The sequence below is a fragment of the Merops nubicus genome, unplaced genomic scaffold, assembly GCF_000691845.1.
Source record: "Merops nubicus isolate BGI_N331 unplaced genomic scaffold, ASM69184v1 scaffold6799, whole genome shotgun sequence".
Taxonomy (NCBI): domain Eukaryota; kingdom Metazoa; phylum Chordata; class Aves; order Coraciiformes; family Meropidae; genus Merops; species Merops nubicus.
Window position 1 is genome coordinate 1 of NW_008630083.1, and position 58,161 is coordinate 58,161.

At 41.8% G+C, this 58,161-nt stretch overlaps 1 protein-coding gene across 2 annotated transcripts; it reads right to left on the reverse strand.

The window, feature by feature from the left end:
- Nucleotides 1-13,148: 13,148 nt before the first annotated feature.
- P2RY8 (purinergic receptor P2Y, G-protein coupled, 8) lies at nucleotides 13,149-46,882 on the reverse strand. Of its 2 annotated transcripts, XM_008947150.1 has the most exons (3): nucleotides 46,841-46,882; nucleotides 43,234-43,320; nucleotides 13,149-14,412 (listed from the first exon to the last, which is right to left on the reverse strand). In XM_008947150.1, the coding sequence occupies exon 3, from the start codon at nucleotides 14,341-14,343 to the stop codon at nucleotides 13,270-13,272; it is 1,074 nt and encodes a 357-aa protein (XP_008945398.1). In that variant the 5' UTR covers nucleotides 14,344-14,412; nucleotides 43,234-43,320; nucleotides 46,841-46,882; the 3' UTR covers nucleotides 13,149-13,269. The 2 variants fall into 2 exon arrangements, with proteins under 2 accessions (XP_008945398.1, XP_008945399.1); XM_008947151.1 differs by lacking the exons at nucleotides 43,234-43,320; nucleotides 46,841-46,882 and adding an exon at nucleotides 26,039-26,049 and having other exon boundaries at nucleotides 13,270-14,412.
- Between the last annotated feature and the right edge of the window lie 11,279 nt (nucleotides 46,883-58,161).

A 58,161-nucleotide genomic window follows, 5' to 3' on the forward strand; every position in this document is an offset into this window, starting at 1 on the left:
ATTTCAGGCGGGTTTCGCATGGTCGGAGCCGCGTTTAGCGCCCCACTGCCCCTGCTACGCTTAGTCTTGAATCAACTCTTTGGCAAAGATGCGCTCTTTTTTTAGTCAGAAGGAACTATTATAATCTGATTTGAAGCAAATTTTAGATATCCCCTATATGGCCTTTTAAGTGAGTAGAAAAAGTTAGACATAAAAACTCAGATTTATTCCGGACAGCCTGCAAATAGTGTGATGGTGCGTGTTTCTGCACTGGGCTGGACGGTAAGTGAAACAGGGACTCTAGCATTAAAAATGCATATCTGCTCATGAAAACAGCAGTTTGCATTGAACAGTCAGGTCTCTGACATCTGTCTCGTGGACTGCATGCCTCACAGTTCTGTTAGGGGTCCTGTCGCTGTGCACGGGGATCAGCCTTTTGTCACCATAACCTACCAGCTTGGACATCATCCTCAGTAACAGAATTTAAATTTTTTGGGACTCTAGCATTAAAAATGCATATCTGCTCATGAAAACAGCAGTTTGCATTGAACAGTCAGGTCTCTGACATCTGTCTCGTGGACTGCATGCCTCACAGTTCTGTTAGGGGTCCTGTCGCTGTGCACGGGGATCAGCCTTTTGTCACCATAACCTACCAGCTTGGACATCATCCTCAGTAACAGAATTTAAATTTTTTAATTAGATTTTTTAATTAGATTTTTTTTTATGGGTAGCAGTGTCTTGAGAGCAGAACTGAAAATTTATCTTTAAAGATATTTTTACTCAAATAATTTTTACTCAAAAAAATACCAAGAACCTAGGGAAATTATACTGAATTGAAAATGGAAATAAAATGGTTAAATTAAATATGACTATGAATGTGGTCTGAGGCCACAGCTTGAGTACTGGGTTCAGTTTTCAGCACCACAGTATAAGAAAGACATTGAGGTGCTGGAGCAGGTCCAAAGAAGGGCAACAAAGCTGGTGAAGGGTCTGGGGAACATGTCTTATGAGGAGCAGTTGAGGGAACTGGGATTGTTTAGCCTGTAGAAGAGGAGGCTGGGGGGAGACATTATTGCTCTCTACAGCTACCTGAAAGGAGACTGGAGTGAGGTGAGTGTTGGTCTCTTCTCCCAAGTAACAAGTGATAGGACAAGAGGAAATGGGCTGAAGTTGCACCAGAGGAGGTTTAAATTGCATATTAGGAAGAATTTCTTTACTGAAAGAGTGGTGAGGCTCTGGAACAGACTGCCCAGGGAGGTGGTGGAGTCACTGTCCCTGGAAGTGTTCAAAAAATCTGTGGACGTGGTACTTCAGGACATGGTTTAGTGGTCATGGTAATGTTGGGTTGATGATCTTGTAGGTCTTTTCCAACCTTAATGATTCTATGATTCTATGCAGACAGCTGTCATCTGCAAATACATAATATTGAAAATAGTTCTGGAGTAGCTGGAGATACAACTAGGAAACAAGAGCCTGTGTGAAACAGAGGGGAATAGTCTGTGCTTGTCAGAGAGCTTGTCAGAAACCAGAGCTTGCTGGTTTTCTCAGGGCTGTGAACTGTGGCACCTTGCAAACAAGGAGGTTTGAAAGATGTTACAGAAATAGCAACCAGAGTATCTTTCATATCATACTAATGCAGTTTTTTGATTGAATAAAGGGACAAGGATCTAATCAAGTAGCAGAAACATTTCCTGGCACACATAGGACAAAGATGTGGAGCTGTTCCTCTCAGCAAAATTTTACGTTTCTATCCTTAATGCCTGCAAGTTGAATGTAACTGTCAATCCTACTATGTGTACATCTTCACCATGACTGCAATACTAACCACAGAGAAGGAAGCTGCAGTTGTATGGGTGCTCCTAGAAACTGGAGCACGCTTCTTGTCCAGAGCCATCTTTCTACACTATGTGTTGCTTGGAGGGGGAGGGGGGAATATAAGCAAGATTGGTAAACTAAATTCAGACACTCCAGAGAAGCAAGACAATAATACAAAGTTTTCCATCACACAGCAATGGGCCTTATTTTCTTTTTTTTTTTCTCATTTTATCCAGTCTTCCAGTATAGTTTCACTGACACAGAAACAAATAGCAATGAAGTTGGTGACTCCAACCCAACACATGTATATGTATAAAGAACAAACTTGACAAGGAAGAGCACCTTCTGTTCCTGCCAGCCTGCTCTGATAGACAACAATGGAGCACAGGTCTGTCTCTAGTCATCTGTAGAGATGTGTGCACATAACTCTCTTACGTGTGGTGCCCCATTACCAAGCCTGCCTTCCCTCCCTTGGCTGAATTCTGCTCATACTGCTCCTCTGACTAGCACGACAGACTTTTTGAAGGTAAAATAACTAATACAAGAAATATGTGCTATTTGTATAGATTCTTTCCCATGAAAGTTAAGGCAATATCCAAAAAATTATTACTAAAAGATTTTTTTATTTTTTTTTTTTTATGTAAAGAAAATGAGATGTGGCTTTTAAAATATTACTTTTAAGGAGTGGTAATTACCAAATTTGTTACTCTGGCAAACTGACATGACAAATAGTGATTTAGTTTATTTAAAAGATGAGACCATGGAGCTGTTGAAATACATGGTTTTGTTTACCTTTGTTTATGCTGGTCTCAATGTCAGTCCGAAGAACCCTGTGAGAAAAGCTAACCGGCACCACATCAAATGGCACAGTGCTGAGGGGTCTGACAAGTCATCAGTACCAACTGCTCCCCAGCAGCTCCGCCAGAGCCAGGCAGAGCGAGTTGGAGGCTGCAGCGAGTTGACCGAGGTGAAGATCAATGACACCAGCAGTTATCAGAAATGTTTCTGTCTTCTCTGGCTGTGCTAGTCAAAGATTAGCTTGTCCAAGGTTGGTTATGAAACTGTTGACTTTTTCAAATATCTGAGGTATTTTGAACACAAGTAAAATAGCAGTTAGAGCTCTGAACTGCAGAGACCTTTCCTCAATATTTTTGTTCTGGACTTCTCTGCCTTTCTGCCTGGTTATTTATGCCATGGCCATTGCAGTAATACCTTCAAGCATGTGAAGAACACTATGATAATCAAAGTCTTGTGCCTGCTTTTAAGTATATCACAGTGAGTGCAGGTATTTCAGCCTGGATGTGTTATTTGGCTGAGTCACCTGTGCAAGCACAAGGTCAATTTGTTTGGGGAACAATGTGTTTCCATTGTGAAGGAATTAGTGAGTCCTAGGGACGTTCCTATGAAGGGAATGAACGTTGCACCTTCCATAAGGCATCTCGGTTTTTCTAAGATAACATTAATTCCAAGAGCTCAGACTTAGATTTCTCAAGGATCCTTTTTCTGCAGTCGAAATCCTTTCCATAGTCCAGTGTATTTGCACAGTTCATGAAGTAATTAATATCTCTCATTTCTTTTACTATAGGGAAAAGAACATCAGTGGTTTACAGATAGATTTTATTTCACTATCTTTCCTCTGTTGAAAAAACATCATTGTGTCATTTAACATTATCTGTGCTATATTTTTTTTTATCTTTTTATGTGCAACTGGTATTTAGCCAGCAGTGTTCTGAGCAAAGAGTTAGTTACCTGATTCATGTATCACTCCTTGATCTGTTAAGAGTGTTTTACATGTTCAACTAGATTTGTGGGTCATAAAGAGGAATTCTAGATGTTTTCAATAAATTCAGATCCTTGCAAGGTGTATAAAACAGGAGTACGTGTTGGCCCTCAAATTATTTTGTAATTGCTTCTTGCAGGTTACTGCTGAAGTTTTACTGGAAAATCCTAAGAGTTTCAAGAGCCATTTTTCCAGACTCAGGGAGTACTTTCAGAGCCAGTGCCACAGACTTCTTTCAGCAGTCTTACTGTTCAGCTCTGTGTCCTCATGATCCATTTTTAAGAACCCCTATCAATTCAGTTTTCCTCAGCTCAGACCTAAATGCTCCTTCCTCCTCTTCTATCCAGCTTGGAAGGCCTGCAGTAGCTCAGTGTATCTACATGATCACTTCCCATCATTTCCTGTGTATTTGTTGTAGAGTGGTGTTACAAGCATATAGAGGTATTTTGGGGAAACCACAGGAAGTCAGATTAAGTAAGATTTTCAGTTAAATACGTGGGCTGTATAGTATGTAATGTCCCTGTAAATGTTTTTACATATACTTAATTTAAGGATGTTTGTCCCACATAGCTGACAAATGGCATTATACTAAAAAAATATAAACATGACTAAATCCTAGTGAGAGGAGCACAGAATGACAGCATTTGTCCCTGTGTTGTCCACAGGAACCAGCTGCCAGGCCCACAGCAGCAACACAGGCCAGAAGAAAGAAAATAATGAATTCTCCCTGCTAGTTTCCACTGCCACCGAATGTGTGCTGTAGGCCCTTCCAGGGGGGTGTGCTGCAGAAGCACTGTCATAGCTACAGGTGCTTCCAGTGCTGCTGTTCCCAGCTGCTGTCACGGCCCAGTGTCTCCCACCAAAAGCAATTTCTGGTCTGCAGCTTGCTCTCTCTGTGCTGTTAGCCTGAGGACCACAACCAGCCTCAGAGGAGAAGACCGGGCAGTGCCTAACAGCCCTGTAGTCATTAGGACAGGAGGGTAGGTGTTTGCTGACCACATCCCTCATTATTTGTGTGTCCATGTGTTTGAGGGACAGGGGGTTATATCGAGTCCCTGAGTCTCTCTTAAAGTCAACTGGTGCTTGTGCTGCACGGGTGGTTCCACCTCTAACTTCAGCATTGACCAAGTCTCACTGCTGTTAACACCTGTATAATCTCTAAGTTAAAATAAATAGTGTCTCAGGCTCTAAAGATTACTGTTTCTGAATTGTTTATATTTGAAAAACACATGAACAAATTAATAAAATATTCTCAGAAAATGTATGTTCAGGTACATAATGTATATATTATATACACAACAAACAGATGTCATAGATGTGTGTGTATTTATATGAAACAGATGTGCACACGTGGAATGAAAGATAGCGATGGATATTTGCTTCAAGTATGAGTATCAAGTCTTCCTTCTGCTTGTACAGTATAATGAGCACTAGAAAGAGAACGATATAAAGTCAAGGAAAATGAAGGTAAGATGCAGAGAAGAGAAGGTTTATGGGCTCAGCTGGAACCTCAGCTCTTACAGAAACTTGCTCCCGAGGCTCCAAGGTGAAGAGTATCTGTGGAGCTCTTAGGAATATGCTCTCAATTGAAATCTCCACAGGAGGGCAGTGTATCCCAGCAGTTTTCTACGGGTTCGCTCGCATACCTCAACTGAACTAACTGCAGAGAGTTCTACGTTTGGAGGACTGAAGACCACGCAGCATAAACTCTCGAAGTCCTAGTTTTAAGTATAAGGGTTACTTAATGTAACTGGGTATGCATCTATGTGTGTACATATAGGGAGAATCAGAGCTAATGGTAATGTCGTTAGGTGTAGCAATATCTTGAAAGAGATGCATTGAGACTGGAGCTAGAAAGAGACATAAATACAGTAATAGGTGCTAAGATATATTTGTTACAGAGCTTAAGGCCCCCCCCAGAAAATCTGCATGGGTGTAAGGACAGGAATAATTCTACCCTGTGAGCCAAATACCTTTATGGGATAGGAAAATAAAACCTTAAATGCTGTCAGATTAGCAGCTTTATTTTTGTCTTGTACCTTTTCAATTTGATCAGGTTTATCAGTTGAAGAAAAGTTACCTGCTGTGTTTTATCTTATTTTTGTGCTCCTTTAAATGTTTAGTTTTAGCAGCAATATGTGGGAAAACTTGTTGGAAAAGCTCAGATATATGGACATTTCAGGTGAAAGCGTACAGAGTAGTTCGCATTACTCATCAGAACAGGGTGAGATACTGATGCAATCTGCATGTACTTTGGAATGCAAGGTGAAATGGAGAAAGGAAAAATGTCAGCCTGTGGACAATAGTGAGGAACTGAGGAAACTGAACCATCAGTGAGCAGTGATGAAAATTTTTGAAGGGGAAAAAAGGCATTGTACCTCCATAGAAAGTTTATAATTGAGAAAGAATACAGACTCTTTGTAGAGGTAAATGATAGGAAGAGGCTTCCAGTCATTTAAGTTATGTATTTTCCTTTATTTTCTACAGCCATGATTTTGGGGAGGTGATAAAGACCTGCAGCCTAATAAAGTGTTTGCTGAGGTCCCCAAGAAATATTATTTCCCAGGTCATGAGCCTATGTGGTTTTCCATCAGATGAACAAACTGCTGCTACAGGCATGAAGGTGGCAAATCCAAAGACAGCTGTCAAGAAGAAGGTGATAATGGTCCTTGCTTTTGTGGTGTGGGTCCATGATAACACAGAAGTCTATCAACATCTGGATGTCTGAATGCAATCAGTAGCCAAGGCAGCTAGCATGTACGTTTTGGAAATGGAGGAGGCAGTCAACACGAATGCTGCCAAGCAATAAGATGCTTCAACCAACACTTAATGTCTACTTTTCTTCAGATAAATTGCACCTTTTGTGCCTGGCATGCCCACATTTCTGGAGGTCTGAGTCCCTCCATGAGACCTTTGCTCTGTATCTAGATAGTGGTTTATTTGCCTGTTAATCACATCATTCCTTTGCTTACAGCAGAGGACTGGAGATTTGCTGCTGCTTCCAGCTTTCACCCTGAAAGGGCTCCATTGTCTAAAGTGAAACTGAGTGTTTATGAACATAACTATTTACAGACATTCTCCAGCTGCAGATGGCATCTTGCAGATACTAACTTTATGGATTTTTTTTCAAACTCTCACTGTATTTCTCACTGCACCCGCCACAGAGGTTAATTCTTTAACCACTCTCCCATCTCTAGCTTGAACCTGTTTACATCTTCCTTAAGTCTGTTGTCCTTTCTCCTTTGACAAGGCTGCTCAGGTACACGGAAGAAGAGGCAAACTTTTATGCTTCCTCAGAATTGAGGTATTCAAGAAAACAGTTCCTAATTTTTCTGGTACTTCGCTGTGTCCAACAACAGCAGTTATGGGTGTAAAAGATATTGAGAAAAGCTTTGAAGGACAATTAGCTTTGGTAGCTCCCCACAGGACAACATACACACTTTACTTTTTACATGTCAGTAATTGTGGCATGCCAGAGCCAGGTCAGTGGTGCAGAAGCTGGGGAAAGACCCATCAGTGTTCCAGTGATGAAAATTGCTGCAGAGGTAAAAGAAAACTACTGACTGCAGGGCAGCATCATGAGCCAAGACAGTTAAACAGGGGTTTGAGGTATTTATTTATGCTAAAAGCTAGAAACATATTTTGTCTGGCAGCTCTGAACTTCTTGTTTTGTAATTAAAGAGGCCTGAGAGTTTCCTCATTTGATAACATATTCCAACTGTTCAGATTTGAAGGAAAAATAGTAAATGTCATAGACTTCCAACTAAGTCATGAAAGGTCAGGAGTGCAGTAGGAGTCCAGGCTTCAGATAGGCAGGGGTTTTGGTCAAGCAAAAAAGCAAGCTTTAAAAAAAGCTATTTCAACTAAGCATTATGTTCTACTCTATTACGCACTCCATAATTACACTTTATAGGTTTGACAAGAGAACATTTACTTGCAAAAATTTAATCCAGAATGAAAGTAATCCAAATATATCAAGATGAATAATGTGATTGAAATTTTGCTCTCAATAACTCCTTTTCAAACTATGAACTGTAGTATAAATGAGGAAAGACAGTACAAGATTTATTCTGATAATAAATTCTTCTTTTTTCAGGATGGATTTAATTACTAAGCACAATAACCAATGTTAATATCCTAATCATTGTTGTGAGATTCATTTTATATTAGAATTTTCACTCGGGCACCTGAAAGAACTGCAGCTTTAGATACATCTAAAAATCTTGCCAATAAAACTGATTCTCCTAATGGACTTTGCCAGGAAAAGATACTATCAGAATATCTTTAAATCAACATCACTAGAGGAACTTGTCAGGTCATTGAAAAGACCTTGCTACATGTTCTTTCAGCAAAGGGACACTACAGTATGTTTGCCAGAGTATTTGTGAAAATTCGGGCCAGGGAATCACACACTTTACTAATGAAGCTATGACAGCTTTTGAGAGTAGACTAGATTGCTGGCTGAGAAGTTGAAAGAGAGCCAGCAACTGTGAATGGCCCTGTCCCAAGAGGACAGTGAGGTCTGTTTCTAGTCAGCTCCAACAGCAGTAGCCTTCAAGAGAGCCAGGCGATGTTAAAAATGAGAACAGAGGTGAGAAAAGATGTTAGAAATTGAATTAAAATGGGTTAACTGCTACCAGCAGCCAGACAGGTTTGCTGAAGGGCAATACACAAGTTCATCTTTACCTAAACTCGAAGGACTGCTTGATTGGGGCACTGGAAAGGTGACCTCCAGAGCTCTCTTCCAATCTCAACTACCTCATGACTTGTCCACAGGGCTAAGTGACAGAGAGCCAAGCCTGTGCCCCAAGATCACTCTTGGGCACTCTCAGCTCCCTCCCTGGCTCTGGGATAGTTTCTTCCAAGACAGTAGCAGGCAAAGTTCCCTGATGAATCCCCACAGGCTGCACCCCAACAGGCAGAGCAGAAGAAGCCAGGTTCCAAGGCAGTTCTGGCAGGCTGTACATGGAAGCATGAGACTGACTAGAGTGGGAAAAAGGGGCTATCTAGCTTACAGACATAACTATATGTTATGAGAAGAGACACTAACTTTTCCTTGGTTTTAGCCTGGATCTCATTAGCTTAATATGTTATTCCCCAGTTCTTTCTGGGGTGAAGGCATTGGAACTCCTCTCGATCAGCTTCTGCACTCCACTGAGGATTTTGTAGACCTCTTTTCTACCTTCTTTGTACTGTCTCTTGTCTGAGCTGAATAGTCGTAAGCTATTTACCTCAGAAGGGTTTAAATTCATTCCTTAGATCGTCCCAAAGAGCTTCTCTTGACCTTTTCCAGTTCTTGTAGATCCTGTCTGTGATGAAGAGACCCAGAAGTGAACAAAGTAAGCAACGTGTGGGTGAACCATGGTTTTCTACAGTGCTGAGCCGATGCATGGAAACATGTATTATGATTCTTAGTGGTCAGTGCTGAGCAACATCATTTTGTACACAAAGCTATGACTAGATATTCCCATGTGCTTCCATGTTCTTCACACTTACCAATGCTGAACTTCACCCTCAAACATTCATGCTAGCGTGCACACTTTCAGTATGTAGCATATACTCTTAAGTACTTATCTCCTATAATGTTGTATGTTGTACGTCTCTCTATCATGTTATAAATACATCATAAAATAGCTCATATTATTTTAAACACTTTTAAATTGAAAAAAATAATTATAAAAAAAGATCAAGTATGCAAAGGGAAAAAAAAATCATTCTTCAAAATGCATGGGAAAAATAAGAGACTTCAGATGATAGAGAAGTCTAAGAAAAGCACAATAACAATGGGAAACAGATCCGGTTTATTTCATAACTTGGTTTCTTGCCCTCTTCTAATCTTGGAATTTTCTTGCACGTGGCAGGAGCAAGCAAAGGAAAGAAACTTAAATGATGGCCTTTTGATGTCTTTTTTTTTTTAATTATTATATATGCAAAAAATGTCCAAGCACAGTCCTAGATTGAAATGCTAAATGATAATTTAAAAAAGAATAACACAACAAATCAACAGCACAAAAAAAAAAGCAAACACCAAACCAAAATAGATGCCTCTATATACATTCATGTCTTCTCAGGAAAATTTTATTAACAATAGAAGCGTTCAAGTAAGCATGTTTCTCAGAACCCGTATTCCCCAAACCAAAGGCAATACAGACATTAACTTCTCCAGAATATCTCAAATGATAATCTACATGTATGTGTATATATTTTTTAATATATATATGTGTGTACATGAACTCACACCCACTCACCAAGGAGGGTAAAACTCTTGCTTCCTTATGGTGCCCCAGAAGAACACTTCCACTGTCAAAGAGCAGCATGATAGGCCACTTTTAGAAATAATTTCTTCTCCTCTCTAAAACCCCTTCCAAACCTTCACAGTATACACCATCACACTCAAAATATTACTGTTGTTGGGTTCATTTTTATATTCCTTTCTCAAGGATCAATCCCGCTAGCCCAAATAGGAATTTTATCTAATCTGAGCTAGCTAGAGGCTAGTGAGTAAAATGGCAAGAGGTACCCAAATGAGGCATCCTTCCTGTTCATTTTTAGACAAAATCAGAAGAGAAGTGAAGGGCTATGAAGAGCTATGTGAGGCTGGAGGGAGGAACATTTTCAGTCAGTTGTGAGCATCTCTCCTCTCTTGCAAAAATAGCAATTCAATAATATTTTTCAAAATATATGATGTCCAAAGTGCAAAGTTTCTGCCCTTTTAGCTCTGTTTGGGGTCAGTTGTAGTTCAGGCATATTGCAGCACATTTTAAGAGGGACTTGAGGCTCAGGTTCATGATAAAACAGTGAAAAATGAGATTTCAGTATAACCTCCAAAACAGTTTCTGCCACAGAAATATGTTGAAAACAGTTTTGGTAGTGAGAAAGATGGAATTCTTTGAAAATGGCTGGTGAAGGGACTTGAACAGCTAGGTGAAACCATGCACTGCTAAATTAATATGCAGGTTTGCAGCAAATAAGTAAATTGAATTTCTGCCTGATGGATGTGGCACAGCTTAGGAAGAGCCATCATTCTTTCTTTGGAGGTTCTGGTGCAAGCCAACATTTCATAGCATTTGCTAGAGCTGACACAGGAGCTCAGAACCCCAGACTCAGATAGGAACATATTTAGTGGGCTCCTCTCTTTCAGCACACGTGAGGTGATTTGAGGTGATACACATGCTACCACATGGGTAGCAAGCCCATCTCACCAAACATGCACACCCACGGGCTGGTAGTGCAGGGCAGCTACCCTGCTCCCAGACAAATCATTGGTAAGGTTTGGATGGCTTATGTATCACTAAGGTTGGCCTTGTGGGCAGAAAATGAAAACTAATCAAGATCAATTAAAACTAACACTGTGAAATGCCACAAAACACTTCCGATGGCTTTTGAAAGGTAGCCCTGTGTCCAGTCTAATTTATCCTGCTCCAATATCTGGCAGTACTTTAGCAGATACTTTCAGGACATAAAAGTATCTCACAGCTGATTTGGGGTTATCCAGCTTCTGTAATGAGGAAATATGTGGTGATTAGTGGTGGAAAATTGTGGTTAATGATGTCATACACAAAGAATAAGGGCAGATTTTAAGGGCCTTGGGTGTTGTCTTTTGCTTAGGCGTGGGAGCTCAGAATCAGAAGTCATGCACCAGTAGCAAGTGGTGGCTGAGCCAACTACCCACGATGTGTAAGATAGCCTGCTATTCACCACTGGATGGAGTCTTGATTGCTTTTCACTCAGGGTCTGGCCAGCCTTGGGTGGGAACTGGTGAGATCACCACCAGGTGCACCCATCTTCCACATTAACTTGGAGGTGGGGCAAGAAGCCACCTACATAAGAGCTGTCTTTGCTTGCAGGGGAGTTAGGAGGATTTTTTGCATAGTGTTTGTTGTGTGAGGAATCTGGCTATGGGAAGGGCTCCCTGACTCTTCATAGCAAGTGGAGATCCCAGGATGGCAGGACAAGATTAGGAGTCTCTCTCTGGGAAACTACTGCATAATTGGTCTGACTGTCTGGCTGATACCTCCTCCCATGGCATGGTTCCCGAGTCAGCTTGCGTCTTTCCTCACACAATAAGTGGTGAGTGAGTGAGTGAGTGCATTGGCTTGTTCCTCCCTCTGGGCCAAAGTCCCGCACTTTGGATCTCTGGTGTGTGATGTGGGAGCAGAGGGAGGAGTTTGGCTGCTGGTAGACCCATTAATGACAATATCCTTCTGTACTGGGCAAGCAGTCAGCAGAAGAGAGTTGCAGCACCCTGGAAGGATAACTTATATCTTTGTCCCACTTATGAGTGGAAACTCATCTGGCTGTGTCAGGTTTTTTGTGTATCTTCACTGTTGATGAGGGCCGAAGGTAGGTAAAAAGCTGCAAATACTATAGAAACAACTTTGCCTCTCTCTGTCCACAGTACATATTCTGTAGCAGTTGTCTCTCCAAGCACACAGCTGTTGAGATATGAGAAGAATCAAAATACGACATGATATATGCCAACAAGCTGCAGAAGGGTATTTTGGAGAGGAGTCCTAAATGCAGGACTGCACAATGAACCTGCTGTAATCCATTGCCAGAGTATTTGGTACATTGCCCATTCTCAAGCCTTACTTTCATTTTTTTTTCTTCCTTCTCTTTGCATGCTTGAAAGGATTACATTTCTGACAACTGGCCAAAGGGTCAGGTTTTCAGCTGTTTTCTGCTGGTACAGAATCACTCCAGTATGTTGCTGAATTCTTATATATCCAGCTGGAAATCTGGTTAATAGTCCATCACGATAAGGAATATAAGCACACTGCCTGTGCACTATATAAAGCTAAACTTTCTGCTGAGAGAGATGGTGCTTCTGCAGATAGCCTATAGTGAACTGGTGAAAATTACTTGATACTAATCACACATGAGCAGCAGCATTATTACTGTAGTAGGCCTATGTGAGAAAATCTGTTTTCCTAAATAAAGACTCCCCACTGTCCTGAAAAATTAATAACTTCAGCAAATGAAAATGTAATCCACTCAGCAGCTGAAGTAGTCTCAAACTTTGTTAGTTCTAGCTTTCCTTTCATTGTATAAGATGTTTTGCTATATTAAATTGAAATACATAGTATGAGTTAACCTAATCTGACTCAAAGGTCAGTGTGATTTGCTTCTGATAAACAGCTGGGTGAGTGCTGTGGTGAATTCACAGTGGTTACACATTAATGGAAAGATGACAAGCTATTTTTACTCATTCTTTTATAGAAATACAAGAGAGAATGCAATACATTAAAACAACAACAACACAGAAGAAACCAACATATTGCTTAGAAAAATAACTCTCCTACCCCAAATTCAACTTCAGAGTATAGTCTAATTCATATACAGTAATATTTCACATTGATTGCAAATCACAAGCAATCTCAGTTAAACACTGAATTCATGCAATCTGAAAGTCATTTTTGTTCTAAACTTATTCTTTGGTTTCAAGCAGTTGGACTAATTCCAGGCCAACCCCTAATTATCCATGTTGAGTTTGCTTCAGTGCCTTCTTGAATAAACTCAGTTCCTTTAATGCTTCCATTTCTTACCAGAAAATGCTGAAGTAGGACGTGCAATGTAAGTATGGCTTGAGTTCTGCCACTGGAGCAAGGTATTTTGAGGGTAGCCATTCCAAAAGAAATGTTTCCTGTGTCTGCTCGTGGATCTCCCATGTGATTTTCTTCTGGGGATGTCTAAGGCTAAAAAACACTTTCCTGCCTTTGCAGATAGACCTTTACTCCCTCTAACCCATCCATAGGTCCACTTGACATCGACCTGGCTGACATGGTCCTGCCAGAGAACAAGCTTTCCCTTCTGTTTTCCAAACTGTCGCTGAGCAGTACCTTAGGGCGAAACACTTGCATGAATTTCTGGTAAAATTCTTTGGATGCAAAGTAATAAATGAAGGGATCTATGCAGTTGTTGAGGCAGCTGAGGCACAAAGTAAACTTGTAGGCAGGGTAAAAACTCCTGCTGTAAAACAGACGGCTGATCATATGCACAAGCAGGATAAAGTTGTTGGGGGCAAAGCAAGTGATGAATACCAGAAGGACGATCACTGCCAGGTATATGGATCTGGTCTTCTGCCTGTTACCATATCTGTTGGATGTCTGAATGAGCTTACGAATGATGCCAATATAGCATCCAACTGTTACAACAAAAGGGATCAGGAAGAGCACGACAAACAGCGTGAGGAGAAAGGCTACCCAGGCTGCAAAGTTGGGCAGCATGTTCCATTTGAGGACGTCAAAACAGGTTATAATCCCCAGTTCTTCTACTTCATAGGTCAGATCTGTGCTTTCTAGTGGGTAGAAAGCTAGTAGCAAGAAAATCCACATACCTAGGCAGACAGCCAGGGCATACCTTTTTCTTCTCCATTTGATCAACTTCATGGGATATACCACACCCATGTACCGCTCAATGCTGATACAGGTCATGGTCAGTATGGAAGAATACATGTTGGAGTAGAACATCACGGTGACGAGGCTGCAAAGAGTCTTGCCAAAGGTCCAGTGATTGTTTTGGATGTGATAAGAAATCTGGAAGGGAAAGCAGCTGGCCAGCATGAGGTCTGTGATACTTAGGTTGATCATGAAGATAACAGAAGGTGTTTTGGGTTTGATGTGCCAGCAAAGCACCCAAAGGGAGAAGAAGTTTCCGGGGATACTGATCATAGCCACCAGTGTATACACAACTGGCAGGGTGATGGAGATAGCTTTATTCTGGAGCATTGCCAGTGTTTCAACGTCCAGGTGGGATCCGTTTTTAACCATTATTCACAAGGGGGTTGTTGATTCCTAGAAGCCAGCTGGATCATACCATGAACACTTCGTCTTAAAAACCTAGAAGACGAATGTCAAGAGAGAAAAGTAATATGTCAGAACAGAAATAAAGGACATACTTCTGTTAATCAAACTAAGAAATGCCCTATGTAGTTTGACAAATTATCTCTGAAGAAACTGAATACATTACAATTATCTCTGAAGGAACTGAATACATGAAAATTATCTCCTGAAAACTCTCTCCTCCCTCCAGATCACAGTAATGTTTTACCAGTCTCACTTATTCCTAGCTTTGAACAGGTACTTTTTCCGTGATGAATGGCTTTCTGATACTTTTTGCAGTCTATGTGTTATCATAGCTCTTATGTTATTGTAACAGAAAGAAAATCACGTATCACAAAGTGAAATGAAATTGGTGTCTGCATGAGAACACTATGCTAAAGGATCTCCATGAGCTAAATCCATCCTATCTATTCTAGATCTCATGACCTTGCTTGTTTTAATACAGGGTATTTTCTGACTCTTTTTTTTTTTTTTCTTTTTTCCCAGCTAAACAGTGATCTATGCCAAGTGAGTGCTGCGTTTTGGGTTGGTTTGTGTTTGGTTGGGTTGTTTTTTTGTGTGTGTGTTGTTTTTTTTTTTTGGTTGGTTTGTTTGTTTGTTGGGTTGGGTTTTTTTTGTTTTTTTTTTTTTTCAGCTGGGGACAGGAGAACATGCAATCAAGTATTCTTTCTGTATTCATGATATAAACAGAATACAAGGAAAACAGCATGTTTTCCTTATAAATTTTTGCCTAAAGTCTTCACTGGCAGTTTGTCTTCCCACACCTCTTGGGTGGATGTACTGAAAGATGGGGATGAGGGGAGCAAAGTCCCCCCCCAATGCAAGAGAAGAACAGATTTGTGACCACATGAATGTACATAAGTCTATGGGACCTAATGAGATACATTCTAGAGTCCCGAGGGAGCTGGCTGATGTAGCTGCCAAGCCACGCCCCATGATATTTGAAGAGTCCTGGCAGTCAATTGAAGTCCCTGGGGACTAGAAAAAGGGAAACATTGCACCCATTTTTAAAAAGGGTAGAAAAGAGGACTTTGGGAACTAGTGACCTGTCAGTCTCACCTCTGTGCCTGGGAAGATCATGGATCAGATCCTCCTAGAAGTTATACTAAGGCACGTGCAGGACAGGGTGGGGAACTGAAACAGTCAGTGTGACTTTGCAAGTCCTGGTGACCAACTTAGTGGCCTTCTGTAATGGGGTGACTACATCAGTGAACAAGGGAAAAGCAACTGATGTCACCACCTCTCTGGTCATAAGTCCCTTGACTCGGTCTCCCACAACAACCTTCTCTCTAAATTGGAAAGATACGGATTTGGTGGGTGGACTGTTCAGTGAATGAAGAACTGGTTGGATGGTCACATCCTGAGGGTAGATAGTCACATCCGTATGGATGTCCATATGGAGACTGGTGACAAGTCATGTCCCTCAGGGGTCTGTAATGAGACCAGTGAGTGCTGTTCAGTATCTTCATCAGTGACATAGTGAGATCAAGTGCACCCTCAGCAACTTCGAAGACACACCAAGCTGAGTGGTGCAATTGACAAACCTGAGGGATGGGATGTCATCCAGAGGGACCTGGACAAACTGAAGAAATTAACCCCTGTGAACCTCATGAGGTTCAACAAGGCCATGTGCAAGTTCCTGCACATGGGTCTGGGCAATCCCCAGTATCAATACAGCCTAAGGGATGAAGGGATTGAGAGCAGCCCTGTGGAGAAGGACCTGGGGATATTGGTGGATGGAAAGCTGGCCATGAGCCAACAATGCATGCTTGCAGCCCAGAAAGCCAATTGTATCCTGGTCTGGGTCAAGAAGAGTGTTACCAGCAGGATGAGAGAGTTGATTATCCCCTCTACTCTGCTATCATGATACCAAACCTGGAGTACTGCATCCATCTCTGGAGTCCTCAGGAGAGGAAAGAGCTGGACATGTTGGAGCTGGCCCAGAGGATGGTCACAAAAATGATCAGAGGGCTGGAGCACCTCTCCTCTGAAGAAAGGCTGAGACTTGGTGTTGTTCAGCCTGGAGAAAAGAAGGCTCCTGGGAGACCTTATTGTGACCTTTCAGTACTTTAAGGGGACCTATAAGAAAGATGGTGACAGTCTTTTTAAGCAGGGCCTGTTGAGACAGGACAAGAGGTACTGGTTTTAAACTAAAAGAGTGTAGATTTAGACTAGATCTCCTTATGGAGACATTTTTTATGGTGAAGGTGGTGGAACACTGGCAGAGGCTGCCCGGAGAGGTGGTAGGTGCCCCGTCCATAGAAACAGTCAAGGTCAGGCTTGATAGGGCCCTGAGTAACCTGATCTAGTTAAAGATGTCCCTGCTCACTGCAGGGCAAGAAGACTAGATGACTTAAAGGTCCCTTCCAACCCAAAGCATTCTGTGTTTCTATGCTTCTGTAATTGAGAACTAGGGATAGATTGCAGTTGCTTGGATGGTTTACAGGCTGAGAGGACCAGGCTAAAGAATTAAGAAATACACTTCTAACAAAAAGAAAAGCTATTTGAGTTTCAATTTCTGCAAGATGTCAGTTATTAAAAATGTTCTGTTTGCAGCTGTCTTACTGGTATCACCTTTAATTCTGCAAAATTAGTTTCAGTTTTGCAGTCTGCAAAGCAAAATCATGCTTTCTTGACCTGGCCTGTGTAGATCTTTCTTGGCAGACACAGTAGCTTATGGTTTAGCTTAGTTATTTTATGCAGTGTAGCAGCACTTAGCAGCTGCAAGCAGGAACTGATGCCTCCGTGTGCTACATGCATGCCTGCTCATTACTTCCATTAAGCTGCAGGTGCATGGATGCAGCTTCACAAAAGTACAGGGTGGAAAAAGTGTGGAAATGTCAGTGAATGACCCGAAAGGCAGAGGACAGAGCAACAGTAAATTCTGTGAGGAGTGGCAGCAGGGGCCAGAAGAGAGTGCCTGCCCAAGTCAGCTGATAACTGTGGGCACTTCTGTGCTGTTTCATAGAAGGGCAGGCAATTGGTTCAGGCACTCACTCCTACCTGTGGGCTCCGATCACCTGCACTGTTTAATCCAAGCATCTTTTTGCAAGACACACCTGCTGTAGGAGGTTAGATTAAAAAAATTGTAGGTGCCAGCCAGCTGGTGTCACTTAACCTCAGGTCTAGTTAAATGAGACCTTTAATTTAATTGCCTTGGGGCAGTGTAACAGGTCAGTCCCTCAGTGGGGTGAGCACACGGTGCTGGCTAACTGTATCTGGAATTACCCATTCTGACAAAGCTCATTTCTGACAGAGGCTTTTACTTAATAACTTGCTAGGCCTTTCACAAAATAACTGTTGATGATTCCTGAGACCTGGCAACGGTGAAGCCTCTACTGAAGGCCGTAGTGCAGTAGAGAGATACTCTCTAAAACCAAACTGAGCACAGCTACAGCAGCAAGATGCTTGTTGGGGGGTTATTTCTGGATCTGGTCAACTTGACATAGTGCTTCAAATGTTAGCTAAGAATACTGAAAAGGAGAAAGAGTCAAACAAGGGACATCCACTAATATTGCCAAGTCTTTCAGGAGCTTCCAGAAAAAGGGTTGGAAGCCCAGGAAAAAAGCACAAGAAAATAGCAATTGCAGAGAAGTTAGAAATGTATTCCTAGTATGTCACGCACATGACACAGAGCAAACAGTTTCCAAGTAATGAGCACATCACATGAACACAACTGCAAAAAACTCTTTGAGCCAAATCCATTGCAGATTAAATTCTGTTCTTGTCAGTGGAGCTATATCAAGACTGAAACTAACTCTCAGGGGAACTTGAAAAAGCACTCACTGACACAAAGCTCTTGGAAGAAAAGCCTTGATGCTGTCTATTTCAACTCTTCTATCTGTGATTTACCATAGTAAATACCTATTCATGAACTCTACTGCCTCAGAAATCTTTCTCAAGTGGCACCCCTTTGTGCCTAACAACTCTAAACTTCCCAAAACAAACAAAAATTTTGTCTATATTTTCGTCTACAAACCTCTAATAATAAGCCTTTTCAAGTGAAAGGTATTTGCTCTCACAGGCTAAGGAATCTCACCCTTAGGTACCTGTGGCCTGGCTAAAGGCAAATTTTATGCACTTGTGGTCTACTATCACTGCTAAAACAAAGGTGCCTCCCAAATTTAGGCACCCTTTGAATAAGAGTTGAAAGGCACTAGACTTTGTGGTTAGGTGTCTACAAGAGGTCTCCAGAAATGGTAGGTCCCCTTGGCATGTGTTTCAGTATGGAAGATATCCAACACAAGGATCAGAAGAACAATATGATGGTTCCCTAGCGTCTCTTGCAGGGGAGGAGTGGGCATCCTTCTAGGGCTCTGATGCTGAATTCCTTGTTCAAGAAAGCCTGGGCTAGCAGAAATTCCTACTCTGAGTCTTCCTTCTTGTGATGCTTTACTTTTTAAATGCCCAGGTTAAGCTACTGGAACCACAACGTAGCATTTAAACATAGTTTACCTCCCCAATTGTTACATCTGTTTGGGTTTAATTAAGGCTGTATTTATATTTTCATTTTGTTCAGGGTAACTTCGTGTCCTTCCTCCACTGCAACCACAGTCTCTGTCTGTCTCTTGTGGTTTAACTTGAAAATGTCATAAATCACACAGAATATTTTTAATGAGGATTAGAAATGGATTGCCTTCATATTTTAGGAGTTGCTTCCTTTCAATTTCAAGTTTCCAACACAATCCAAATCAGTGTAGCTTGCGTGGATTCTCTTCAAGAGAAACTTTGCTGCAGGATGATTTTAAAATATCAACCCTAGCTGAGGTTTCATAAGCATAATCTGTAAAAGTATAGTTCTGCTACATAAATATCCCTGTTAGATAGATATGGTTTTGCTTTCCTTTTGAGGAGAGCTATATTTAAACTATGACAGACAAATAGACATACAGGTAGACTGAAAAAAAAAAAAATCAATAAGGATTCTTCATGTGCTTAGTGCCATTTTGACAGGAATGGTGATTCCTTTCCCTTGAATTCACAGAAGATGACAAGTAAAACATTAAAAAGTATACTCAAACTCAAACAGTAAAAAATCAGAAGAGGATTGTGTTACTTCTTGCTGTGGGAAAGTACAGTAGAGATGGCTCTACTTTCTTTTTAGGGGACTACTAAATAAAATTGATACATTTCCTTTACTGTATATGTTCTCTTCCTGTGGTCAATGGCCAGTGCACCTGTGAAAAAGACTGAAAAGCCTGTGAGCCAAATGAAAACCAGAATTACATTTTATAAAAAATAATGTGATTTGTTTTGTGATTTGAGATGGAAAAATAAATCTCAAAACATATCATGCAGCAGAAAGCCTTCCAAAACCTATTCTGTTTCAGTATTTTTGGTTCACTACCTGTGAAACCACTGTTGTGTAGAATAGTCTTCTGATTTCATAAATTATTTAATATAGTTACACTTTTGGAAAGACACCTTTGCAGATGAAGAATGTAGGATGGCATGTTTCAGACTACACGAAAAACAACCAAATGCAATTTCAACTCAGCTGCAAACCGACTCAGAATGAAGCAAAATGAAAGCACAAGTATTATTGTAAACCCTTAGACAAATCATTAACAGTTTTCAAACAACACAAATGTGGCTCAAGAATGCATGCTGTTTTTTCTCAAAAGACTGAATATTTGAACTTTTTTTTTTTTTCATTTTTTTACTTGCTCAGTTTGATAGTATTACAAAGCATTAAGAAGAACTAAAGGGTTAGGATAGTTCATATCTACCTATGTGGAGCTAAAACTGGTGAAAACTTAGGGATCTTCAGTGTGCAGTGCTCCTGGGGTTTCAACCCCTCCTGGACCATCTGAATCGCTAGTGAGATGAAAGAAAATTAGACAAGCACAGAAAACAGACACTTAACTTTGATTGTAGACTGAGTATGAGAAGGAGCCAGGAGGGCAAGGAGCCAGGAGGGCAAGGAGCCAGGAGCCAGTCGTCTTTGAGTTATGGGAAAAGTGACAAACACTTTAATGTTTAGATAAAGGGTTTTAATATGAGGAACAAAAAGAAAAAGTGCCCTTTTGTAGCACTTCTCTGTTATTCCTAAAGCATCATTGATGCCACTCAGAGAACACTTCTGCAAATGTTCAAGTTCGTCACACTGAGGAATGTAAATGAGTTCATCTCTGATTGCCTGTTCCTTAAACTGAATATGGGCTTCACTGAAAGAGGCTGCAGGTTTTGTCTAGATGGGTCTTCTCACCCTTGCAATAAACTTTTATGCAAATTTTAGCTTGTAGGGTTACATGTCTACATCTTTGAAAGCCAAGGGTTTGGTTCACTCAGTCAAGACCTGAAGCTAAGTCTTCTAAGAAACTTCTTTGTATTGAGCCTTCCCTGTTCTTTATACCAATTTCTTTTTTTTTTTGTTTTTGTTGTCTTGAGTATCACTATTGCAAAGATCAGAAACTGTTGATGACCCTGTACTTATGTTATCACAAAGGCATTATTTCACACGCTTATCTTCCTGACTTCTACCCTCTGTGCACTTGTGTGCACAAGTATTTCTGAGCAAACAAAAAACCCCTCAGAACATCTAACTAGCTGCAATAGTCCTGACCTTCTATGCTATTTAGATTTAGAAAAAGAAAACTGTTCTTTATTCTTATTTTTCACAAAAGATTATTCAGATAGAGGACATAAGAAAACCATGTGTATGCCTTCACTGCAGAAGTTGGCATATTTTTTACAATGAAAGAGTTACATTATAATCACTCTATTAATCAAAAACTCTTGTGGAGACAAACTTCAGTCTTTATCTTAATACACTTAGTCAAAGTAAACCCCATGGTGGTTGTAGCTCTGACCTTAAATAGTTAGGGCAAAGTAAAACAAGTGTGTCCTCTCCACAAGATTTTCACATTGAGAGGTAAAAAATATCTCTGTTGTTTCAATAAGAAAATACAGAAGCATTACCAGCCTTATTGTAGTGGAGGGGTACCTGCCTGTTGGGCTTGTTAGCTATAATAATCTAGACAAAACCAATTTTATTCAAAAGTGAAGAATAATAATCTTATCATTTCTGCCTATTAGTGAAGAAGCTTCGCTGCCTATTAGAGGGAAGGTTCTCTTCTGCAGCCTGAAAGAGTGCTAACGGGCAGTTTCCAGCAATCAACCGAAGAAGTCCTACCAAGTGTGAAATCCAAATATACAGGTAAGAAAGAAATATCACAAGGAAATAGAGTAGCAATTATGCAGCACTAGCTAAGGAGTAAACTTAACTATACATAGCTACCTTTACACTTCCTCTGTCTGTCCTGGACTGCAGTTTTGCTGGTAGCTGAATTTTAGTTCACTTGAACCTTCCCCTTTGCTAAACATAAATTAGCAAAGTCATGATTCTGTGCTAGTGTTAGCTATGTTCACCCTAATTTAGATAAGGTTTGCATAAACACAGCCACTATCATCTGTGTCAGTAACCTTGTTCAGAGTGGAACTCATCAATGTGGTCTTTAAAAAGTTCATTTCTGCAGTAGTAAGGTTTATAGAGATAGTGAGGATGTGGGCTAGCATTGACAAAAACCTCTCAGCATATGAAGCATGATTCTATGACTGTAAGTGCTAGCTACACTACAAAATTAAGCAGTTTGCAGTTTTTTTAATTGATGTGCAAGATAGTCAGCTTTTAAAAATTTTGTGATTAAATTGTTAAGTAAATTGATAGCCAACTTGTGTAACTCCACTGACAGATTTTCTAGGCCGGTTTAAATTTCAGCCAGAGTAAGCATCCTAAAATGCATTTAAAGACATTCCAGTTTATGAGCTAACAACTAGAATATTATATATATGTTAGTCTTTTCTACATACACAGACTTTGTAAGCTGAATTTTTTCAAGCATGATATTTTTAAAAGGATTAGCAAAGCTAAGGCGACCCCTTTTAAGAATTCAACATAGCAGCTGAGGGATTCCCTCTGTAGGACTTACACTCCTCTGTGGTCACTGCTCATTTCCTGCTCTCGTTTCCCAACAGCCCAAGGTAACCTGCCTCTCGGTGGAACAAGGCTGCCTTGCACATCTCACAGAGGAGGAGCACGCATGCAAGCAGTCACTGAAATAGTGCTGAAGCCTGGTGGGGACTCGTAACTTCATTAGACCAGTTTTTGTCAGACGGTGCATGGCCATGGATAGCCAACTTGCAGAGCTCCTTGCAGGCACTCTGGCAGACATCCTGGGCAGTATGCAGTTATCCTGTGCCAGAGGGCCCTCCTGCAGGTCGCTTGCCCTTCAGTGATGGCCAGATGGTGACCATTTCTGGTTTTATAGAACTTTGGCTACAGAAAGTGCCCGATCAAGTCTAAATTTAAATAACACATGAACAGATTTCCTTTACAACGTTAAATCTTTCAAATATTGTCTATGTCCAGGACTGACAGACAATGGCTTCCAATCTGCTGTTACTTCCTACTACAAGTAATTGCCTCACATAGGTATTGTGAAAGTCAGACGGAAAAGTGTAGTCAATCATTCCCCTTCTGACCTCAAATGCCAGGAAAAGAAGTAACAGTTTGTTGGCACAAGGTGTTTGTGAAAGACAATATGACAAATTCCCAACAGAGAATCCCTCAGTCTTCAGAAAACTTGATGGTCTTATATGAATGAGTGAATTGTCATTCATACCTTGAATCTGTATGGTCTGATTGGAATTTTACAACAAAAATACATATGTGTGTGTCTGTGTATATATTTTATATATATATATGTATTCTGTTTGAAATCCGTACTTTCTATCTTTACATCGCTCTTTTCTGTGAAACTCTTCTTGAATGCTTCCTCTCCTGTTCAGTCCACAAAGGAACCGAAATAGACTGACGTGCATGTTTTTGAAGATTATTGCTAGAGATTAAAAAAAAAAAAAAAGAAGAAAAAAGAAAAAAAGCTCTCAAGTTGCTTTTTCTTGCATTTACACTAAGGATATGACAGTCTTTAGCTGTTGATTGATTTAGTATATGATGAAGTGCATAAACAGGACAGTCAACCAAGTTTTGAAGATGTAGCTGAAATGATAAATTAGTATGGTATTTGGGAAAAGTTTTGAGTGAAGAATATAGGATACTTCTAACATTAATGTAATATACTTGGGCCAAAAATTTGACAGCATTGTTAAGGATGAACCAAAGAACTCAGCTGAGCATGTAGGCCATCATCAGATAGGCCTTCTTCCACTACTTCCACCAGCTGGTCTCAGTATTACAAAACCCCTTACTACCTCCTAGATACATAGACATGTCCCCAAAAGCCCATACAAGTCACAAAACTGGTGACTTGTAAATACAAGCTGAATTATTGTTCCTCTTATTAAGTAAGATCTCTATGAATATGCCATTATTTTTCCAGAGCAATAGAATTAAGTAGCAGGATTTGGGTAGAGCAGGCACCTTTCCTGCCTAGTCTTTGCTACAGATGTGGCAAAGTGAGGGTGAGTTGGAAAGTGTAGATACCACTTGACTGTCCTGGGTAGTTCTCCAGTGACTGTAACAGGCTGATATGTAGTCACTTCCATTGTAAATGCAGGTGTTAGAAGCTGAATCCAGCTCATTTTAAACATCCTGTTGATTCAGATGCTGGTTTCCTGGAGGCCCATAATTGCCACAATTCTGTGAAATTCTGAACTAGTCCACTAAAACAGAACTGTTCCCTTTTATACTTGGTAGGGGCTCAGCTGCCACTTTAGAATGACCAGGGCAGCTTCCATGTGAAAATGAATTGGCACAGGACAGGACTAAATGCAAGATTTTACCTGTACCTGTCTTCTTCCACCTGTGGGTCAAAACAGTCAGTTTTACATGACTGCTAGTCTGTTTGTCTAGCAAAGATGCCACAGCTAGGATTCAGAAGAAAAGCTATTTTGCCTTCTGTTGGTCTTGTTGCTATTTGTTCAGCACATATAATTTAACCTTTATTGGCAGCCCACCTATAGGACTGGCTGCCCTGCTCTCTCCTCACAGGCCTTCTGCAACATACTGGCAGTGAACTCTTGGCAGACTGGGTGTTATCCTAGCTCATGCACCAGGTAGAAGTGATTCTCACACCAGCAACAGTATTTGAGCTACAATCAGGGGGTACTCTGACTGATTCTGCCTTTTAATTATGGTCATATGTTTAGGGCATGTGTCACTGGGACTGCATCTGTGTTGAGAGGATCAGCTTAGGGCACATGCAGTACTGCTACGGAGCCCAGATGGCACGATCTGGATTCATTTATCCTGGGACCAGTCCTGCACGTCTAGTATTTATGCAGCTCCCAGTGAAGTCTGTGGCACCTCTGGGTACTGTGTGCACAGCACCTCAGAGCTCTTTGCTTGGCAGGTAGAAGCCAGCTCACCCTGTTCAAGCTCATCCAATCTCACTTCATTCATGTGCTGAAAGCTGGCTTCTTTGCAAAAGCTCATGGCTTATGCTGAGCACCAATAACTGCAGCTGCACTGCTTGTGGCAAGCACAGGGCACAGTACAAATTCACACATGCCTGAACAATGCTGAGCAGATGTACCCAAAGGCCCGGTGCACAGTTAACAGGAACCTCAGAAACAGCTAAATACAGGAGCAGATACAGTGCATGACCTAGTTTTAAGAGCAGTGTTACATAGGCACACAAATTAAAAAGAAAGAGCCAACATAATTATTTTCCCCTGACTTACCACTTAAATTGTTTTTCCTGACTTGTCTTTGGTTTGGCCATCTGATACTAGTTACAGGTTTGGCTGGTAATATGCAAGAAGTAGAGATTATAAAGTGGGAAATAAAACTATTTCTAATAAAAGCTTCACCTCTTGTTCAGTTTCTTTGTGATTACTGGAGTTATAACACTAATACAAAGAGATACAAGAGGAACAGCACCCTGAAACTACATCTTCTATTATTTCATTCTTCTGAAAGTCTTCAAGTGCAGGTGAGACAGCAGGTCAGGATTCAGCTCTTCAGCTGAACCAAACTGCAAGTGCCCTCACATTCAGGCTTTGGTCTTCCTCTTAAGTCCTCGTTGCACTGACGTAAATTAAATTCACAAATAAGACAAACACTGGATTCTATCCTTGTCTAACATAGTCTTTTTGCATTGAGAAGTATGTAAGTGTCATAATTAAGTCAAGATATATGCTGTTATATTATTATATGAATGTAAACTATAAAATAATCACAGGCAGAAGTCCAACACATTCTGCAGCTAGTTTTGCTGGGCGAGCCAGTCTCTGCTCTCATCAACTGACAAGACACTACAACAGATTGTTATTGCTTTTACTTGAGTTCCTTTTTATTGCTAGCAAAGTGCCCTGGATATCTGGATCATCACTGCTCTACAAATCATTAGTGGAATCTAATTACATTAGAGTCTTTACTATTTTTTTTTTTTTATCTTGGAATTTAGATCCAAAGTAATAGAACTAATTTCTGGATGCTCTCTTTGTAAACAGTCTACATCTCACAATCTCTACTACTACATGTACCTGTGTGGTATTTTGTAATAGTTCACACACGTTATATAATAGCTTTTCTACTTGATGTGTCCTGTGGTATTTTTAAGCATACGTGCAAACAAATTCTTGCAGCATAAGCGAAGGTGTGAATCCATGTCTCAACAGCCAGTTTGTCTTACTCACACAGACCAAGGAGGTTGCTTACTGCTCTGAGATAAAGTTCTGCAAAACAGCTCCAGGTTACCATGTGAGAAAATATTCCTCACTATACCATAGGACACTACAGCCAATATACCACCTTATGCCTTATGTTGCCTCTGCCGTGAGTTAGCTGCTTGCTTGCAGGCTTAAGGTAAATAAACACAGCCACAGTATTTTCAATGGTGACCACATGCAGGCAGCCCAGGCCAGTGTGAGGTGAGAGCAGCCTTAGCACAATTCTGATGCAGGCAGTGCCTCAGGGCAGGCTATACTAGCAAAGTGAAGAAGAGGTGGGAAGTTGTCATGAGACAACTAAGCATTCTTATTTATCCAACTTAAAAAACTAATATTATGTATGAGATAATAATATACTGATATATTATTATGTAGTAAACATTATATAATATAAATTGTGTTAAATAGTATATAATGTAAATTATGTTTAGTATATATGTATGCTGTAAATATTTTTTAACTGGTACCACAAACTGAAATACCTATAAACCCCACAATGATAGAAACATAGAATGGGTTATGTTGGAAGAGACCCTAAAGATCATCTAGTTCCAACTCCCCTACCATTGGCAGGGGGACCCCCCCCCAGACCATGTTGCTCAAAGCCCCATCCAGCCTGGACTTGCACACTTCCAGTGATGGAGCATCCACAGCTTCCTTGGTCAACTTGTTCTCGTGTCTCACCAATCTTATAGGAAAGAATTTCTTCCTAACATCTAATCTAAATCTGCCTTCTTTCATTTTAAAGCCATTAACCCTCATCCTATCTCTGATAAAGAAATTGTCCTCATCTTTCCTGTAGGCCCCCTTTAGGTACTGGAAGGTCACTATAAAGTGTCCCTGGAGCCGCCACCTCTCCAGGCTGAACAACCCCGGCTCTCTCAGCCTGTCCCCATAGGGGAGGTGCTTCAGCCCCTTGATCTTCTTCAGGGCCCTGCTCTGGACTCCCTCCAACAGGTTCAGGTATTTCTTGTGCTGAGGACTCCAGAGCTGAATGAAGTACTTCAGGTGGTGTCTCACAAGAGTGGAATAGAGAGACAGAAACACTTCCCTTGACCGGCTGGCCACAATTCTCTTGATGCAGCTCAGGATGCTATTTGCTTTCTGTGCTGTGAGCACACATTGCCGTCTCAGATTCAGTTTTTCATTCACCAATACCAATAGCCCATCTCCACAGGGCTGCTCTCAATATACTTATTTCCCAGCCTGTATTTGTGCTTGGAATTGCCCAAACCCATGTGCAGGACCTTACACTTGGCCTTGTTGACCTTCATGAGGTGACAATATGCCCATCTCTCAAGCCTGTCAAGCTCCCTCTAGATGATGCCTTTTCCCTTCATCATGTCAAGCACACTGCACAGCTTATGTTGGTGCAGATGGTGCCTATTCAGCAAAATTTGGTTTGATCTAAGCCAAAAAAGGGCAAGGCTTATGTTACTAAAAGTTAAGGTTATAGTTTTTAAACTAAAAAGAGAAAGCCAAATGTCACAGGAAAGCTTATAGTTCAGAACGACACATACTTAGGGGTGGGAATGTTATTAAATCCTCTGTATAAGAAAAAAGGACAGGAAAAGGTATTAATAAACCCCAGGAAGGAACAGGACAAACAGTTTCTGTGTGTGAAGTGTATGAAGCAGACCATGTAAAACAGTCAGCTGGAAAAAAAAAGAAAACACAGATATCTGTGTCTCTACAGATACATAGAAAATGTAAAAAAGCTGAGGCTGATTGCCCCAGATTTCAGCTGGGAATCTGACCTAATTTAGGCACCTGAGAAGTGTGATGACAGAAGGTAACTGTTGGAAATGGTATGGCCAGGGCACATGCAGATATAGTCCTGCCAATATAGGCCATGACATTGAAGGATCGGTACTAGTGTATAACAGGAAACTTTGTGTCACATTCAGTAAACAATTAAGTTGCATAAACAAGTGAGAGAGAATTTCCATGGGCTGAAGGTTGCAAAACTGCAGGACTGTGTCATCAGTCACATAACGAGTATGGTAAATGTGGCAGCGATGCGCTTGGCGTAGAAAAATGGCTGTGAGGGCAAAAAATGCAGAATAACAAAACTCTACAGACAATAACGTGGAAATAACACTATCCCTAAACAAACTGGACAAATGTTCTGAGGTGTGATGTGTGCTTTGAGGCACCACAAGTATGACTCCTCATGGGAACCACTCATTCAAGATCCAGAGCAGAGCTCCTCACAAGTTGATGAGATGCAGCTCTTGACTTAGGTCTCCTGTCATCCTGAGCCTCCGCAGTGGCAGAAGCACCAACCTGGGGTCTCCTGCTCCCCCGTCAGTGTACCCAGGAGCTTTGGCCTGTAGTCTACGGCAAATGAGTTTCTACAACTTCAGCTACTTAATTAAGAAAATAATATTCTATGTCTGTGTGCAAGGTTTGAGCCTACCTGTTTGTAGTGGTTATGTCTAAGGAGATAGAATTTCTCCTTTGGTTTTTTTTTTTTGTTTTTTTTTTTTTTTCTGGATCCTAAAAGTTCTTGGCTGGAAGATACACACAGCTTGTCCTAGCCATTGCTTTCGGCCACTGACACAAGCAGCACTGGGTAAAGGCAAAGCCCAGCAGTGAGGGGAGCCTATTGGTGAGCCTGGCCCTTTGCAACATGGGTACAGAATTAGGTCTTGGAGAAATACCAAAGGAAATTCTAATATCACAGCAGAATCCCTTTTCTTCCTTAAAACACCTTCTCGTGTCTCCAAAAGAACAGATGCTCTGACTGAAGGAAGAGAGAGCCCTTAGTTGGTAGTCTGAGTGCTGACTGGTACTATTAAACCACATGAACTTGGGGCCATTCCCTGTCACAGTGGTCAGCTGGCCAGGGACAGCCCCTGCTCATGCTGTCAGGCTTATTCAGCAGGGTGATGGCGTACAGCTTGCCTACTCACAGTGGTCTTGGCTGCTAAACCATGTTTGGGAGCCGGTGAGGAGAAGTCATCTAGCACAAACCACGTCAGGGAGCTTTCTTGTGAGCTATGGGTGCAGAGAAGCTCGTTCCAGTGACCAAAAACTTTCCCTGGAGCTGATTAATCTATTAGCATTGATATAACATAAAAATATACCTTGTTGGTCCCAAAGAAATGCATAATACATGAAATATCTGATAAGAAATAAGACTAGGCAGAAAACAGAAAGCCTGAAATCTGGGCTCGCATGAGGGCTTCCCTATTGAAAGGTTTTGGTTCCCTGTTTCACTCTCTTGTAGTGCCATAAATCTTGAAGAAGAATTGCTTCTGGGAGTTCCTTTGCTTGCAGGCACCTGACGCTTTGGGAGTGGCTGAAATGTGATTGCAGCCCTCACACCAGCCACCTTCTATTCTGAAACCCTAAGGATGCCCTCAGCTTCCTGGGAATAGAGATGGGATGGTGTTTTTGAAAGCACAACCTGCCCCCACCCCTACCCTGACTACCATGAAAGATCAGCACCAACTACTTTCTCACTTCTCTTTCTGAGAATAGTGGAGGTCATTTAACTTTTGCCGCTAATTAGTTCCTAGCTCTGTTTCAAGACCCATGGTTTGTTCTTGCTCATGGGAAGTTCAGGGACTTGGGGCCATCTCAAGGTTTTCCCACAGACCTGCCAAGCCTATGCTCTCTGCAGCCTTGCTGAAATCACCTGGGGCCAGGGCACGGTTTCTTCTGCAGGTGGCCACCCTGCCCCTCTGTGTGGGATCAGCCAGGCAGTGGAGAGGCCCAGCAAGGCACATGAGATAGTCACCGATGCCTATGATTATCACTGAGCATTACAATGTTGGGGGGTTTCATGTAGTTTGACAAGCAAATGATGGAAAAAGCCAGTGTTTTGAAACTCATTCAGGGAACTGAAGGAAACAGGTCTAAGTCCTTTTTATTTTACCATCTAAGCAAGCCTCTTATAAAAACATTCATGTAATGTAAATTCCAGGAGAGCAGCTTCAGTACCCTTTCTTTTTCTGTGCGTGTTTCTCTTGTCTCTTGCTCTGTCACATTGTCATACACATAGGGAGAGAGGAAGAAATGGAAAGTAGAGTTTTAAGCTTTAAAATAAACCCATTTTCTTGTGGTTTGGAGTTTAGTAAAGGTCGTGCATGATATTTTCATAAAAGAGACTGGAAAGGCAAAATAAATTCTCACAACCCCTTCTAGCACCAGCCAGCCAGCCATGCAGGTGAGCAAAGCCATAGTGCTCTAACATCTCAAATACCAAAGATACGAGTGCACTGATAAAAGACATTTCATCACATGATGTGGGGAAAGTTTTGTACAAGTTAGGACTAGCTGCTCAGCACAGGTTCCTCTTTCAATTCTCTGAAACTCTTTTTAAAAAATTACACACACACAAAAAAACCCCAAAATTCAAAAGCAGTTTCCTCAGTTCAAACCTCCCACAGGTTACACACCATCCCTAGAGATGTTACCTCTGAGGCGTACTATAGGCATAAAAGTTACCTGGGTTTGTACTGCAGAGTTTGATAGTTTTTAGAGCATTCTATTACTTCATATTATAAACAACCCTACACATAAAACCAAGGCTTGTTATTTAGTTTTATTTACCTGTTTCTTTAATGTAAAAGAAATCTATCCTCTTTTTTTTTTTTTATGAAGACTAGTAGAAAGAGAGGACATCTAGCAATTCATCAGCTAACCTATCCTTTCTTTTTAAAGATTATACAATCACAACAGGAAATATTTTGAAATGGTCACACTAATCACAAGACAGACTTTGTCTGCTTTTTTCCTATTTTTTTTAATTTTTTTTTTTTATTATTTCCTAAAGCTGCTACTTTCCTATTTTTAGGTCACATCACATGCCAACCCTTTGCTATTGCCATTTTTATTTTAATTATAAATGAAATAATAACTTTTGCAGTTTTCAAGAATAATAGGATCATACTTCATTCTTGCTTTCCTCTTACTTGCTATACTCAAACATATAATTTGACAGAAGCAAAGAGTGAAAACTACCTAGCTTACTTTTAACTAAAGGTTAGGCTTTTATCTGCCTTGTAGTTATTGCCCTTTTTTTCTCGTTTCTTTAAGCACTTGCAGCAAAACAATGTTTGGGATAGATGCTAATTTGGCCTAAGTCCTCAAAAGGAATTATACATTCAAATATTGTTTAGGAATCGATCCTTAGCAGTAGCTCCCATGACTGTTTTCCAAGCACCCTTCTGCAAGAGCAAAAGCAAAAGCAAGCGTGTCTCCTGCTGCCGAAACTGTCGATGAAAAATTAGCAACGGTATTTTGACCAGGAGACCCATATGTCAGTGACCTCTCTGCAATGGCAAGCTAACCAAAACACCATGACTTTATAGATCAGAGTAAGGACCCACCTCACTGAACATGCCTGTGTAAAAGGGTGGCTCTGGCACTCCGAGAGCACTTCAGCACTTCCGAAGTGTTGTGATAAAGTGGTCTGAGGACAACACCCACAACAAACTTCCTCATTATCACTCCTGCAGAAAGCCATGTCGATAAGGAGACAAAGATGTTATCAACATCTTTGTATCTCTTTTGTGAAAAAGCTTCTTTGCAACAAGAAGAGGTAGATAATTAAGCACCAGGACTATCCTGAGAGCTGACAAGACTAGGTTTGGCCTTGAGGATGATAATCAGATTGTTTTCAATTCTAGTGTTCTCTCTTTCACTTGGTAGATGTCTTTTAATTCATTTTCCTACTCTGATTTAATTTTTTTTTTAACAATATTAATCATAGAATCATAGAATTGTTTGGGTTGGAAGGGACCTTAAAGATATCTAGTTGCAACCTCCCTGCTGTGGGTGGGGACACCTTCCACTGGACCAGGTTTCCCAAAGCCCCATCCAGTTTGGTCTTGAACACATCCAGTGATGTGTTCCCAGAGAACCCACAAGTTCTCTGGGAAACCTGTTCCTAGTGGTGTCTTACCACTCTCATAATGAAGAACTTCTTTCTAATTTCTAATCTAAATCTGCCCTCTTACAGGTAGAATTCCCCTCATCCTATCACTATATACCCTTATAAAGAGTCCCTCCCCAGCTTTCTTGCAGGCTGCCTTCAGATACTGGAAGGCTGCAGTGAGGTCTGCCTGGAGTCTTCTCTTCTCCAAGCTGAACAACCCCAACTCTCTCAGCCTGTCCTCATACGAGAGGTGTTCTAGCCCCCTCATGGTCTTAGTGGCTCTCCTCTGGAACAGCAGGTCCATGTCCTTATATTTGCACTGCTCCGTTGCTTCGCTGATGATGGTTAAAGAAGTATTAGTGTCTTGCTTTGTAAATGTTCCAAGCATCATAAGAACAAGCAGGTTTTGAAATTGCTGGCTTAGCACCTGCTTTTATTTAACTGAAGAAGCAGTCTGTAAAAACTGGACTCATATGCTTACTCTAAGATGAACACTGTTACTGTAATGCACTGCTCATTTACTTAGACAATTTTCTTTTCTAGAACACCTCAAGAAGTGAGATAGGTTCTGTATCTAGTTTTACAGAAAGTATTCATCCAATTAATTAATATTAATTTACTGGAATCAGTGGACTTGCTCTCGTGTTTTGTAGCTACATTTTTCCCAGACAAGGCATCACGACCTTTTATGCTATAATCTCTGCAAACCTTCAAATGATTTCTTAAAACAGTGCAGTAAGCTTGATGAAATTGTTCAAAAGTTATGACAGAAAGCTCTTGAATGAGGTTTTGTGCCATCTTTTTGAATGTCCAGTGCAAGCCACATTCAAGGGACTGCATTTGTCAAAAATGAATTAATATATTTTTCTTATAAATTGAACACTTCCTTGTACCTTAAATTGTGATTCTCAAATAATGAAGTTTCACTAATCAATTATCAAAACAGAAAATTCTTTCTTTACAAGTAGAGTGTTTTTTTTCTGTTCACATTATAATAATGCAATAATAAGCTAAGGGGAAATATTTCTACAAACAGCAAGGTACAATAGTATTCTCTGGTTCTCAAATGACTGAGTACCTCCTATCACAAAAGACAGAGTATTACTTGGTACACTGGATTTCTGATGTCTTGTTCTTGCACTATCGAGCTCAAGAAAGCCACAGTTCAACTGAAAACCAGTTAAAAGAGTTTCTTTAGAAACTGGGTGTAACAAGAGATTGTGGTTAGTTTTGCTCAATAACAATAAAAGACAGACACAGGAAAGCAACAAGTACCTAGAAATAGTTAATAGAGAAAGCAAATCCACAGAGAGAGCCCAGCACCCACCATCCAACCTCCTCTCCCCCGGCCTGTAGAAACACCAGTAGAGAGAGGCACCTGCCTGCCCAGGAGCCTCCATGGCCCCGGCTGAGATGTCCCACACCTCCTCGGCTCACAGCTGGGCATTTCAGAATGAGGTTCACAACACCAGGAGGCAGAGCAGCAGGCACGCCAGACAACAGGAAACACCCTGGTCCTGGAGAAAGCTGCAGCTTTCGACACAGTGCTGGGGCTTTTAAGGAGAACTCTAGCTACAAGCATCTACTATGACTGCAGTTTATCCTGGAGTGAGATGCTTGCATCAGTCTTGCCTCACGAAAAATGGAAGGATCCGAACCAGCAACAATAGTACTGTCCACATTTCCCAAATACCACTCAGTAGAGATGTGGGAGATATGAATTAATTTCTGTCTTCGGGGTGATGCCGTTTGACACTACACCTCCCACTAAGCAATACATTTTTCTATTAGCCACTTCATGTAAAAAATATGAATTTCATCAAAATGGGAACTGCAGTTTTCTCATCCATGGACTTTATATCCCAGTTGCATCATGCAAACTGGAACTAATTGAGGTGTTAAAAGATAAACTGTAGATAAATAACTTTAACATGGTGGTTAATAGATTTACACAAGAATGGTTGGTCCCAGTCAGACCAACGTCCCTGGTCTGTTGACAGTGCCCTAAGCATCCACAGGATTAGAGGGCACATGGCATTACTACCTTTCTCCAGTAAGTCTCCAGTAAATGCTTTTATCATGATATGCTCGTATACCTCAAAATGATACAGTGCAAGGAATGGTCTTTCCCCCCTCCACAACTGTGGATCATTTCAGGCCTTCAGCCTTCAGCTGGGTATTAGGTTATATGTGTTTCTGAGCACATAGTGACTAGGCTTCATAGTTTTGATGTTGGGCATCCTTAGCAAAAGCTGAGGACCTTAGTGTTGAGTTTTAGCACTTACAGGGACAACAAGAAAGTATTTAGGCTCCTGAAGCTTTTTTTTTTCCATGCTAGCATCAATGTTGGATATTGGAAACTCCACCTGTGAAGAAATCTTTTCTTCTTTAGTTTGAGGCTGGGGTAAATGCCAACAAGTGAACACGCAGGTGCTTGATGTTGCACATATAATGTAAGCCACAAATGTACATCTGCTTTGCTCTGCCTTCTGGGATTGTGCCCCTTTGGCATGAAAATCTCCTTGGCTTGTGCAGCTAAATCATCCCTCGGAGAGTGTAGTCTCATCCTGAATGGATTGCCTGCACTGCCTGTTGTAAGCCTCAGTGACAGTCAAGTAAGAGTACTTGCCTTTTTTCCTTTTGCAGCAGTCCTGATGGCTTTTGTCTAGGTCAAAAATCCTTGTGAGTATTCCATACTGTACTGACACTCAATCAACTAACCCATTCTTCTGGACTGTGCTATGTCCAAAGACCTTACCTTGCCAGACTCCTTGAGAACAGTTATCCTGTCCCTACCTCCCATCCCAGCAGGCTAGGAAAGGCATTCAGCAGCTACCTGGCTCAACTCTGCACTTTTGCATCATTCTCCCAGACAGAGTAGTCTTGATGCACAGGACTTGTGGAGGCGGACAAGGGTGAGTCTGGCAGGTGGGCATGGTGCCTTCACTGCAGATCACCGGGCTGAGCGCTCATGTTTCTTTCCCTCCTGACAGGCAGGAGTGATGTAGGGCTATTTCTTGTTACATGAACATGCCTGGTTCTGATACGTAACTGACTACATTTACCTTCCAAGAGGGGCATTACACAGGGAGATTCCTAGGAAGCTGTTTTCTCCACTTTAAGGCCAGAGAAAACGACTTCAGGAAAAAAAAAAAAAAAAAAAAAAGCTGTGATCTCTAAGTTACAACATGGGGCAGGTTGGCCTCAGACTGGAGAATAACCTAATACTTTTTTAACAGAAGTAGGGTCAGAGGAGATACATGGAGTAGTTTACACACACCTCCTCACCCCAGCATGAGACCTCAGCTATCTCTTGAGACATCCTGTTATTGCTAGTATGACTAACTGATATCAGTGGGCATGTGGATGCACCATTGTGAAGGACAGGGTTTGAGGAAAGCAGCAGATGATCAGGTAATTTTCAGTGTTGGGTACTGGCAGATAGCAAAGAATCCTGATGCTTCCAATGCAGTGTGTGACGTAGGCTTGTCAAAATAAAACAGATAGAAGGACGAAGGAGAAGACCATAACATTCATGGTGGTAAAAGCCTGACAAACTCCTACTTCTACCTAACTGTTGTCACCTCTTCAGCTGTTTCTTGCTTTTCTGATGGAAAGCTACCTGAAAATTTGCTTGGCTTTCATATTCCCAACTGGCTGAAAAGATGAATAGATCAATTTATGCATAGACTGTAAACAAATAAGAAAACATGACTAAGAGGCTGTACAGCAAAGAGTTAAGAGGAAGGGAGGAGAAATAAGGAAGTAGTGGTTGAAACAATCTGCTTTTCAGCATACAAAAAGTTAAAAAAGACTTGATAACCTTTTAAACAGAGTGTATAAACAACACAGAAGAGCCCCAAACTAGGTGTTTTTTTTTCTACTGGGTGGTGGGGGCATTCAGAACTAGTGGAAACTCTAACAGGAACTTCAGAAATGGAAACTCTGTACTTTTAGCCAAAGAACAAGCACAGGTTTCTTGCCCACCCAGACTGAAACTTGAAGTGAAGGGACTATTTCTAATAGTGAGAAGAGAGATTGGTTTCCAAACTGTTGCAGTGTAGGCTAGCACCATTTTTTGCTACCCAGTTATTTAATTTGAGATCTACTAGATCCAAAGTATATAAAACACAGCAAGGACAGTAAGTACTTTACCATGGGGTTTGCCAGTAAGGACAGCTGGACTGTCAGTGTCAAAAAGGCAAATACAAACTGATCTGTAAAGAGCATTTATATGCTCTAAGAATGTTATGCTGGCTTTTTAAAAATTATACTATATTTGGCTGTCTCTCCACTGGGGAAATGCTCTTATCAGTTGTCATCATTGACAGTAGTGATTCAGCAGCAGTACAATCTTTGTAGCCTTAACAACAGGAAAAATGTTTTAAAGCTACAATCACGGTGTCTTGAAGAAGTATATTCAAAAAAGTGCTGTCATTTGCAATTGTCTGTACATAGGGCATTGCCAAAATCTATGGCACTGTGTTTCACCAGTGTGACTGGTCATTGAAAGGTACTTAGGTCAAGGATAGCTTAGGATGAGTTTATCTGATAAGTGAAATAAATAAGAATAAAATTAATATAAAATAAATAGATAAAATTGAAATATTTCACCTTGCTCTTCAGAGCTATTATGTAATTTAACTACTGCAAGTTTAACTTTCTGCTTCTAAATAAACCCATTGAACACTTGTATATGAAGCAACAAGACGATACATAGCAGTCTGCAAGAATTTTATTTACCAGCACCACTGCAGTTTATCCACACTGCCTTTGATGGCTACGCATCAAATGAATGAAGCTTCGGCTCAGATCTCAAAAAGGAAGTCAATACCCACAAGATAATATCTACAGCACATTTCTGCTCCGGAGGAGGAGAGCATTGAGGCATTGATGTTGACACAGAAAGCACAGACTGAGGCTATTTCAGGGAAGGCTTGGATGTTTGCCTCCTTCCCAGAAGAAAGTAAGAGGGCACAAGGGCACTAGGTTATAGAAATGGAAGCCAAGGGCCAGGATTCTCTGGACAATGTGCACCAAGATGCTGGGCCAGACAATGATTTCTATGAATCAGTCAATAAATACGGTTCACAGAAACAGCATAGGCTGAAATCTTGAGAGGAGACACCAAAAAAAATACTAGGTAGAGGTGTTTTTTATTAAAAAAAAAAAAAATCTTGTGCCAGAGGAAGTTTAGATTAGATACTAGGGAAAGCTTCTTCCTTGCAAGGGTTGTCAAGCCCTGGAAGAGGCTGCCCAGGGCAGTGGTGGAGTTCCCATCCCTGGAGGGGTCTCAAAGCTGTGGAGATGTGGTGCTGAGGGACGTGGTTTAATGGTGACCTGGCAGTGCTGGTGTATCAGGTGGACTTGATGATCTCAAAATTCTCTTCCAACCAAAACAATTCTATGATTCTATTCTATGACTTAGAAGTGAAAGACTGTTTTTTTAAGCACACCTGACAAATGGGGTTTGTGGGTGGGTGTGTGGCCTCATCTGAAGGGGAAGGATGTGATGTAGGAGAATCCATAAAGGGTTGTGAGAGTCCTAGATGACTGACAGGCAGAGCAGGCATTCACTTTGTTCACATTATTGTTAATATAAAAGCACAAAGATAAACAAAAGCCAAGCAACTACTGAGCCCAGCTGCTGTTCTGCTTTGTTTGAAAAGGATCTTTGGTCTCTTTCACAGGTGTATATTTCTTCTCTCTCCCTCAATAAATGTGAACTTGTTGGTTAATTCTAGCCAAATTCGATAAAGAGTGTAGGTCTGAAGATTAACCAACTTCCTGTGCATTGCATAAAAAATCTTTGGCCAAGTGGAGGAAAGACTGGGATTCAGAGATTTATAATTCCACCTCATGTTGTTTAGTTCCTTCCCCTGATTTCTGCAACATCGTATCGTTTTCTGTGTGTCATGGCCTTACTTGTGCAGTAATGTCAACCTTCACTCCATGGAAATCCACTGTAAATCACAGACCTGAGGAAGAAAATAGGCTAGTGTTTTCTACTGCCCACGGTGCCATTGGAGAGCTTGTTGGTGTTGTCTCTTCTTTTGGGCAAGTGTCACCATGAGTCTCATGCTAACTGCTCAGAATATCTCTCACCCACCCTTTCTGAAGCCTGAGATCAAAGCCATAAAATTATTGCTCAGAATAAATGGCACAGTATTTAATGTGATTACAAAAAGCAGTCTGCTAATCTTACACCAAATCCTGCTTGACTCAATTCATGACAGACACAATTTATGAATGGGCCAAGACCAAGGGAATACGTTTATCTTCCACTGAAGGCAATAGGAAGTGAGAGCATTTAGCATTTGGCTCTCTTGGCCCCACAGCTGGAGACAAATGTATCTTTGATATAGAAGCATGACTTTATTTCTAACTCCCAGCACAGCTCAAATTTCCGACCAGTCCTTTGTAAACAACACCCTCCTTATTAATTCCTTTCTTTTTTTCTCAGATATCCCAGAAAAAAAAAATTAAGCTGAGTATATATGGAAGGTAAGAAGTCTTTTCATTGCTTAGAGGACCATTTACAGCTCCTGCAGCATGTTAGTTTGAATCGTGGAATTGTTGGAAATGGCAAGCTGTTAACACTAAATATTTGATTTCAAACATGAGGAATCAAATCCCCAGATGCCCCCATGCTCTTTAGAAGCTGGGAAGGATGTTTCTGATCATCTGTTTTCCTTCTACACTCATGACTACTCTAGTCCCAGAAACAAGTTAGTGCTGTCAGAATAGTAGGGACAACAAAAGACGCTGAAATTTCTATAGTACAATTTTCTGTCTGTGCTCTGGTAGTGCTACCTGGCACAGGAATAACCTCCCCATATGCTGGTGTTCCCTATATAGCAAAGGGATCCCCAGGCACTGCTGTGAGAGGCTTCAAAGTTTGCTTTTTGCAGTACTGCAGCAGAAAAAACTGGGAGGTGCTGAGATTCCACCCCATTCAGTGTAAACATTTTCAAGCCAAGAGTAGACCAACCATCTGTGTTACTGATATCCAGATCAGTTATGATCTCTGCCTCTCTCATGTAAGGTCAATCTTGTACTCATGTAAAACAGCCCACAGATATTAGCAGGAATAGACATGTGAGTCAAGGAAACATATCAGCCTAATATAATAGAACAGGTAAAATAGTGCAATATCCTATTAATTTATCTCAGAAGTGTTGTTGACGGAAAACTTTTCATTTAAGATGCTGAAAAAAAGCTTTCACAAGTATGTGTGGTTTAAAACCTCAAACACTTAACACGGGGTACCTGAAACATCTAAGTGATGAGTTTGTGAGGCTATTTTATCCACCAAGATCAGATTTTAAGGCTATGTATCTGCACGGCAGAGTTTCTGATATCACAAAAGCCAAACACCTAGCAGAAAACTTAATTTTTCATCTTTTTAGAGGATGCACCGCAGGAGAAATGTGTGAGAAATGTGTGAGAAATCTTTATGCACCACAGGATAAATGTGTGACTGAGAAGGCACATCTTCATGTGAAAAAGTGGGCTCCAGATATTTTCTTTGACAAGCACATACAAATTAAGGTCACTAATTGGGCTGATAGAAATGTTGGATTCAATGTGAAAAGCAGTGTTTAGGTCAGCTTAAGGGCTTGATCTTGCTCCTGCTTGACTCAGTCTCACATTCTTGTACTAGGTGCCAACTTCTGTTCGCTGCAATCTCGAATAAGCTGCAGGCATTTTGACTGTGTACTTCTAATGACCATAATAGCTCTGATGAGTACACCGATTATTTAAGCACTATATAAACAAGATCATCAGCTTTGCAGATCTGGGACTGAGGTGAGGGGAAGGTTTTCCTTAAGAAAATGTCTTGTCTTTTCCTTCCTTGTCAAAATACTCACAATGCTCTCATACCTCAGGAAGGTTACTGCCCTAGCAGTCCAGACAAATAAACATCTGAAGAGCCTGGGAGGCAGAATTTCATCAGCAGTGTCCCCTGGTTGCATTGCAGTGTTGTGATCCTACTAGCAAAAAGCTGGAAGTCAACAAGCTGAAGAGAGCAAATCAATCCAGCTGCCAAGAAACTTTACAAGTCAGCTGTCTGGGAAGCTGACAAGTTTAAACCCGCCCATTTCCATTTGATCTTTATTGGAATCAATGCCTGCCCATCAATCTACCAAAGGCAAAATATCCCATCAGAAAGATTTAGAATTTTTTCTCCTCATTGGTCAATGAGTGACACTATTCCCTATGTGTAGTGCACTGTTCAAACTCTAGTCCTCAGTACCAAATAAATAATTTATTTGTGGGCATTTTTGTGGCATCCAGTGTTGTAGCATACAAGTCCTTCAAAAAGACCCACACATTTCTTCTTTGGAGCCTTCCTCTAATATGGAGATTATTTAATCCCATATGACAAGCAGGAAAGTGAGGAATGGAGGCCCTGAGTTGCCTAGGAATTGATTTCTGAGAGCTTTTGGCATTACATAAAAAGTTACTCTTTCAAAGCAACATTTCTATTGACTGTATCTGGATCTGTGAGTACTCAATAATTCTGCAAGTCCGACCCAGGTGTCTTTTAATAAGCATTTGAAAATGAGGAACTTAGAGTTGGTGTCTGTTTCTGAAAAGTTAACCCCTTGAAGCCAGATCTGAAGCGTGTTTTCAGGCTCTGTAAGATGAGCGTCACGTGGGTGGAAGGCTAAGGCATCAGTGAAGACTTAGGTGTCTCAGAATGGGATCTGAAATAGTCAGCAAAATTATGAGTAACAGTGTGAAGTCAGCACTGTTCACATATTACATACAGACATTATCTGGAGGAGACTATGGATGAGATTTGGAAACATGAAAGCTTGGAGAGAAAAATCATAGTGAGTCTCACAGAACATCTTCTCTCGCAGGAAAACTGCTGGAAGACCTGAGCCTTGAACCTTTCTGTGAAGGTTCCATTTAGGAAAATCCCCTGTTGTCTTTCCTTCTGGGGACTGAATATGATTTGCTACAATCTTTTAATATGGTTGATAGAAGAGAAACACTTCCTTTCCCTGTCTAAATGATAGAGTAGCGGTTAAGGTCAGGAAATAGATGCCTCAAGTTGCCTTCAAAGTCTGACCATGGGACGTATTATCTGAGCGGGAGATTGTTTTAACCAGAGTTGCTGGGCACTGTCCATATTTCACATCAAAGATGCACAGTAAAGTATTATCAATATGACAGTTCAGGGAAAGACCAAAATGCCATGCAGAAGGGCAAAAGATTCTCTAGCCTAGTGACAAGGGCAGTCATGAGCCATAAGGTAACAGACATAGCTTGATATCTACTCTTTATATTGGCCTTTCAGGTTATTTAGCGACTACTTAGTGTGAAACAGTGTCTTTGAAGATGGGACTAGACGTGAGGTCTTTTGCCTTCTAGCTGAACAATATTTCAGGCATCTGCTCCTTTTCTATTCAATGAACCGTTTCTTGCTCTTCCAGCTTCAGCTGGCCAGGTGCAAATCAGCCCAGACTGTGGTAGCTGGCATACTAGCTAGCTGGCAAGGAAGGAGGTGGCTAAGGCTTTAAATACTTTCCAAAGAGAGTGTAGAACATGCATGCTCCTTCTCCTAGGAGAGTGCTCTTGAGGAGGAGTTACACTACTTCCTACTCCTTGACTGTGTTTGAAAATAAAGTATTTGTCTTTGTAAACAAGAAATTACTGATGTGCTTTAAGCGTGCTCCTTACTGGCACTAGGCCAGCTCTCCCAGTCCTGTCAAAATCCAATTGTTCCATAATTGCAGATGGACATCTGCTCTATGCCTGTCCTTAAGTATCTTAAGTACTGCTATCTTATGAGAAGCAACTACTAGGGTATAATTCCCCAGTAGTCAGAAGCTGTATGAGAATTGTCCCCACTTGGAGCTGAAAATCTGAAGTTCCACCTCATTACCACTTCAGGCACTTTTCATGTATTCTTTTCTTAGGGTGGTGCCCTTTTCTCAGCACCACCCAAGACTTTCAGGCAGAATCGATAGTGGAATGTCATTTCCCAGGACATCTCTCAGTCACTAAAATCACACGACTAATTTGCCTTTTCTTGTAGTCCTACCTCTCATTCAGCATGTGTCCTCCAGCAGCAAGCAGATGAGAGCTGATCAAGGACACAGGCAACGGTCTCCCTCTGAATGGGCTGTTTATTGATTTGTTGTGCTGAAGTGTTCTTCTGTAATATTTACACTTAGGAGACTGAGGACTGTACCACATGCACGAGGGAGATGTTACTAGATGAAGAGTATGTCAATATTAGTAAATTAAATGCTGTCAGGACCTGGGCTCAGGCCATGAAATTCAATTCCTTGGCCTGTTACAGTTCTGGCACAGTTTTATTTCACACAGCTAATGCTCCCTCAAACAACTCTGGGCCCCACGCAATCACCTTGTGCAGTTTGGGAGTTATCATAGACCAAAGATCATTCCCAAGAAGGAGTTTGGAGGTAGCCATCATGTTTTAGAACTTGAGAACAGTTATTACAGATGTGTAAAATAAGCTAAGAGCAGGGTATGACTGGTCGCAGCAAATGGATACAGTGTAGAATTAGTCGGGTAAAACCAGCTTTCCGTGTAGACCACGAGAGGGTGCAGGCGAACCTGCTTTGCCTGGTTTTAAGTTACTGAGACCTGGAGATTTCCCTTGTTTCTCCAGTGTACTTGAGGAAAAAAAAAAGCTGACGGGGTCATGCCTTGCTGTCATCTACAAACCAACTCATACCATCTGATCCGTGTGACACAAAGTCCGTCTTCTTCCATTACCAGCCACTGCCCTCCAGCCTCACCGACCTCCATTCCATGCTACCAGTTTTCCTCTTCTCCTTTTTTAATTTCCCTCACTGCTTCTGTTCCTGCTTATCCACAGTTTCCCACCCTACCTCTCACTACCCCCTGGACTCCAGGAGGATTTCCCTTTGATCCCTGCACTGCTTGACTGCCACAAGGTGAAGTAACAAAAATATGAAAGGCTTTTCTCCCAGCCTTCAGCTGCTCAGTGATTGCAGCCCAGAAGTGGGGTCCACTCAGTGTACCCAGCATCCTGGGAGAAAAGGATTTCAACTGGGCATGAATTAGAGAGTCTAAAAGACCAATAATATTTTTGAGAAGGGGGAAAAAAGAAAGAAAAAGTCTTTACCAGATGATTCCTTTCTTTGTGCTTACTCACCTACTCAAAGCAGCAGCTCGTGTTCCTGAATATTCCCTTATTGCCTCAGCAACTGCCTCATACAGCTAAACTCTGCATGTAACATCCTGCCAAAGAAAATGCAAAACTTTTCATCTTAAATGTTGATCAGACTTACAGGCAGCTCCCTAAGGATTTTGTCTCGCCGTGGTCACCGCTGATGTTTCCGTGCTACAGCAGATCAGGTTTCCTCTATGAGTAAGAGCTGCAGAAAAGACCAAAGGAAAAAATCTTTTAAGAATCAGTTGTTACCAAAAAAAAAAAAAAAAAATAAAATTAAAAGGAACACATCTAAAGATAATGCTGAACTGTGACAAGCACTGATAACACTGCCTTTCATAGCTTTCAAATACAGTTCACTAGCTGTAAAATGTTCCTGTGCAGGATTACTAAAGGTGCATAATATCCACATCTGAAGATGAAGATAAAAGAGCACACACTCTTTGGTGACCTGATCTTTTCCCTTCCCATTTTTGCAGACCTGAATCAGGTGCAATGCATCTGGTAGTAAGTTACCCGGGCTGCTTCATCATGACCACACTGATGAGTATTTTCTGTTGTTATTTTGAGACTTAATCTGCAGTTGGGAGAGCGAGGGTGTGAGGGCAAATTATTTTCCATTCACCAGGTGCCTTATTTTCCATTCACCAGGTGCTGAGCTTGGATTCCTCATGCAGTAGTGTGAAAATGTGACAAAAATATGCAGCATTTGATGAATGAGATTATAGATGCCTTGCCCCAGGCTGAACACTCTTGAACCCTCATCCGTCTGTGTGCAAAAAATGGCAGAATCTCTCTGTTATGATATCAATAAGAGCAAAAAACCACCATTTAAAAATAATGGAGTTGTTGCATAAAGTGTGTACAGATATCTCTCTGTCTTTCTCTGTCTGAGTATTTAGCTATTTAGCTTTAGTTAAATACTCACTGAAAACACTGAAAAATAAGACTACAAATGGAAAATTTCAGTAAAGATGGGAGGCTTATGATCAGAAATACGTGAAAAGAGACCAGGTCAAACTGACATTACTGGATTCAAAGGATTTAGAAAATGAACCCTGTGGGATATTTCTCATTGATTAGCACTTAAATTTAGGGGGGAAAAAATGGATTATATTACCCCTTTTAAATCTACTTTAAAATAACAAGCCTAACTCTCAGGCTGAGAGTCCTTCTCAGATTTCCTGCGTATAAATAGCAAGCCCGGGAGGAACACCAACTTGACCTTCCCATTCAAGAGCTGGAAGTAAGAGTAAACAAGCCCAAATAACAGTCCCCAGAACATTTACTTATAAAATGAGCTCATTTCATTCAGGAATTTCTGAGGCATTAATCAAGGGCCAAACACTGCCACTTCTATAAAGTAAGTTTTCAGAGGAAAACTTTCAAGCTCATTTTGCATACTGTCAAAAACATGAGGACAGTGTCAATAAATATGTGTGATATGAAAAACATTCTTCTGTCCATTTGGAGGCTTTGCAAACATTAGCTGTCAGCGGTGAAGCCCCCTGGACTTCTGCTTCAAAACAACCTTTTATCTGGAAACTATGCAAATATGAAGTAAAGTTGTTAGGCGGAAATACACGTGCAAAATGCCACCACATCTTCTAAACACATTGAGAAACAGCCTTGGTGCCTTTTGTTTTTGAGCAGGACAGAAGGAGTCCACCACACAATAACTTCCTGAGGCTGGGTTGTGGGTTGCTGGGTTTCTCCACTCCAGCCACTTGACCAGAGTACAGCAGTTACTGGAGGACACCACATTTACCATACCAGGAATGACTTCTCTAGGGTTTGTTGCTTTTCCACCCTGTAATGCTGCTACAGATAACGTAGGCCTCCCTCCAACAGAGAGGAGTACAGCCTTTTCCCACACCAGAAAAAGATATTCATGCTGCAAGAGAGTGCTGAAAGCAAACATTTAAAATCACCTAAGCTGGCCATTTTGGCACTTGCGGTCATCAGTGAGAGAAAAATTGTCTGCACAGGCAGATGCATCTGACTTGAACCCAAACCTACCCTGAAAGACAGAAGGTGAATACACATCTTCAATAAATATACCTGAAGAGCAGCTAAAAACTGAAGGCAGAATCAGTGGTTAAGCTGCTGGTTGGTGATGGGGGAATCCTGGTTCAGTTTGCTCTTCCCACACAAGGCTACTGAGTACTTTCCCTTGAGCTGTGCCTGTGCAGTAACTGGGAAATGTGACTGCGGAGGGGTAGGACTCCTCAGCCAGCTTTCATCTAGTCAGCCACTAATGCCATAGAGAGCTGAACACCAAATTGCTTAGCACCAATACTCAAACTGAGAAGACTAAGGCTGATGCAAGTGCTTCTGCCCATGGGTAGCAGAACACGCTGTGCCTAAAGTGATGCACAGCTGTTTGCAAGGGAAGACCTGGGATTCGTGATCAGATCACCAGCACTGGGGAGCTGCAGAAACCTGGTGCGAGTCTGGTGTCAGCTGGGATTCATCTGAGCTCCCCATCTGCAGATGACAGTGACAAGATTTCTGAGGCTCATAAAGTCTTTTAAGGGTGAAATTCGTTTCAGACATCCAAGTGCTACCCTAGCAGCAATCTCACAAGTCAAGTGGAGGTGATTTAGGAATGAAATACAAACATTGATGGGACTTGTGTGTCTGAATCAAACAAATGCTTTTGAAAACCCTAGCTAGATTCTCCTGACCACTATGTATAAAAAATCCAGAAAGCGCCAGTCACTGAGCACAGGCAAGGGGACAGTGTACAAACATTAAAACTGACTACAAACAAAGACTTTAAAAACAGCAAATGCCAAAAACCTGTATCTCTAGTGCCTAACTTCACCCAGGGGTCCTCACGGCATGTACAATTTCACTTTCTGTAGGGTGACCTGGTGACAGCACATTATTACAATAACTGCCCTACAGATGACTATTTTATGCTTGTTTCTGAACTATTATTAAAACCTCCACACAAGCAGTCTCTCTCCCTGTCTATTAAGAGACAACAAATGCACTGTGCAAGAGTGCACTGTGTTACAAGGCTTCCTTCTGGTGCCAGTCTGTCTGAGTTCAGTTTTTATGCATCAAAACACCCCGATGAAATTGTATCAGTTTATGATATGGTTCCACAGTCACTTCTGTCTGTGTGTTTGGTTGCTGCAAACCTCAGGAACAGTCTCAGGATGACTACATTACATGACTCTGCAATACCTAGTAATAGATATCAGGTCCAGATTTACAAATAAAACTGGTACAGAATTATCTGTCTGGGTTCCCCCTCACCCCCCAATTTGTAGAAGCTCGTTCTTCCTCCTTTTAAAAATACTACTGAAGACACACTACGATTTTTACTACTTTCCTTACTAAAGCAAACTGTACACCTGAGCACCCCTTATTTTTACAGTGGTTTGTGTAGAATGAACTCTTTAAAACTGGTGGTAGGAGATTTCTTTCTCTTTTACAGCAGCATTTGCTGCAAAAATTCTGACATCTGACTATGTGTAACATAACTTCTTCATTATCATTGCTCTGTTATTAACCCATGCAGTTATTTCACTACTTCTACAGCTCACAGTCATCTGGCACAAAGACACACATGTACTTATTGGATTGCAATGAACTTTGTTCTCCCTTCGGGTATAAGTAAGAGGAGGGAAAACAAATCAGTCTTGGCTGAGTCTGACTCTGCTGAAAACCAATTTTGAATAAATAATCAAGAAGTGAAAAGCTGTATTCCTTACCTGGTCTGGGAGGTACAGTGCACCTTGAAAGCCTCATAAATGACAGAGAAGAATTAGAAATAGTTGAAAGTTTGTACTCATCCAACCACAGGGCTCAGGAAATGACCGTGTATTTTGCAACAATTAACCTCTTCCTCACTTGTAATGTCTTCACTTTTTCAAGTACAGTGAAAAAATTCATCTTACCCTTCCACTGCAGTTTGGTAACTAATGCCATGCCTTACACACGATTTCTGTTTCACACTGAGAACATGCAGGTGGCCAGAGGAGATGGCTCTGATCACCTCCATGGAAGAGAGCATTTGCAGTGTCTTCTGAAGAGCTGTGAGCGAGTACATTTTACTGCTGAGTGAAGCTTACGTGACGAAGTGTAGAAATTACTAAGTAATGGCTTAAGCACCGAACTCTCAGTTTTAGAAGAGTCTTAGTGCAATATTCTCAACATGACTTCAGTGTTGCTGTGCCCAACAAAGCAAGAAAAAAAAAAAGTTATTTAAAGGAGCAGCATCCATTGCAGTCTGGACAAGCACCTGATGTACATATGGTGTATGATACTTCTCTAGGTGACCGTCATGTGTGTTGGATATCAGGAGTTAGGTCCTCTGTGCATAAAAACCCTTCTGCCCCTAAAAGCCTGTTTCCCCTGGGGGAGGATCAGCATCCCGAAATGCATTCCCTCCACCAAAACAGCAGACTGGAAAAGAAAACACTTCCAGCTATGCAGACTGTAACACTGGAGGCAGACCTGTGTTTTGCACCCTCCTCCTATTTTCATGATTTAGAGAAGAAGCCCTGGACACATGTGCATAGGTGTCCTTTCCACAGCCTTGAAGTCTCTTCATCTACGCATGTGTGTTTTATTTTAAGAATTTTAGGGCAGGGGGGGAGTGTCACTCCCTGCATTTGGGATGTTGATAGAGGAAGAGAAAATAGAAATGTCACCAACACTCACTTTTATATAACTGTTTCATAGCTCAAGCACCCATATGTGATCGTCTGGGTCTAGTCTTCTCTTTGAGAAGAGCTAAATCTGTGTTTTGGGCATAAAGCACATAAAAAGTCCACAGCAGCCAGAATAGGTAGGGATCTAGTCCATTCTTCCAGCAAAGCTGAGCTGACAAAGCAGGACTTGATGTGTCAGTGAGCCTGTGCTCCACAGACTTTCAAAGGGAGAGGCTTTGTATGAGCTTCATAAATGACTTCAGTAACAGTGACCAGAGCTCAGCATTGTCCAGCTCTCAGTGGATGGTGCGTTTCAGAAAGATGCTTCTTCTTAGATTATTATTATTTACAAGACTTGGTTACTGAGATCTTGGATTCCTCTCATCAGAGTGGTCCAGCCTCACCAAAAGGACTGGGAAGAGTACACATCCCAGTGTGTCCTTAGGGTATTATCCCAGAAAATGAGACTAAGGAGCCTGAAACTGTCCAGCCTGAAGGGTCTTCCAGTCCCTGGGCCAGTACTGTGGATTACTGCACCGAGGGTGGCTCAGACCACCTTCCCCAGCACCGCTCACGTCCAGCCTGCCCTGTGCAGAGAGCACTGCTGCACCTGTGCTGGACAGGGCTCAGGTGCTGGGAGTCAGACACTGCGGGGTGCTTCCTTCCTCCTTCCCCCAGATGACAGCCCATCTGGTATCTCACCCTGCAGCCTGCAGAGCTTCCGAGCCTGTGGAGAGATCTTGTTTTTGGGTTATCTGAGGCAGCAGTGGGGCTGTCTCACCTAGCTCTGGGTGTTTCCACTGGAGACCTCTGCACCAGAGCTAGTCACTCAAGGCACTCTTGAATATAGGCAATGGAGAGGATCAGACCTTTGCAAGGTCCTTTAATCTGGGAGTTTTAACAGCCGAGTAAGAGTTCCTTTTGAGATATAGATAGAGAGATAGAGAGATGTTTGTATAGCGTTTTATACAATCAAGAGTTTATAAAAACAACAAATACAATCCTTATTGTCCTGTTCTTCCATTGACTTCCTTGGGATTATTTTCAGTATTAATGACTCCTGAGGCATGCTCCTGCAAGACACTGACAAAGGTGATCTACACTTGGTGTTCTTTCACCACAAAAATAATGGGGACACACAGGATCCTCAGTGTAAGCAGGTGCTTAGTCTCTCTTTTTGAATGGAGGCCAGAACATTTAGGTGATTCCTCAGGCTAGGGCTATTTATTTTATAGCTTCATATGCAGAAGCCCTGGGGAGTTTTACATTAAATGTCATTGCAGGACAGAGGCTCAAGTTCTTCTTGCCTTGACTCCTCTCACTTTCATATACAGAAAACTGAATCAACTGTCAATCTTCGTCAGCTGCTAGACTTGCTTCTCACCACGAGCCTACAGGTAAACAGGAAGGAGTTTCAGTCTCACAGCCTCAAAGCATGCAAAATATATTGAATTAGACCTAAAAACTTATAAGATTTGTGTTAGTTCTTCAGCTGTTATTTTTTTAAAAACAATCCTCTTTCAGGTCGAATATAGCAGGTTAGAAAATTTTTCACTTTTTGATCCTTAAGGCTACAAATATGTAAAATTTTTACAACTTTTATTCACTACCATTTTTAATGGACTTTTTCCCCTCTAATACAAGGGAAAAGGCCTTTCAGAACAAAAAAAAATCAGCATTTACTTTTGGTAAAAACATATGAAATTTGACAGTCCTGGAGTATAATATGATATAATGAGTATAGGCAGTAATCAATCCTGCTGTACGGTATACTGTGGTATATTGTAACTTAATAGAGTTGTAAAAAATTACTTAATAATTGTAATATTGTTGTCGTCTTGGTTTTGTTATTATGATTATTAATATTATTACTACTCCTCAGTATATCTCCAGTGCAGACATCTTCCTCTAGGGTGAATCTGCACCAACCCCAAGGGTGACCTGACTGTGGTTCTGGCTCCTGGTGTCTGGAGGAAGCAGATGCAGATGGGGATCTTGTCTGCACAAGGCCCTGAGGACTCTCCAGCCTCAGGACATACCAACCCCTTGCATGAAAGCAGAGAAAAAAAAATGGTCTTGGGGAGGTGCACTAAGGCTAAATGTGGTTATTTGTGAACAGCAGTGTTATTCCCAGAGAAGCTAACACTAGATTCTCTTCTGTAGCTGAGGAGGGTGTGAGGTAGTGCACAATTACAGGCTCAATGCAGGACCTGACTTGGGTCCCTGTGATGGACTCAGCCCAGAAGTCAATGACCAGAGGAAGACCTAACTACTGGAGGGTATGGCATGAGGTTAGTTGTGACATGAGGACAGGCAAGAGACGCAAGCTGTCATTGCACTCTCCCTAAAGGGTTCTTTAGCTCAGCTTGAGGTGCACTGGGAGGCAAAGAAAGCTTGCACAGGTGGTGGTGGAGCAGTCTGTAAGCACAGTCACATGGGAGTGTGAACAAGGTGGTGGGTGGTGAAGAAGTCCTGTACTTACAGAGTGAGAAGACAGAAAGGTAAATCTATATGGAAAAAAGGAGGAGATTGGAGGGCTGGAGAAGTATGGGAAGGTGGTAGGAGGCTGAAAACGAGTCCCAGAACTGTGGAAGGAGAGCAAGCAGAACAGAAAGGAGGAAAGAGGGTCTGCTGATATCCATCCTGTATCATAGCAGAGGGGAAGGAAAAAAACAAGAGTATTCTGGGACACTTCTGCTTCTCTGTCAACCAGCATCCAGAGGTCTTTGGGCAGGTCTCCTGGGCTCAGCCACTTGATATCTTCTAGGCAAGCAAGATCACCATGGCATGAAGTGTCCCACAGTAAGGTGAGCATTACAGAGGGATGGAGGAAGGTAGGCAACTAGTGAAAAGAAAGAGGAGACCACCTCCTCACAGTCAACCTGATATCTCTAGTTCCCTAACATCTACCCATTTCCAGAGCTCAGAAGTGAGTTCTGATGCCAACAGTCACAAGGACAGACAGAATATATTACTTCAGCACTCACTGCCCATGTGGCAAAATGTATTTTTGCCCATGCTATTGAGCTGGCTGTGCTATGAGGGCATCAGACATAGGATGAAACTCCAAACCTTAGTTACAACTGGTAGTCCATTTCAGTGCTTACATGCAGCCACCTGTGGAGATCTCCAGAAAGAAGACATTCCTCTTAACTCTTCAGGGAATAAGTGGACAATCTTGGCCAATTACTTCTAAACTTAGATTAAGTATTCAGATGTCCTAGGCCCAGAAAAGGGTGGTATGGTGAGAAAGAAAAACTACCTAACAGTTTTTCCGTGTACAGGGAGGTGTGACCTACTTCCTTGTCTAGCTGCATGGCCTTTGTAGGGTCAGAACATTTCAACTGACAGTTATTCATCCCCAAAACTGCAAGCTCATGTAGTTTTGCCCAAGAGCAAATGAAAGGGAAAAATCCCTCAAAGCCAAAATTATTCATTTCAGTGTTTTCAAACTGGCATATTTTCATTTCAGCATAGGAGATTTCTGTCACAGGAAATGGATGCTGCCTGATTCAGTGGCAATACTATCTTTTTGCTTTGCTTGAGACTGGCCTTCCGTTTCCTGGTGGAGCATTTCAGCCACTGGACTGCTGCATAGTTTGGGGTCACAATCTCCCCAGCTACATCTGTTCTATTGCACCCAGGGAGACTTCCTACTTTTCACATTGAGGTAAGTGTCCTGGATGCACCCCAGAACTGGACTGTCTCAAGACTTGGAGAGTCTCAACACTTCCTCCCCCTCCAAGCTCAATGACACATAGCCCTTGGTTCCTATGCAAAAGGGGCAGAGGGGAGTGAATACTCTGTGATGCCTAAGGTGGGAGGAGAAGCTGGGGAGCAGGGAAAAGGAGAAAGAGCCCTTAGGTAGGAGTAGGCAGGGGGCACAGCCTGCAAAGCAGGAATCACCAGGGTCATCAAATGCACTGTGGCATGCATCAAACTGCAAGTCTAGATGCAGAATTTGTCTTTCCTGTTCTATGTTGTACAAAATACTGAACTACTCTCTGTGCAGAATGAATCTGTTCCTGGGAGGGAGGTGATGCTTGGATTGAGAACCAAGAGGTGCCTCAGTTTCCTGCAGCTGAAACTCAAGCCTATCTTGTGAAGGAGGAGAAGTCTGCTTCCAGGTCTATGGCTGCCATCTCACAGTACCCCTGTGAATGCAGCACTGACATTTTCAGGGGAAAAAAAAAAAAGCGTTTGGGCTGAGAATGCAATTTTCATCAGCGCAAAATAAAATACACATTTCTTTATTCACTAAGAATTCTTGCAATTTCTATCCCCAGTCTTCATCATGCCAGGAGTTTCAAGGTCTCGACCACCTCGCCATTGCAGTTTTGGTCACTCCTCCATTGCAGATTGCAGTGAAGTGCAGCAGTACAAAAGCTCACTCTGAATAAAAGCACATGTACAACTCAAAGTGGCTAGAGCCTGAGCTTGAATTGACTCAGCTTTGAGAAAACTAATAACTGCTTTTGCAAGCATGTAGAAAAACTGCCTGTTTGCTGACTGATTGCTGGTCTGACTAACCCCACTGGGCAGATTTCAGTTTGATAATGCTGATACTCTGAATCAGACTTTAAAAGTGACTTCCCCTTGCTACTGTCTATTTCAGGGTATGATCCCTATGCAAGAGGGTCTCCCTTAATTTTGCCAGGTAGTGTAAAGGCATCATTGACTAGGCAAAAAAGAAATAAAGCAGGGATCAACATTTCTTCTTTTGTATTTAATTATTGGAGGTATTTTTCCACCAGTCATGTAAAGTCCAATTCTGTACAACATCTGTTTCTCATTTGTCTTTGTTAAAGACACATTTAAAATTCAGCCTAAGGCCTGGACTCAAGACTGAGCACCTCAAGTGTTATTTCTGTGGAAGAACAGTTGGGAGGAGGCAGAACCTGGACCTTGGTCCATTGGGTGACTGCATTTTGCAGAGGGAAATTTCTCTCAGACAGAAACAAGCAGAGTGATCAAAAGCTCAGGCAACTTCAGCTGGAGGAAAAGGCACTCACTTGTTGCCATTCTCCAGGTACTTGCTTGAGCTGGGCCCCTAAGATCAGACAGACACGGTGCTCTCTGTTGACATGGCCACACACCACTTTCTCTGAAGTCCTCCTAAAGAGTGGGTCAGCTCAAGAGACTAATCTCTATGGTTCTGCTGAAGGCAGTGGTCTGGTGGTCCCTCTACACTCTTATGGTTGAAGTGATGGAGTGTTGGCCCAGAACTGAGGTTGGCTTTGAGATCTCTGAGGTTGGTTTTGGGTCCTCTGCCCCATAGTTCCTAGGAGATGCTAGTAAAATGTGTTTAACCAAACTTTTCCCAAAGTGGACATACTCTTTGATCTCAGTTTCTGGGAGCATTCCTTGAAACACCTGGAGACTGACCAATCAAAGTCATCAGGGGAAAAAAGTCAGACTTTGGTCAAAAACTGTGTTACAAGGGACATATAGATTCCAGCAAAACTTCTACTGGTGGTCCTCAAAGTTGTTGATAACCTTACCCACCAGCAAGACTTGTTTTCTGCTAGACTTCAGCCAACCCAGACATTTGAGTGACTGGTGGGCAGACTGGCAGGAAACCAATGTTTCCTGTCTGCCTGTTCCCTGATTAACCAAGCTCATGGATATGTCACAGAATGGTTTGAGTTGGAAGGAACCTTTCAAGACCATCTAGTCCAATCCCAAATGAAGGATGCACAGGTGAGAAAGTCTTTCTTCAGGATGCCTGGCTTCCTAGCTCCTTGTAACCATGCTCTGCAACTCTTGGACAAAACAGGCAGGAAAGTGGCCAGCTCCTCCAAAAGTCAATACACTCCTCTTACAGAAGCAAAGTATTTTTCTGTGGTTAAAAATAACAGCTTTGTAATGCTTTGGATTTGTTTTTGCTTTTAACAATTATAGTGTTTTGGTTTTGCTTTGCACCTATCTGGAAAGTGGCGTTTGTTTGGTTTTGCTGCCCAGATGTAGGACGCAACAAATTGGAATATGTCAAGTAGATGTTTCAGAAGAAGCATTAGCTCTAGAGCAGCAGGTGCTGCAAAATGAAGCTGTGGCTGTCTCATAAAGGATGGTGGGACCCCCATAGGGATTTGCAAGTTTTTTTTCCCCCTCTGTCCCCTTTTTACATCACACAACTGCTGGGAAAATATATTCGCTTATGTCTGGATAAGCAGATGGTGTAAAATTTTGACTGCCACCAAAAATCCCTTGAAGACACACTTGCTTCTACCCACAACACTAGGTGTGCAAAAAACAAGACCACCTACTGAACAAGAAGGGAAATCAAAAGATGAAAGAGCTGTCAGCTCCTCCACAGGGATTCCACAGGCTGAGGCAGGGAGGTGGTCATCCAGGCCTTTAAGAGGGGTCAGGATTAGACACACCTGGGAGGTGGGAGAGCCTCTTTCTTTTTTTTTTTTTTCTTTTTAACTGTATAAAGGGTGTTTTTCAGATGTTATATAAGACATCCTATTTGTCTCTAACTTCTCACTGATTACAAACGGGTTGCAGGAAGGAAGCACTCCACCCAGTTTCTTAATTTATCATGCACCGTTGCTTAAAGGTGTCATCCGTGTCTCAACAGAAATCTGTTTTTCCCCCTTCTTTTTAAGAAAAAGAAAAGGGGAGGGATAAAAAACAGATGATCTTACTGCTCATTAATTATTAATTGTTTGTCAGTGACACCCAGAAAAGCTTTTGATTTTTCCAGCCACACATTTGCTTAAAAATCCTTTCAGTAGGATACAAAACAATTTAGTGTTATTTCTTGCAGCAAGGAAATGGCATGTGTGTGAGAGAGAGGAGTTAGGAGGGACATATTTCCAAAGGGTTCCATATTGCAGCCCAGATCCAAAACTTGGATCCTACTCCCATCATACAAGCATCAGTCAGTACTTTCAGTCTTGTAATAATTCCTGTGGACCATCAGATTAAAAAAGGTGAGGGTCAAACTGAGGTGGGAGTAAAACCATTGCAGCTCCTGGAATGACTCCACACTTCCTGCTGTCCTCGTGGGGCTACAGCTTTCCCCCTTACGTCCTCATTGCCTTTGCTTGCAAAGCTGTGCATGCAAAATGCTCCCAGTCAGGGCAGGGAAGGGACTTCAGGGTGACTAAGTGAAGATCTGGGTTCATGCATGGCTCTTGGGATGCTGAGGGGTACAGGGAGCCAGCAAAGAGGCAGTGCAAGGGGTGCAGCTCCTCTGGACATGCAGTGAGCACCAAGGGCAGCCAGGATGGGAAAGAGGCAAGGAAGGAAGCAGGACAGCTTGGGAAGCTTTGACAGGGGTGCCCAGGCAGCTGGGGAGGAGAGCCATCCAGGGTGCTTGCCATGGCAGGTGTCTTCTCAGCTGCAGCTTCCAGAGAAGCAGCAGCCCCACATGCAAATATGCTGGCTTGGACGCCCACCATGCTCCAGCTGTGACACAACCCAGGCTCCCAGGGGGTTGCAGCCAAGGCCCACAGAGCCACTTTTGTGGCTGGTGCTCCTTGGAGGTGGACACAGACCTAGAGCCAAACTTTGGGCAGCAGGTGAGGCCAGTGCCCAGAGGGAGGAGAAAGGGAGGAGAAATGGAAAGCATGAGGTTGGTTTTCTGCTGCGCTGTGCTTTCCATATACTTCAGATACTAGGGGCTACACAGCACGGTGGGCCATGCCCATAACCAGCTGACAAAAGCACTGACACCACTAGGAAACGTACATGCAATGTGTTAACGCTGAATGTATCAGCAAGGCAAATACTGATTGCAAAGAGGAAACCAAATTACGTAGGCAGGTTAAACATAATCTGTTGGTCTATTTGCCATTCAGTTTTTAACTGCAGGCTCTGTCAAATTGTCTGTACTTACCCTTGACCTGGGCGACAATGACTTTTGCTCTCCGTCCAGCTATTTCTTTGCTGCATGACCGAATGTTTATTGCATTGTCTTCAGTCATTTCCTTTAACAATGTGAACGGGAAAGAAGCTTTAGAAGAATTCTTTTAAGCCCAAGAAATGTAGTCCAGCAGGGTGCAGGGCCCTAAACTAATGTATACCTTGCCTTTCTAATTCAGAGACATTCATACGCTGGAGTATTCTGATGCCAAGGAAGGTCAGTTCCTGTCTTGCTATTCACACTGAGCTGTATCTAGTGCCAATAATTGTTTCCCAAAGAAGTTGCAATCATGTTCTGGCAGAGAGCAACATAGACTCTCCTGAAGTTTTTGCAGTCTGAGATCTAGAAGAGCAATCTCTTCAGGTCCCAGATAAAACTGTAATATGTATCTATTCTGGATGAAGTATATTTTATGTTCTGCAATTTTTCTCTCAGGAAGTTCTTGGCATATCTTCATTTCCATTGCATGTCTCAGGAATGCATCTGCAGATCTTCAGTTGTGCCTGTTGTTGAAACTCTTTGCAGCACAATAATAAACAACAGGATCAAAGCGGGGACTGTCTAATGCCAGCAAAAGCTTATATAACCCCAAACAAACTGTTCACTTTGGCAATATAGAGTAACGGGATTGCTCTTATCACTGTATCAAGCATATAGCACATCATAAAAATCTTACACAAAACACACTTGAAAGCACTCCTGTGTTTTTTTGGTTTCCTCAAATTGTGTACGAGGGGAAATAAGACGTTTTCAGTATGAAGTTTTTGAATAATTGTGATGCCATTGCTCGTGAGGGGGGAGAAAGCACGAGAAGACCTGTGAGCCCAAGCAGCACCTCTAAGGCTTTCGTAAGGAAAACATTGAAAGTGTGCCAAAGTGAGCTGCTGCCTGCCATTCCTGCGCTGAAAAATGCGGAGTATCTTCCTAAGTGGAAGTAAAGAGTTGAAGAAAACATGCACAAGAGGAGCAGTCCTGAACATCTCAGACGTTTGGCTCTCATGCTCTACAGGGAAGCACTGCTGGTCAGGTTAAAGAGGAGCTTCACAGAGAGAGCCCAAGGCACCCAGTGGCTCCCGGGACCTGCCAGGAAGGAGCCTGGGCTGGCGGGAGGTGAGCAGGCAGAGGGCTGGCAGGGCAGCAGGCAGCACTCGCTCTTCAGCACCTCCCTGGCTTTGTTAGCTAAGGCTGCCACAGGGGTTGGGTGGATTTGGTGATCTCTTCTGAAATCACTTTTCTAGATAAGAATAGATTTTTTTTTTTAAATGAAAAAAAGCCAAATGGGTAAAGAATAAACCCATTTTACTTCTTTTTGAAAATTAAGTGAGTGAGGTCAGCATGAGAGGAGACGTGTGGCAGTGCCTCCTGATGGTCTCTGCCGGGGTGCCCAACTCCCAGATCAACGCCCGCGGCTGGCCTCCACTATTGGATGGGCACTGAAATCCTCCTGCAGGCTGTAAGTTGTTCTGTGCAAATATTCCAGGCCTGATGGCAGCAGCCAAATGCCATCCTGAGCCCCCTTTCCCCTGCACTGAAGGCAAGGGAGCAGGCCACTGAGCAGGCCTCACTGCTACTTGACTGGCAGCAGGTGTGGAAGCATTTACTATAGCTGCAGTAAAATACGCTCATGTGTGAGCAAATGATTCTGATGTCATTTGGAAGAAGGCCCCAGCATGTTTTTGTGGTTCTAATGGAGACACTGAAAGCAACAATAGCTATCCCAGCTGAGGTGGTCAACCTGCTGGACTGCTAGCATCCACTCCTCCTACATGACCTGGACTCCCCTGGGGAAGCTGGATTCAGTGGCAGAGAAACAAGCCTGTTTGGCTGACTAAGAGTAAAAATTCAGTCCAAAAACATCTGCAGCAGAAATTTTTTTTTTGTCCACACTGACCAATTTAGCACAGAACAAACTCCTAATAAGCAGCTAGAAGCTAAATGAGAACAGGATTTTTTTTTTTTTTTTTTTTTTAAATAATTAATTTCCAGGAATTCTTTCTTTCCTACATAATCTGGCACTATAGTTTTGTGAAAAAAGGCCCCTGCTAGGACATAAAGCAAACTTTTCTCTGGGTTTGATTTGGTTTTCCTCATCTTTAATCTTTATCTTTAAAAGTACCTTTAATTTTAAGGCCATGGTGGGAATTATAAAGATTTTGATTTTGATTTTTACACCTAGGCAGCTAGATGGCAAGTAGATTTTCAATTCTCTGAGCACATGTAAGTCTCCAGAAGATGAAAATATTTTGTATTTTCATCAGTTCTGACAGCATGACCTAATTTATACTGGATTTCCAATCCTGTGAATTCCTCCTGCTCCACCTCAGAGATGGGGGATATTATTCAGCTTCCTTGTTGACTACCACACGTATAGAGGAGGGGCAGCCTCAGCTTTTATTAATATGTAGTAACCTGTTTGTAATTTCTGATTCTAGAAACGTAGCTGCAAATGTGAGAGACTGAGTCTTTAACGAGCCTGTGGCTAGGGGTGATAAGGGATACTTCCCGC

Coding starts and splice junctions, on each gene's coding strand:
- P2RY8 (XM_008947150.1), bottom strand. CDS start 14,343: ATGGTTAAAAACGGATCCCACCTGGACGTTGAAACACTGGCAATGCTC.